Here is a 66,413-nt window from a genome sequence, read left to right as displayed (position 1 = left end):
TTTTTAAAGAATACATCATGGATAAAGAGTTTGTATCACCACAAGAAAAAGCAGAAAGAGACATTTTGAGGGTATTTTATAGTCCATCAAAGGAAAAGTTGTTCACATGTGACGTCACACATCCTTGTCGCATTGCCAAAGGGAGGATCTCCATAGCATTAGTGATTGCAATATTCAAATGCTCAAAACTTTCTCATTATTTGTTCGATTTTTCTCAAACTTTCTTTCTTCTTATTCGCTGATTTTTCTGTTTCGACACAAGCCTACTTATTCCAAAGGTTTCATTCCCCTTTAAGTTTAAATGACGTCATAAACTCATAGCGCCCTTCCTCAGAGGAAAAAAATACGCATAAATGTGGGTCATGCACGTGGTCTAGTGGTCAGAACACTGGGCTCACGATTCTAAGCTTGTGAGTTCGAATCCCCTCTCGGCCGTTGTCTCTAAAGGGCCCGGGAATAATTTCCGTAGTCTATATTAGGGTCAGATACTATGACAGATCTATTTAGACGTAAATTATTTCCTATGTAATTGGTTAGAAACTAGATTTGCCTCGATGCTACCGGGAAAGCTGCTTTGCTTTGTCGAGTTCATCCGGGAGTAAAGCCCCTTTCACAATTGGTGGTGCGACTGCTTACAACCGTTGCGATTGTGTGCAATATATAATGTGACCAAATGATCGCAAATGATTTCACCACCAATTGTGAAAGGGGCTCAACAGAAATGGAGATGTCAGAGAGGCGCCAGCTGCAGATCATGGCTTCACTCTCTAAGATGGCGGTGCGCTGATGTCAATAGAGTACCGAAGTGTGGCGTCAGATGCCATGGGGTCATGGCGGGCTGGTTCTAAACAGAGTCGCAGCTGACGATCATCTGTAGGCCCACACATTTGTATGACTTTGGCTCGTCTGGAAAATAGGTCGCAAGCGGTCAAATTTCGATAGCAGCCATTTTCTCCTATTATGAGAAACACACGTTTTCATTCGGCGGGTTCATTTTTTTGAACCAGGCCGCCATGACACCATGGCAACTGACGTCATCACTTCCGTACTCTATAGTTAAGATCTATGTTCAATGTTTTTTTTTCATTTTCTTTTCAGCGATAGCAGCTGAAGATTCCTATTCTGGTGTCTTCGAATGCTACGCGTGCTCTTCGGCGGATACGGTTGAGTGCGGCGCTGAATTTAACGGTAACGCAGAGGGCGTTTCTAAAATAGAATGCAGAGGACTTTGCTTTGTAAGTAATCTATATGCATTTTGGATTAATTTAATAATGTAACACAAGTAAGGGGGCGTAATAGGAAACAATGAATTAATGAATGCATAAGTAAATGAATTAAAATAAAACATTTAAAATTTTATACACATTTATTCATGAAACAATATTTCTTGTTTGTTATCATTGTTCTGGTCCTTGGACGTGGAAATCGTGTATTTATAAACCCTTTTTTCGAAAAAGTAGGAGTTAACCCTAATGAAGTAAATTTAATACATGTAATAGAGAAACACAAGCATGAATAGAGAGAGAGAGGGAGAAAGATAGATAATCTTAGACCAAAATGACTGGGAGACTGAGTAAATCCTTAGCGCAAATTGAAAAAGGGCCCTCAAAACGAAGCCCCTATTTAATAGGGCCTACTTATCAAATGATTTAATACTAAACGGACTTAACTATGCATCAATTATATAACTTAAAGAAAATCTTATGTCGATTTTCTTTTCCACCTCTAGAAAACAACGTACGGCTACTTGGGCGAGAGAGTTATAGACCGCGGATGTGAGCCCTCTACCGACTGCCCTTCGTCATGCTTCAATAAAGACTGTCGATCCTGTTGTCAAGATTCACTCTGTAACGAAGCCAGAATTGTGACGTCATTCCCGATTCTCACGTTCGTATTGGTCGGTTTAGCAACGCTAAAGAATATTTTGAGAGACTGATATTGGAAGAGGCGATCGGTTACGGCCTGCTTTGAACTCCCTTACACCCCAACCATTGAAATCAAGAACACGGATATTTTCAAGCGAAACGTACTTCAAATCTACAGAAAGCAAAGCAAAGACTAAAAAAGGCATCTTCTCTCCCCGCGCCCCGCGCATTCAACACCTTCGCACTTCCTGCCCGTTTGCCCCCCCCCCGGGGGGGGGGGGGTCACTTTCCACATGGACTGCTACCCGCCCGTGTCCGACAACCTCAGAAATGCACCCTAAACGGCGTAACTACATTAACTAAATTTGCAACCCTAAACGGCGTAACCCATGAGAAAAGCCACCCTAAGTGGCGTGAACAGGGAAATCCCCTGATTTTATACCCTAAGTGGCGTAAACGTAAAAATCGATTAATGTTGTGGGCGTTTGGGTAACGCGTGCTGCCTAGTATAGAGCCAGGTGTAAGAGACTATCTAGAACTGTACGGGGGTAACTCTCATCATAGGTCCATGATCTAAGTGCTGCGCTGGCCGCGCCGGCGCGTGGGAGGATTATTTTGTATCCCTTAAAATCGCCTTTCATGGTGTTTATGTCTGCTCCCGGGTCTCCTCAAATTTGCACCCCTAAATGGCGTAATTTTCATAACCAAACTAGCAACCCTAAACGGCGTGAAGAGAGAAAGAAAAGGCTACCCTTATCGGCGATTTACGAGCGAATGGTGCTGAAATGCAACCCTTTTTGCCAAAGACGTCGACGCCGCCCGAGTGCCTGAAACGGGACCCTTTTCGACGCTTTTTCTGGACGCGGGTGCGTAGCAGGCCATGTGGAGAGTCTCCCATGCACTGTAATGTGGAGCGTTGGGCATGCGCAGTACACACAACATTCCCAAAGAAGAAGAAGATAGTCTTCCCCTCTCTGGATTGGGCATGCGCACAGAGAAGATGGGACGTGAAACTTTCCCAGCGTAATTTGTATTCGGCCCTCTATTGGGGTCGTCATTTTTGAAGTCTAAGGGGGTGTTGCAAGAAAACATTTGCGAACAATCGCAAATATTCTGTTGCAATTTTACAACTGATAGATCAACATTGGTTATAGCAAATAAGATTAAATTTCTTGTTTCAAGGAGCAGATTAGCAATCAATCACTAATTTGCAATTAACTGCACGACATATGATTGCTTGAGGGACCAAAAATTTACTTGCAATTGATCGCAAGTTTCTTGCAACACCCCATAAGAGACATAATGTTGTTTGCCATAATTTTAGGTCATTAAACTGATAATTGAGATATTAAATTTATCATGGCTATAGAGTACCGAAGTGATGACGTCACAAAGCCTTTTTTTGCATTTCAGCGTTTTTTATACCATTCTTTGGTTACGCATGGTGGAAAACCCCCACTACCAAAAGTTGGTGAGAAACGGTCCATGGGGGCCTGATATATGACCTCATGAATAGGCCTACATAATTAGCCCCATTGAAGTCAAATTACCAGGCCAATATATTATTTATACATTGACTTCAATGGGGCTAATTATATATTCATGAGGTTATATCCCGTGGACCGATTCTCACCAAATTTTGGTTTTAGGGGTGTTTCATCATGCTCTACCAAAATATGGTATAAAAAGCGCTGAAATGAAAAGTGAAAATTGATGACGTCACACATCGGTACTCTATTTGCTGTATTCTTCCTAGTTGCTCTTAAAAAAGAGATTACTGTAAAAAACAGGTCCGTTTCAGAATGAAAGACTTAGACATTGGTAACTCATTTTTAGTGCACGCGGCATTTATTTTAATCAAGCTTTTCATAGAAAAAAAAACGAAATTCACAGAATGGAATCTGAAATCTTAATGAATCAATACTCCTCTTCCATAGATTATATTGAATGAGTCTTTGTAGATTGAATCAACATTTCATTATATTTAATCCTATCTGTATATTATGGTAACTTATGAAGTTTCATTGATCCATAGAGGGAATGAAACGAGTTTATATATATTTTAATCTATTGACCCATAAGTAAAATTTAACCTTTCGATCACAACACGAAGAAAAAAACGCAGAATTTGATTACCTCAAAATTTTCGGTCAAATCGGGTCACTTCGGTAATCGCTGAAGAAGGCAGCAGCCTTTAGTAGCCGAAAATGTTGAGGGTTTTTTTTCGGATTTTTCTTTGTTGTGAGCAAAAGATTAAATTTTATATATTTTCAACCAACACAGATAAACCTTCATTACCTGTTGAGCCATGTTTAGCCATAAATTTGCATGAAACTCGAAATGCACAATGATAAAAAAAAACGATGATAATTATAAATACATACACACACACACAACGATGCTTACTGTATGAACTTTATAGTACTTGCTTATCACGAAAAAAAAATGTCTATAAAGAAAACAGCTTTGCTTAAACTTAAAAAAAAAAAAAAATTTAATTAGACTGCTGTTTACGATTTTTAACACTTGTTTGTTTAAACTGTTAATCAACCACTGCAAAGCTCAATTAGCAAACAGCGTTATATGAAATCTTTAAACAGCGGTTTTTTTTACTATAATATGTTTTTATCGTTATGTATCCCAACTGCCATAAAAATTGGCCCTTTAATATGCTTAGTTGTATTCTGATTATCAACTGACGTTTCTTTCCTTGTGCAAAATTAAAGTAAGACAGTAATTTCTCGTGCAGATTCTTGGATAATATTCCCATACGTCCTCCAAATTACGCACTCACCTCCCAATTACTGCTGCAAGCTGAGAATTCGGTGCACATAATTTACCACAAGAAAATATAACCAGTCGTTTGTAAAATCGTTCGTAACTTACGAACATATTACTTTTATGAAACACCTACATGACAACCGATCAGAAGACTATGCTCTCATGCTAGCTGGTATAATAGCGCCATCTACGGAAGTTTGTAGAAGTGAGGAGAACAAATTCGATCAGAATGTGGAATAATCATTTTTCCCTTTCTTGCCAAATAATGAAATGCAAATTAGATTTGAGGTTTTAGTTTTATACTGTAAATGAATAAATTGATGAAGACATATCAACTAAGTGTTTGTTGTTGTGTAGATTTGTTGTTAGTCTGGCTTATCATAAATTATTTCAAGGTGAATAAAACCCCCGCAGCAAAATAGCTTGTGTGAAAACAATCAAAATACTAAAATAAAAGAATCAGATGAAGGAAAGTGTGATATAAATTTAAAGAAATCTATAATGACCATGCCGTTGAAATCTAGATTAGATTTGATCTTTAGAGGTTTGGAGTCTGAAGATTTGGAATCCGCTACCGAAATAAGTTTTAGGCTTCAAATCTGAATCAAAAGTTCGATACCAGCGTCATAATCCAAGCCGTTCTGGCTATTTATTCAAATTTGTATACTTCTGATTTTTTTGGAAGGGAATATAAGGCTGGTGAACAGTGCAATGAAAGTTTGACTGGATTTGTATCAGGGTAATGAAACCAATCAACTTTTCGAATGCCAAACCCATCCCAACAACATGATGAGTTAAGAGAGAACATTCAGACAGGACTAATAATTGGAATTATCATCAAAATGGTTCGTAAAGTTGGAAGTTATCTAGCTCATAAGTTTTCCTTCATTAAGAAAAATCTCAGCAGTGTGGTTTGCACAAGATTTGACCGATCTTTTTTTTACTTGTTATTTACTTGCATTCCAATCAAAAGTAAATATGACAATGGCCCTCTAAGGTTGAGTAGAAATCGATCAGGAATATGTTTGATCTAGACGCACAGTTATGGACTGAATCATTGTTGACTCTTTTCGCTTATCCGCTATTTGCATCACCTTCTTACTATGCTGTGGTATTCATATTGGGGAAAGAAATAGGTTTGGAACCAGCAAAATCGAGACTTTGAGCTGCTAATAAAAAGCATTGATCTGTGTGCATATATGATCAGTGGTAAAAAGACAAAAATGGCGGGTGAGGTAGGCCTATAACACATATCGTGCTGCACTCTGCGTTATATAGTCAAGATGGTACATCGAAGGATTCAGAACTCGGTGCTGGTATATCAAACATTGAGTTGCATTCTAAATCCTGCGGCCCAAAAAAAAGATGAATAAAAATTAATTGCAAATTTGAAATGAATATATAGAATAGATAAATGATAAAACAAATAAATTAGATATAAAATCAATCAATTAATGATTGACCACTACAGATAGAAAGAAAAATAAAAGAAAGTTGGAGAATTCTTAACCAGGCTAAAAATTCGAAACTTCATTTGATTATCATGTACTAGTAATGTTTTTTTTTCAAGAGGAGTTTTCACCATGAACCTTTTAGTTTAAATTCATTTTAAGGTTTTCCCAAGGAACGAGATCGATTTAAATCTTATTTTTGTTCTCTGTTGGCCCTAGACCGAAATCTTCAGTCTCTGTTCGTCGGTTGGTCCACTTGACTACGTCTTAAATATTTAAAATTCATCCAAACAGACGGCCGCCAGCAATACGTTGGCCCCAACAGTTTACTTATTAACCTGACCTACGATTGCAGGGCATAAACCGCACGTAGTGAAGTTCTGCTTCCAATACGAATATACAATCTTTTCAGGTTTCAAGTGTTGCCTGACCGCGGTAATGTTCAATAACCGATTTCACGAACGCATCATCTTTTGTGTGTGTGTTTGAGATTCGGCTCTCAAATAGCCATCCTTTTTTTGAGGAATTTATCGCAACAGTTTCGGATTGTTCATCAACATATGACTAAATGTGGTAAGTTTTGCATACCGTAAAATTAATTGCGATAGTTTTCTTAGTATGAAGGAAATGTGCATTATTTCTAAACAGTAACAGAAAAAAAAATCAATTCGAGATCCACATCATGTATAGATCTACTGTATATTGGAGGGAATACTGCTTACAATACGGATATATTGGCTTTTTATACTGGTGTGATGTAGGAATTTCTTTTATATAATTTATCATTATCATTTTTACACAAAGTCATGAATTTCAATAATCATATCTACATTAGGTTCCACAACAAAATTCACCCCATTTCCAAAAAAAAAAAAATTTAAACAAAGCTTCTACATACGGCATGTATAATCATATAGAAGGTATATAATTAAACTTTCATGAATGTGGAGTTATATTCATAACTACTTTGATGATATAATTTCACATGATTATTGTTAAAATTATCAGTGGTAATGTATTCTTTATTGTCATCATTACCATTATTATTACTTATCATCATTACAACTACAGTTATAATCTTAGACATCATAATCATCGTCGTAATTATCGTTATCATTATTATTATTATATATATATATATATATATATATATATATATATATATATATATATATATATATATATATGTATAATGTTTTCGAGAACTATGCTCCTTTTAGCATCTACGATTTTATTTCTACGGCAATTTCTAAACCATTTGTGATTTATATATATATATATATATATATATATATATGAAAATTTTATATAAGAAGAAGAAAAATAAGAAAGAAACAGAAGTGAGGGGGAAAATTAAAGTAAAAAAAAAATAAAATAGAAGAAAAACAAGATGAAGTAAAAGGGGAAAAGAAGTAAGAGAAATGAAAAAAAAGTGAAAGAAGGGAACAGGGAAAGAACAAGAAAAGAAAGAGAAGAAAGAAAGTATAAAAAAGATAACAAGAAGAAGAGGAATAGAAATAAAGTAACAAAATCGATCAATATTATGACTAGAAACGTAACAATAAGACAATGAGAACTGAGCGATGAGGTATAAAAAGATCACACTGGCTGGAAAATAATTCCACCATCCCCGAAAAATAACAATTTCTGAATAATAAGAAAAACTGATACCAATCATTGTTGCACTGGTCAAAGTATTTGAAAACTAATTCGTTAATTCATGTAATCTGTGCACGTTTAAGGGTGTACTTAGCGATATAGGGTGTAGAGATTTACCATGTAATAAAGGTGCAATTTGTACCTTAATGTCAAATATAATGCACCCTTAAAAGGTAAAAAGTTGCACTTTTTAGGATGTACACAAGCATTTCCTGGTGCAAATAATAATAAAACGAGAACAGTTTTTGCACCCTTTTTTCAGATAGGGTGCAAGATAACACCACAAGATTACATGGGAAAGTGAATATATATCCCTGAGGCAAGTAAGGGTAATCTAACTAGTAACAATATATAACATAACACAATATAATGTAACATTTATTTGGTATTACATAAAGAAACATACTATCGCAGTTCGTTGCATCACGTTATTGTATGGAAACCAATAAGAAACGGTGTAGAAAATAACAATAGGCCCTACAGATGCAGTTTATACACTGAATAACACATAACAGAAGAGAGCCTATAGGATATGATCACATTTCTGACACAGGTAGGAGAGTTTAAAGATGTACATATGAAATGAGTTACCAAAGTGAAAATATATTCATAATCAACTAAAGTCATTAGCAAACATAATATAACACACCATAACTATGATAACACAAAGTAACACTTAAAAACGTAACTACAGGTAAAAAGTAAAATGTTAAATTTGCTACATACGTATTGCTTATATCAAGATTTTATTTACATGTATTTCATTTTTATTATTTCATTTTTCAATTTTTTGCGTATTTATTTTCATTATAATATTGATTTTGAATATTATATAATGATCATTTTGAATATACTGAAATTTACCATTGTTATGAACGTAACTGTGTTCCTGGAAATGAAATGAAATAATTAAATAAATAGATATAAATTTCACATAGCATTGTGGAAACATACGTATGTAGCCTTACAATCCAATATGAAATTAATGGATTTTCTTTTTCATTTCATTTCTAGGAACACAATTACACTCACAACAAATGTAAATTTCAGTAAATTCAAAATGATCATCATAAAATATTCAAAATCAATATCAGAATGAGAGAAACAAATGCAAACACAAAAAAATGGAAAATGAAATAGATAAAATACATGTAAAATAAAATCTTGATGTAAGCAATAAATATGTATCAAATTCTACGTTGTACTTTTAAGGTTTTTTTTAAGTTAAGCCACGCTAGGCTACGTTACATAATATATAAGGTTGTATTACATCACATATGTAAATATTTTAAGTAATATAATTAACCTCTTTCACTTAAGAGCCAATGCTCATTATTATCATCGTCACCATCACTATAATCGACACAAACAATTCAATTTCAATTAAATTTCAATTTTAATTCAATTTATTGACCGTAAAAAAAAAGACATCAAAATATTTACAAAAATAACATGATACAAACAAACTAATACAAAATATAACAGGTTACACATGACTTAATGGTCAGGACCCCTAAGAAGCAAGGCTGCTTAATATAGCCGGGGCCCTACAAATACACAAATATCATAACGGGTAAAAAAAGGTTATAAATAAACACACACACCCACACATCATCTCACAATGCAAAAACACAGAAGATAGAATAGAATAGAAGATAAGGCGAGAAAAAAAAAGACAAATTACACTTACACATGATGACGTTACGGATTTTACTGATAACTTTGTTATTTCCCTATCCCTTGTTTGTAAGATTGTTTTAAAAATATTTTCTGCACTCTAAATGCAAAATAGCTAATCTGGTTCCACACTCCTCTCAGAGAGAGACGAGGGACCAGTCATTTAGGAGTGGGATTCAAATCGTTTGAAAGTGAATTTAAGCTCCTTCTGGAGTGAATAATGTCTGTATAATGTATTTCTTATATTTTCACTCTAAAAAGAGTTAAATCCACTCTCAAAAGATTAAACCCCTCTCCAAAAAGACTAGACCCTTGTCTCACTGTGAGAGAAGTGTGGTTAGGGACCATGGGAGCGTTTCATGAAAGGATTTTATCCGACAAGTCCTGTTTTATCCGACAATTACCATAATAATAGTACCTCTCACCCAATCAGAATCAGGGAAAGTTGTCAGATCTGACAACTTGTCGGACATAAATGTTAATGAAACGCACCCCTGATTAGTTCTTTTTTGCAGGATTTTCTGCATTTATTGGAATAATATACAAAACAAATATACAATGCGTGAGACATAATCATAATATAGCATAAAGTACATAACCAAGTGACAACCGTATATATAGTGACTGAAGAAAGACATAAATACAATATAGAAAATAAAGCTTCATAAGTAAAATGCAGAGGCAAACTATATAAGCAAATATATGCTTGAAGCATAGCAGCCAAAAAAGGGAAGGCTACATGGAAACCTAAGAAATTAATTGTGTCTGTAAGAAAAAAAAATTAATGTCGCGAATCATCAAAGAACGGGAAAAAAGTAGAAATTGAAAAATGAAGTGTGTGCTAGTGGGTGCAAGTGCAGGTGAGAGATTTATGATATTGTTTTTAGAGTGTATTACAAGGTGGTATAATATGACCTGAATGAGTTTTGTGTAAATTAATATTCTTTATTAAAGAGAAAGAGGTAAACATTCAATGATACTTAATATTTTTTATTCTAATCAAATATATTATTTTGTGTAATGTCAATCAATTACTTTAATGCAAATTGTAAAAAAATGTGACCTGGACGTTTGTGTGTGTGTGTAATTCTGTATCATATACAGTATGAATGCATCGAGTATTGAATTCGTGTGTTATTATTCGAATGGGCCTATAATGCTCGTAGATTTACTGCTCAGAATGTTATATCATGCACTCTTAAAGTAAAGGATTTAAAACAAATCCAGATCGGCTGTAAATAGTAGCCAGCCGAATACAAGGTTTAGTTTTAAACCTTGTAGATATCAATATAAATCTGAATTTTGATTTGAAAGTTAATCCTAAAGATTTACAATAAATCCAACACTCGGCTGGTCACTATCCACAGCCGATCTGGATTTATTTTAAATCCTTGATCATGTTGATTCGTAGAGTGTGGGTTGGGAATCTGGTCAGGTTGAGGATTGGAGTTTCCATTGATTCATTAATATAGGTATCTATTCGGATTTCATTTCCTATCTCATATTAATCATTGCCCGAACATACTAATTCATAAAGATATGCAATCCCAGTTTGAGTTATCTGAGGTCCATAGCGTGTATCGGAGATTGTCGCACAATGAGTCAATATGTACACAAACAGCGTCTAGCTGGTTAAATATTAACCAATTCATAAACATCTTTGGTTGGCATTTCCACTCCGTACCAGTGAATAACATGACTGGATCTGTTTCACCCCCATGTACATTGTTGTCATTCAACCAATATCTTTCTACTATTGTATCGATTTGTATACTTTATATGACAATTGCCAATTGCAAGAAAAATAATCGTCTACTTGAATTGAAAAATTGAAGAAAAAAAAGGTAGGAATTACATCTTATAATATATCAGTGACTTAATTATCGGACAATATAATGATATAATAATAATAATATAGGTATATTTACCCAGGGAAGCCACTTCAGTTCCAAAAACTGTTCTACCAGTGGGCCCTGCTATTATTACAATAGTATGAAATTACTCCTGAATATAGGCTACGCTAATAATGTGAACTATGATACGAAACTTCTGTTTGGTATCAAACGATCAATGTATATATATATGAAAACAAATAAATAGGCCTATATGAAAAAATAAAGTTAATCTCAAGTGGCAACTCTTGGGGAATCTCTTTCCATGGAGTACTGTTGATTTCAGTCGTACGAGGAAGAGCATGTTTATGATTATCTGTGCATGGGATTGCAGGGATTTAAAATAAATCCATGTGGACTGTAGTTAGGGACTAATCCATTTTTTTTTATCTCAAAGGATTCAATTTCAAATCCCTTTAGATTTGAAAATAGATTGGTAGGTTTAAAAGTAAATCCAAAATTCGATTAATGCGTAAAACAACTAATGTCCACCTGGATTTATTTTCAAATACTTGCAATATTTAGAGTAAAGTTAAACTATTCTTATTTCGGAGTAAGATTACTTTATTTGAAAATAATTTGTATATTAATTATGTTGTTTTCAATTCTATTTCAGAGCGTCATCTTATCAGAGAATATGATGAAGTATTTAATAATTGCAGCTGTGTTATGCATCACCATTGGTAATTATATCAAAATTTATTTCATTTTACATCTTGTTGCCTGGGTTAATTAAAATTTCATATAATACGAATATTTTAATCCCACATTTTCATTATTATTTGGGGGGATAAATAAAAAAAATGAATGTCAAGGCTTTGGTTTATTGTGAAATAACATGAAAAGTAACATAATTTGAATTTGTATTTTATTTCTCATTAAAAACCATTCAAAATAAAAAATATACAAATATTACAAAGTATAAAAATGGGAAATTATACAAATGACGTATCATACTTTTAAATAAATGCAAAATACGTCGTTTTATATATACATATTTGGAAAATTTGATGCCCATGGAAGCAGTATGCTTGTAGGGTTGGGTCATCCAGAAAATATGTTCCAAAGATGTTTTTTTTTATTTAATTAAAGAGTAACTGTGGCAATTTTTAGATGCATTTGTTTAAAATATCCCCACCCCACAAAAATATATATGTATGATTATTAGGGGAGGAGTCCCCACCTCCGTCTTGACTGCTTGATGCCAAGAACTGAAGAGGAATGACCAGTGAGAATTTTTCCAATGAAATAGCAATTTTAATAAATTCACAAAATAGGACTTTAGAATTAAGAAAAAACTAATTGTACCCTCACATATTTGCCAACAACTTGATGTATTTGAAACTATTCATTTGGCGCGGTTCATTGTTTTCCGTTTCCCCCTTTCTTTTAAGGTGTATCTGACGCCCTCTGGTGCTACAAGTGTTCCGGTGCAAATTGTGCAACCCCAAACACCTTGGAGGACGGTGTTTACATCACAGAATGTGACGATTACACATCTCTTTGTTTCGTAAGTATGACGTAATGACGTAAAGAGAGCAAAGAAGTTTGTATTTTCCACACTTGGCCTAGTTAGGTGTTTTAATTCCAGAATCAATTCTAACAATTGAGGAAGTATAACCTACACTCTTGGATAAAAGGGTGAAATTGAACCCTTTTGTCCCGTATTTGGAACCCAAATGTTCTTTACTTGCTAAACAACCTCAAACGGTTTTATAAATAACCTATTAAAAGTTCCAAATTGGTTGGTCATAAGACAAGTCCATCCCAGAAAATATTGATTTGAATCAAAAGAGAACAATTAAACAAGCATAAGACGTACTTCTGAAAAGGAAGATTTTGAAGTCATTAACATAAAATTAAACAATATTTTAGTTTTAACTTGCTATCTATTTCGCTTCAAATGTTTTTTTTTACAAAGGTGAATGAGGTTTATCAAGATATAAATACTGTAAAAATATATATTAACTGATTTCTTCATTTTTTCTCCCTTTTCTCCAAATTCATTTAATGTCTTCTTGCTTACTTGGATTCTTCAATTTGAAAAAATCCAAATGATCTGTCATTTGCTTTCATTTTTGCCCATTAAAATGACCTGAAATCTATTATATTATTTGAATTTTATTCTTACTAAATTTCCCCTTTTCTATATAAATGGTATTGCTTTGCATTTTATCAAGATTTCTTGGTTATTATATTTTGAAAGACATCATTCAATTCTTTCCTGTACGTGTATTTTTCATTGATTTTGTGATACTGATTTTAAAAAATAAATTATTATCATTGTTCTTTATAATCAATAACATCAATCAAGGTTTTACCGACTATTTAATAATCGTTTTCTTTTTTGTGATTGCGAAATTATATTCGGAAATAAAACATTTACTAAATGCTCTCTTATTGTGGTTCGGTCGACATTTTTGCCATGTCTCAAAACGACGACTTGTGTCCCACATTTCTTTATAATCCAACACTCCAAATCAACCCATGTTGATATATTTGTTTTAAAAACTCTTCTACTTTCCAACTCGGCCCTTGCTTGTATCGGCCCATTCGGTAACAAAACTCGGCCTGGTGCAGAAACAAGTCATGAACATTGAGGATAAAACGATAATAGCCCGTGGATGTACCAAGAGAAAGACCGAATGCCAGAATTTATGCTATGATGGAGATAATTACAGAATCTGTGAAACCTGCTGCTTTGCCAACCTTTGTAACAGTGCAAGACATTTGACCCCAAACAACGTCTTCTATATCTTTTCTCTCGCCGTGGCTTTATTCACTGTAGTCTTTGTTTTATAGAACACATACTTGCCTTTTTGTGCCTTTTCTGTTCGAATCATTCCTCTAACATTGGTTCTGATCTTTAGAACTTTATAAGTTCGTTTGAACATCTTTAGAAATATGCAAATAATAGATTGATGTAAATCATCAAAACGATAAGGTGATTGGTTAAATATAAAGATTGACAAGGGCTGTGATTGCATCATGGTTTATTGATTTTTTATTTCCTCTTTGCTTTCCCCTACTAATCCATTTACACTTATTTGAATAACATGTAATAATGCAAATCATTGTGGTGTATATTGACCCGTCTCATTCCTAAATTCCTTCTATCTATTTCTCATCTCTCTTGACACACGCATTCCATTGGCATTCTGCATGTATGTGGTTGTACTGCATTTCATAAACCCATTTTGTTTTACCCGCCCTTCCCCTCTTTGAACAACTTGATGATCCCGCTGTTGTCAACGCAACCAATTATTATCCATTCCCTCACCTTTCAACAAAAACGCTCTCTGCCACACAACTACAAACCGAATGCTCTTTCACTATCGCCACACATTCTTTCTCTATCGCTACCACCATTTTCCAATATAATGATATTTACAACATTATTAAAACGCAAAATATCGTTCTCCATCACCCCACCACCACTGATACTACCATTGCCATAACAACACAACCTTAACCACCATCACTACCACCATCACTGCCACTAATACTTTTGCCACCGTTGCACAACTTCCACCAACATCACCTAATCCGAGACCTAACCTTACATCGTTGATTCCACTACTGATAACGGCAACACCAACACCATCTTCACCACCATGCATCACTGTTACCACCACCTCATCTATGGCAACTGATCCTTTACCACCATAACTACTCTGCTAACACCACGTACTTTGTGACAACAATGCTCCCATGGCTCCTCTTCCAACTTTGCAAATCCTGCAATTTCCATCCCCTTGCACCGCCACTACTAACACCAAACTACTGTCGTTTCAACGACCATTGCCTCTAAACCACTTCCTAATCTGCCAACCAACACCGCATAATCTGCTCTTGTAACCTCCACCATGCACCACTGGTATCACACCGCTACCACCATTCCTGGCAACATACCTCATTGGAACCCGACAGAGTCAGAAGGTCAGCCACTACGGCAACGTCCACTATTCTAGAGGCTGTACCGCAAGAAAGACCGAGTGCCAACCAACATGTCACGGAGAACCGGACCATCAGCTCTGCGAATCCTGCTGCTTCGCCAACCTCTGCAATGGATCAGCTCCAGTTCGGATCAACCTCACTCTCCTTATAACAACATTCCTAATAGGGGCCTTTTTACTACGGTGTTGATAGATCGCTCTCGTTATAACAACATTCCTAAGGGGGGGGGGTCCGTTACTACGGTGTTGATACCTTGCTCTCGTTATAACGAGATTCCTGATATGAGAACTGTTAGTATGGTGTTGATACACACAATATACCACTGTTCACTTAAAAACAAGAAATTTATAATATCAGAAACCTTTGATTTGATTTGATTTATTGTTTTCTTCTGCATCCATGGAACATTCGTATAATACATTTTCCATAACATAATAAACATAATATGTTAACATTTTTGGCATGAATCATAAATAAAGTGTACTAAAAAAATAAAAATAATTCTAGACAAAAATTATTAACTACCAAATTATTATATGATATTCACAATTTGCAGGAGAAGGATTGTCATCATAAGCAGATTGACTCTAATCGGAGAATAATGAAAACATTACCAAACCGAATCATCTACTTCTGCACTCAAATTACTGATCATTATTTCAAAGCAGATTGCATATTCAGATCAGTTATAATATTTTTTTTTTACCGTGTAGAACGAATAGGCATGTACAAGTGTGAATATAATATTCATAATTTCCAGTAAGTTCTTTGGTTGATAGCACATCGCCATTAGCATTGTTTTAGATAACCTAATTTCATGAAGCATCTGTTTTAAAGGCGTCATCTATTACTTCAATCTAACAGTGTGTATGTCTGTTTTTATAATTTATTCAAGCAAAAACAAATGCAATGTGTATTAAATATGGCAAACCACCATGAGAAAATTCATGTTTAGAGTTTCTTAAAGTTTCCTTAAAGAAGAATGAAACCCTTGAAACCAGCTGAATCCATATCAAAGAGAAAAATCAAAGAAACATATTGTTGAAAGTTTGAGGAAGATTGAATGAATGATAAGAAAGTTATGAGCATTTGAATATTGAGATCACTAATGCCATGTAGATCCTCCTATTGGCAATGCGACCAAGATCTGTGATGTCACACACGTACAACTCCCTCATTACTTTAGTACTTATTTCACTTATATTCTCACTTTTATGGAGTCTATCACAAGGTGAGGTGTTCTCTTTATGAGAGGACAAGTACAGAGGTTTCACAACATTATATCATTGATGAATCGTTTGTCATTAGATTAGAATGAGCAAAAAGAGATGTTTTGGGGTATATTTTCAGTGTCCAAAAGGGGAGAGTTGTTCATCTGTTACATCATAGATCTTGGTCGCATTGCCAATGAGAGGATCTCCATAGCATTAGTGATCTCGACATTCAAATGCTCATAACTCTTCTATTGCTAGTCCTATTTAACTCAAACTTTTGTTGATCTTATTCTTAGATTTTTCTTCTTTCACAAAAGCTAACTTGTTCCAAGAGTTTCATTCTCCTTTAACAATCCTCAAAACCAATTCATGCAAAATTGTTATAAACGTGACAATTTAGTAAATGAAACTTGCTATATCGATAAATCATAAATCATTTACCATTATTTTTTAGGGTTTTTTGTTTTATTTCATTTACTTTCCTAAACTTCATCATGTTGGTAAAGGTTTACAATGCCAATTAATCATGCTGCCATAGCATTTCTTTATCATGGAATATATATATTTCGCTCACATTCTTTTTCATGGTATCATTTATGTTGACATTCCGAGAAAAATATTACATAGGGAGCATCTGTGATATATGTAAAAAAAAACAATTTTTTTTTGGTAGTCTGGTGCATGCGATGTACTTTATTTTATTAAACATTTTATAGCAATAATAGTCATGATGGTATAAGATATGAGACTTAATCATGTGACATGTTTAGCACTTTAAATCAGACGAACTGTCTATACAAATTTTCACCATATACCGAAGATAACGACTGATGCAAATTATGTGTATGCGTAATGTGCGGTATTTTTCATTCAAAGGGGTGGTATATTAGATGTCTTGTGTTTTGTGAGAAATGATAAATGAATTTGAGAAAAAATATTAATCATTACTAACAGATGAAGATAATATTACGAAAGGATGAGCCAGATTATTTCCCCATGAAAGTCCGAAATGTACTTCGACAAACATGTATATAATTAAGAATAGATGATATTACTCTGAAATTTTGCTGTACATATACATTGCTATTATTACGAATATCTCACCTAACTGAAACCCACAATTTCCTTCCCTTTTTTTCTTAGTGAACAATTAAAAAGATATTTAAAAAAATCGTATTACCAGTAATTTTATACTTTGAGTGTTGTAAAAATTGATATTCTGAGGTATTATCTACGCTTTTCTAATCAATTTCTATTGTTCTATTACTTATAGTGCAACTAAGAAAATATTACGATTATTAAGATAATGTAGTTTTCGTTACGTTAAGTTTATCGATTGTAGGTACTGCATTACTTAACACATTATTGTAGGACCATTGCGGTTCTTACAACCATGTATAAAGTGTTAATTAACTATAGATATTAAGGGAAGGTCTGTATTTCTATCATCAAATGTGTTTTTGTATTGACATGTATTAAAACCAAAGAACAAAAATGATGAATGACATTTTTGTAGGAATAAAATTTGTACATACTACAACATCTCCTACATTTCTGATTTGATTTATCGTGAAAAATTTGTTTGTCTACTGGTTTGTAAATTGGTGAAATTTTTCACGATGGTGTTCGTTTAAAATATATTTGGGGGCAAGCCGTGTGCGTGTGCCTATATTACGTGGGTGCCACGACATTTGCTCCTACGACAATTGCTCCAGGCTTAATTTTGTCTAAGATGTAGGGTTAGGATTAGGGTTACAATGCAAATTTATTGTGGAGGCTGTGAGAGTACGTGTGTGAGTCGGCGTTTGAGTGTATGTGTGGCTCAGTTTAGTTATTATTATTATTTTTTTTTAGATATAAAAGTATATTTTTCAAGATATAAAAGTAGATATAAAAGTATATTTTTTAAGGAATTTTCATTCCGTCCTTATTTGCATCAGCTTTTGGTAAATATATATGTATTTTTTTTTGCATATCCTTGTTGATATAAAATGAAGATTTGTAATTTTTTTTGTATTTATTTGGAGTTTATGTAATCCATTTGAATGAAATCCTTAATAAACACATGTTGAAAAAAAAAGTGGTGTGTGAGGGTGTGCGTGAGTATTAGAATATGATTGCGAGGGGAACTTCACTAACTGAGACGCATGAGACACAATAATGTACCACTCGTTACATCATTTTGTGCAGATAGTCTATAATTATTCTGTATGTGTTGTGACCGAGAGTGTGTGTTCCAGTGGTGGGATGTGACGATGGGTGTGGGTTGATAGGATGTTAGTGTGTTGTGGTTATATGTGGGTGTGTGTTAGGGTGTAAGGATTTTTTTTTGGTCAACTAATAATAAGGACATTATTACTTGTCACTTGTATCAGCTTGTGGAGAGGATATACAGTGTACGTGCGTCGAAGTATACGGATATTGTGTGGGTGTTTAGTGTGTAAGTGTGAGTGGGTTATAAGAAAATGGGTGGATATTTATTAGTGGGTGTCAGGTTGTAGGATGTTTTTGTGCGTGTGACTACAAAAAAAACTACAGTAGGCCATATGTCTTGTATGTGACAGTTTAATAATAATAATAATATAGGGTATTTATATTGCGCACATATCCACCTTGTTAGGTGCTCAAGGCGCTCCTATATTACCCGGCTAAGCTAGGCGTTCATAGCGCACACAGCTTTTTAAGGAATTACTTCCTACCGGTACCCATTTACCTCACCTGGGTTGAGTGCAGCACACTGTGGATCAGTTTCTTGCTGAAGGAAATTACGCCATGGCTGGGATTCGAACCCACGACCCTCTGTTTCAAAGTCCGAAGACTAATCCACTGGGCCACAACGCTCCACATTGTTTGAGCACAGCAATGATAAAAAAACAAGGGATAAAATATTTCCTACGATGAAATTAGTCGTGGGGCTTATAGCCTTTTATCCATATCACAAGGGCATGAAGGGGAAATGGAGAATGAAATGTAATTGCGAACTGTAAGGCTTTAGTATGAGTCAGTCATAATGAATGGTACAAGATCTACACGTTTTGAGGCACGCACACATTCCAATTCATTCTCTTAGTTAATGTGTAACTAGTATTTACACAATTTATGGGGACCTTAAACCCCAATCAGAATCCTAGGTGCGTTTACACGCAGCCAACAATCATCATACCGAAAGAGGCCTATCTATTTCAAATGTACAGATGAATCGGTGATCGACGTTCACCGCCATGTCTAAGGCAACAGGCGTGAACGCGCTACGTCAACGCCAAGTACACAGAAACACAAAATGGCGCCCAAATATTCGTTAATGATTAACGAGTAAGACACAGTCAAAGGGAGATAAACATTTCATTTTTTATTGTTTGTATAATGTATGATATCATCACACACCGCACATATTCGTATTAAGACATCATAATGCGATAAATTAGCATGTAGCTACGCGTCAAGATATACCGAAGATTGTCGAAAAGTACGTAGATTTGAACAGGTAAGACTGAATTCTTTTGGATATGTAGTTATTTGAAATGATTGTAATAGTCCCACTTGTCGATAAAGTGGAAAGTGAAAATGGAAAGTCGTTGATATTTCGTCGAAAGACAGCACACGCTTGCACTCTAAACAGTTTACCCAATAATGGGAACATTCATGCTTATTGGGTAAAAACATACCAAATACTTTATCAATTTTACGCAATGTTGCGTTGAAATTACCATTAAAACATGCATTTTGCCCAATATGGGAGAAAAATACCCACTCAAAAATGCAAGTAAGTACCCTATCTACCCAGTATTGGGTAAATTTTTACTCAGTGTTTTTAGAGTGTGTAACGTATCGTGTCTTTAGCTCCTTTGAGAATTTTCGTTGATGCAAAAATATGCAAATTATTCTTTAACATTAAGGCTGAGCTCGAACATAAGAAAGGCTGTAATTATAAGTTTCGCAGTATTTTGAAAGTAAAAGAAAATCCCTAAAATTGACGCATGTCTTATGGGAAATTATATACGGGAGGATTTTGGTAGGGACAATTAGGGCGTATATACACATAATCAGGCACAAACTTTGGGGGAAATCCCAGGGGGACGCGTCCCCCAACGCAAAATAGTAGGGGGACACAATATCAAATGCCCCCTACTATTTTGGTCTTTTATGATGGAAAGGAATACATCATTCAAAATCGAAATAAAACATGCATTTTGGACGAGATGACCTTACTTTTTAGCTGATTACCTTTTTTTTCCTTGTCAAATTTATTTTTGTCGAAATGACCTTACATTTGGGGTGATAAGCTTTTTTATTTAAGCTTGTCAAATTTTCCAACCCCTCGTCCCCCTACCTTTGGAGAGAGATTTGCGCCCTTGTGCACATAACATCATCCTCATCTCTGCTGTAAATTGAAAAAAGCCCACAGTGTGGAATGGAGTATATATATGTAATCATCTTTTCACAGTTGAACGGCTCAAGTGTGACACTGAATCTCGTATTCACATGGTCCACTCGGTGAAAAACAAGGGGAACACACCCATTCGAGGTGCCCGCAGAATGAAGGTGCACTCACACTGTTAAATGTTTCTTTTTGTCGTTCTTTTCATTATCTAATGCGATTTCCATACATTCCCATATTTTTTATGAATCATGATTATGATTTTTTTTTCACAATGGAAGCCGATATGCAATAATGCTTTGTTAGGTGATATATTAACTGTATAGTTAAAATAATCCACAATGTTTTGAGATAATTATATTTCATGGAGTTCACTTCACATTGTAGATAGAGATGCATGTGACGTCACAAAAATTGAATTTCAAAAATACATAACTGTTATTTTTTTATACAATTTTTACTCAAATCTACCTCATGAAGAATTCTGACAGTGCTAGAGGCAGGCATTTCACTGTCAATGTTGTAAAATTCATTCTCATCTTGCACCATAGGCAACAATTTTTTCATGAAAAGCAACCATGTTTTCCCGAAAAAGAGGGTATATCAATTAGTTCGAGGAAAACAAACCTAAATCCTAACAGTAAAAAGGGAATTTTATTTTTTTGATAGAAAGACAGGTTAAACTATTTCGTTTGATACAGTGACAAGTGTGTGTGTAATAAGTTTGTGTATATATATATATATATATATATATATATATATATATATATATATATATATATATATATATATATATACTGTATATATATAAAACACAAAAGTCTTCGACAGGTTGCTTTTGCTTCGTTTGTATCACTATCTTACATGAAAAAAAACTAATGCTTATTAATCCTTTTTTATTTTTCTAATTTTCTTCCTCTCTAGGTGGAATTGCTCCTTAATGCACGATATTACAGATATATACCAAAATGAAATATATGATACCGGCGCTCCTTATAATCGCTTTTCTTGGTAAGTTATTCTCTAAGATGATATGATAATCATAATGACATTAATAATTTGTTGTGTTTAGATGCCCGTTTACCTAAACTTTAACAAATAATTCATTAATACTTCAGAAAAATATAACTTTCGGTAATAATTATAGAACTTATATTCATGGGGAAGTATTCCTAACAAAAAGTTCATTAAAGGTTTGATAAAATTCCGTCAAAGAATATCGGAATTATGATTTTTAAAAGTTTTTACTCTTCAACATCAAAAACAAACTTCTCGTTCTTACGTCGTGCGATATGAAATTCCCCAAATGCATTCTTAAAAAATTGAAAGTGATTTTATTTCTGCTGAGCATTAATAATTAGACACAACATTTCATCACCCTTCTAGAGCAAAATTAATCATATTCATTATTTTCATAATTCTGCATCATACAAGGTATGGACAGCTGCTCGCATATGACGTCACGAATAAAAAGAAGTTTATAATTTTTGAATTGATTTTCATCACACATTCACCAACACATTTTTTTCAATATTTTCTCTATTTATACAAGAACCAACCCAATGCCATGCATAGTCAACTTTTCATTCAAGCGTATCTCTATATCGTACAATGTATGGAGCAGCTGCTTGCATATGACGTCACACATAAAACTAATCTTTACGTCACCTCCCAGGTGTCACGTCAGCCTACCACTGTTGGACATGTGACAGTGAGAACGACTACTTTGACGGAGCTACGTGCGCAGACCCCTTCTTCAAGAGTGATCAGAATCTGGGCAAACAACAATGCTCAGGAGACTGCTTCGTAAGTTGTCCAACCATTACACAACAAAACTGTAGCATTAACACGTGTCTCAGGCACTGTCGTAAGTCCTTGCGTCACGCCTATTGCTCCACCCCCCCCCCCCTCTGAACAATAGGTGTGACGCAAGGATTTACGCCAGTGGACTGAGGATACCTAGTGTTGGTTTTGAGCCAAACATGTGTAGGGGACTAGATATGGCGTATCGGCCAAAATTTATTTTTCTTGAAATTTCAAGGGAGCGAAGCTAGCGAGCACGAATTTTATGACATTTTTATTACCAAATCTAATTTGGTGATTAATATTATATTTCACCCTTCTCTCTTTCCTTTTCTTCCCAATTCCTTTTTTTTTTCTTGGACATAATTCTATCGCATAGTAGACATGGTAGAGTCACATCGTAGAGTAGAGTTCCCAGCCAATTGGGCCAATGAAATGCTTTGTAGGATCCGCCATTGCACCCCAGTTTTTGTAATGTATATGGGCGGCGAAAAGGTGTACAGGGCTGACCACTCTGATGTTGTAGTTTTTTCATCATACACAACCAAAAACGTGGTATTAATCGGTGTAGTTAGAAAAAAACCACAACATCCATATTACTCCGGTGTTATATTTACAGTGCTAGTTCAACACCCATGGGTGGTGTTGTATCTGTCTTGTTGTTAATGTAACACTCTTTGCTCTTATGTTCAACCTCTAGGATGTAATTTGAACTCCTCTTGGGACACCTGGGATCCGTTTCATAAAACTTGTTACTGTCAATAACAAATTCACAATAACAGTTAAAAGCTACTGAAATCCTTTAATCTGATTGGCTGATAGTAAATTAGCTTGAGATTGCGCATTTGTTATTATAACAAGTCTTTATGAAACGGGACCCCGGTGTCGGTTTCAACACCACAGTTTTACAGCGTAAGCAATGGAAAGGCGATTTCGGGATTTTTATTGGGAGAGGTGTGTCTGTGACTGTTAGTGAGGTACCTATGTTACTTTAATCCTGCTGGGAAAAAAAAAAACAGCGTTACACTTTGTGTCTCAAGCACTTTAACAGTGGGAATCACATGTTCACATATTTCAACATGCGAACACACTGTGAATACTCCCAATGACCTTTTGGTGTTGGTGTTAGGTCATTTCTTACACGAGTTTACCAACAGAAATAAAAGATGGTCTTGACAAGTCACTCACTAGTTGTTGAGATGTCAATAATGTGATCTGGATCAGTTTTACAAATTTAGAATAGGTTTTGGAGCTAGAGGAAGCAATCCGAATTGTGCGTCCAACACCAACACCAACGCCAACACCGGGCTTAAAATCACCCAATGTGTCCACAGTTTGGAGTTTTCTTCACACTGTGACTATGTGAGCCTTCAAACAGTGTGAATCGCATCTTCTCCTGGTACACTTTTTAAAAGGAGCTGTTCCGTGTTGGAAAAAACACAGTGTGATCACAGTGTGTTCCCATAGTTGACTATGTGAAAATATTATTCAAACTGTCCAAAACTGCTCAAATTCAACAGTGTGATGACATTTTCACACTGTGGGCATTCCGAAAGTGTGACTGTTCACAGCGTGTTCACATGGGCGATTAGGTAAATATGTGATTCACACTGTAAAAAGGATCAAATTTAACAGTGTGAATGTGATTTCGCATTTTGTTCCACACTCTGGACACACTGTGGGACACTGTGTTCTTTACAGTATGGTTAATACACTATGGCCCGTATTCTGAAGTCATGTGTAACTTAGACCATGGTCTAACTCTGTGCTAAAATTATGGGGAAGCCAAAAGTTTAAAAAATGATTCATTATGTTATATGTTTCTTATGTTTACTGTGCTCTTTTCTGATTCATCGATGATGAAGAAAATCATCTTTTTATACTTCCTAGACAATTACTAATGAATTGAGAGCCAAATGAGCTGAATATGATAACTCTACTGTTAGTGATTTATTTAACAATTGGCTATCCATACTTAAACCACAACTTTAAACCTGTGTTTAAGTTAAACCCGACTTCAGAATACGGGCCTATGTGACACTATTCTGTTACCGCAAAGGATGTTGAAAGTCTCACATGCCTAATTACAACAAGAAGGCACCACGTATTAATCCGACTCAACCTAATCCACAATCCCAACCCATTCCAAGGAAGAATTTGGACTATATCACGGTTTCAGGTGATGAATCTGATCTCGTTATTTCCTTAATGATTCGGTCAACAAACTCATTGATGGTCGGATATGAAATCTCAGAGATATTCCTGTCTACTGGAATTAAACAGTAGTCACCCTTATTAAATCCTTATTTTATATGATTTGCTGTTGTTTTTAATTGTTATATTAACACGCATGTCTACGGGGAAATAATTACAGGTGTGAAACCTATAATACATATACAGCTTTCTGAGTGTCAGTAGGAGGTGGACACAAGTGGTAAATGGTGGTGATTTTGTATCTGCTTGATAAGAAAACATGAGTGCTTGTTAGCAAGCGACCAGAGGACCGACATCTTAAGGGACCTGGTAATCAGGATTTAAATGCCTTACCAAAAGGCACTAGCGCACCAATTGGGAATCGAACCCGGGTCAGCGGAATACCAAACCCCCCGCTCTACCGACTGAGCTATCGTGCCTCCTAGATTAATATCGTTTTATTAATTGAAATTTATTTATTCATTTATTTACTTTTAACAGAAAGAGGTCTCGACCGATGCAAACGGCAATAAAAAGTATCGTAGGGGATGCGATGCCTGCACTGAAGGATGCACAACTGTAGGATCTGTAACGACCTGTCGATACTGCTGCTACGGAATGGTCTGCAATAGCGCCACCAACGTTCGTGTCAACCTGATAGCCGCTATTGTGACGTCTAGTTTGGCGACCCTCTATTACTTTTGTTAACACTGTAGATTACCGCGTGTTTATGTTCGAATGCAATAGGATACAGTCCAGTTAAAAAAAAAAAGAGTCAAGACATACACTTTACTTTTCCTCCACTTTTCACTTTGATGTTGCAGCCCTGTTAAACCGACTATAAACCATGTAAACCGAACGATATGATACTGTCTGAGATTCGTAGATTGAAAGTCACTCCCACAGTCAAGGAACAATCCAAAATTGAATCGAAAGTTGGAGAAGAGGGATGGAAGGGGCTAAACATGCCAAAGCATGAAATCACAATTCATTGGTTGTTTTCACTAGTTTATAACTGTATGTACTAAATTTACTATGCCATCTCTCTTCATATTTTCCGGGGTAATGTATATGAAGAGTTTAGTTGCAAAAGGGGTTAGGTCCACTTTGGACCATTCCGAGAAAAAACATGTTTTTTATTCTCACTTATTTCAATATTCTTATGAGAAACTAAATTGCCATGATGTACTACCCTATCATGTGAACATAAAATTGGGTATAAAAGAAAACTACCTGTCTTCATATTTTTAAAGATATTATTTTCCAAAAAAATTATGCGTGGACCTAAACTAAACTAAACTGAAATGGACCTAACCACTTTTGGAAAAAAAAATGATTTTACTTTGCCATTTTAGTTCACTTTTTAATAGGAATTTCAACTTTTTTTGGTATCATCTTATAGAGCTACTAAAAATCTATCCATTGAGACATAAAAATCAAATTTGATGAAAAATGGACCTAACCCCTTTTGCAAGTGAGCTCTTCATATATCAATATTTTTTTTGATTAAATTTCAAAATGATGTTGTTGTTATTTAATGATGTTAATTAATCATTTGAATTTTGCCTATGGCTTTATAACAGATTTTTGCATTAATTAACACTGTGTAATACAAACTGTTTACACGAAATATGAATCTTCTTTGAAGCGTCAAAACGACACCAGTTTAGTTTTAGTCTTACACCAAAATGATGATTGAACGGCAGCAGTTAAGCAAAACAAAACATTTCTAATGGCGTTACTTTGTTTTCTCTCTCCCCCTCCACCCCCCCCCTCCTCTTTCTCTCTTTCGCGCTCTTTCTCTCTCTCCATGCTCTGTAAGGTATGTACATGTAGATATGTGTTTAATAAAGTCACTTAGATAATGATAGATGACTTTAATATTTTCTTTTCTATTGATAAATAATTTATATAGAAACTATCTACGAAAAAGAAAAGATCACTCTTTTATAATTCTTTATTGTTACCTAACTACCACATTTTCATCAATATTGAGACATTTTTAAAGCAGCTGTATATTTTTGGTAATAATAAAAAATTGATAGCAACCTTAAGTGCAGAAGTATAAGCATGTTTTATATTGATCAATTAATACGTCCTATAATTTTCCTGAAATTTGAAGCTGAAATACGAGATGCATGCTAAAATATTGGGGCGAATTATATTGAAATTCCTGTTTATTATATATGAACGTTTGCTAGGTATTCTTGTTGTTGGTTACCTGACATTCGCTCCGGCGACAATTACTCCACTCTAAATTCCACACATTGAATGACCAACTTAAACACTGGGTTAAACTTTGTACCCTACCATAAACCCCACATAAAACCCCATTGCAACCCAAACCCTAACCCTACATCTCTGAGGAAATTAAGCCCGGAGCAATTGTCGCAGGAGCAAATGTCGTGTCACCCTATTGTTACCAACACTCTGCAACATACGTCCTTTTACTTGTTTTATATATTTGTAAATACCACATGACCATCGAATATAATGATTTATTATGAAATTGTAGGATTTTCATATTGAAATTTTTGTTTTTAATACTACAATGAATCAAATAGATGTTTGAAACGATATGAAAAGTATGTCGAGTGATTTTGTCAAGATCGATTAAAAAAAGCTTCCAATAAGCGGATTTTTTTTGTAATTCATGTTTTATTGATCCTTTTCATCCAATAAGCGGATGCTAATGAATCATTTTCTCCTTCTATCGCTTTCGCTCTCTCTCTCTCTCCCTTCCTACTCCACATTTCTATTTCGCTTTATCACTTCCTCACATAAATACCTATACAAAACTTCCTTCTTTTTTATTTTTCCCAAACTCCTCACTTTCTTTATCCCCTCCCTGTCTTTCGTTCTCTCCCTCTGTCTTTCAGTGTCTTTCTCATATTTATTTTTCATAATTTTTTCATTTGACTTTCTTGATAGAAAATTAATAAACGGAAATACATTTCCCCCAATAAAGGCATATACACAAACACATCACATACACCCTGAAGACTGTTTTCTCGTACACCTCACTGTATCTACCCCCCCTTTCTCTTCCCCTCTTCACCTCATTACTCCCCCCCCCCCCTCTCTCTGCCACGTACAAACACACATGTACTCCCCTACACACCCTCGTCCTCCTCTCTTCCTCCCCTCAAACGCATCCCCACAGGCACATAACCTACCTCCCCCCCCCCCCCTCTTTACCTCATTACTCCCTCCCCCCTCTCTCTCTCAGTCGCCCTCCCTGCCACGTACAAACACACATGTACACACCCTCGTCCTCCTCTCTTTCTCCCCTCAAACGGATCCCCACAGGCACATAACCTACTTACCACCCCTTCCTCTCCCCCTCTCTCTTTCTGTCACGCATACCCATATGCGCACGCACCCACACACGCAAACACCCCTATACCCTCGTTCCCTCTTCAAATTCGACTCGCTCTCTCGTCCCTTCTCTTTCTCTCTCTATGACTCTCTTTCCCCATTCGTATCTTCTTTTGCCGTTCAGTTTTCACATAGATTCCATTCTACCTTTCTCTCTAAAATCATCACCCCCCCCCCATCTCCATGCCCTGATGATAACATCTATTTCATTATCAAATTTACATTGGAATCATGACAACAGGGGATTTCGCTTTTATAATCAATCTTTATTTTGAAAACTTCTCAAATAAAAGTAATCGTTAAATCCCCCAGGACAATTATAGACAACCCCGTAGCACTTTTCTTTTCAATGGCATTGTAAATATATTTCAAGCATCCCATATTTTGGCAAACATAACCCTATTAAATTAAGAGCTTATCATTATTCTGAAGCAAGCATGCTTATCGGGATCACAGTATAGAACTTTACATCAAGAAATCTTATTTTGTCATTTCATAATCTATCATGTTAAAGTTTTTTTCATTATCAGTGTTTGTTGCTTTGGGTTTCTAATAAGGTTTTATCTCCTTTTTTTTCTGGTCCGTGATCAAATTGGTCACTTTATTCTAACAAATTGTATTTTATCGGCTAAATTATTGTTTATTGATTCCATCTGAATTCAAAGTAATTCTCTTTGATATTGTTTGTAGGTCAAATAGTCATTCTGGTCTCCGCAGTTCATCAAGCAGTCGGGTGTAGATAGCAGGGTTGAATTGGGGTGGGGTAGAAGGAGGGGTATGTATCCTCAAACTGCAAAGGGTTGACGCCCTCTACGTTCGTTGCCTCACGCTGTTCTAAGTCTATATTATTGCAGTTTCCGAGATCATAAATGATAATTTACCTCAGAGATATTCTATCCAGTTATCATCATAATAGTTTCTTCTATATTATTCGTCGCCTACATATGTTTAGTTTTTTTTTTCTGTCAATATCTGGGGAAATTCGATCCCCACCCCCTCCCCTGAGAACCAAGAAAGGTCTCCTAAATTGTTAATAGGACATACATTGAAATCAAACTATTGTTGTTACATATGCAATACTAAATGGTCCATTTATCGCTGATTTCATTTCACTATACTTTACTTCAACATAATGGCTAAGCTTTCCATTTAAGTGGTTACCGTTTTTCTTTAATCCGGTGTTTAGAATAATTCTATTGCGCTATCAACAACCTGATGATGTGTAATTAACGTCCCAATCTTAGACAGCTATAGCCACCATGGAATCCTCCCCACCCAGGCAGATGTTGGCAAAGCGACTACCATCGACCGTGATAACCTTCCCCGTGCAAACTTGTCCAGAGGTTTCACCGCTGATCAGATCACAATAGGTGCCCGGATCGAGATTTGTCAGAATCTGCCGGCATTCTTGACTTTCCCCGGTGCTCAGAGCAAAGAAGGCCGTGTTTCCACGGGAGAAAGCGATGAACGTACTTGACTCGTACGTCCAGGTTACGGGTGCAGTGCCGGCGAAGTTGCGGAAGTGAACCATGTTGCGGAACTCTGGCCATCGATGTTCGCAGACCCAGTTGCCTTTGCAGGTTAAATCCGAGTTAAACTCTGGAGACTGGGTGTCCTTGCCGCTGTTGCTTGGAGGTCCTTGATCAGTGTTATTGAACTTGTACGAGCTCATGATCCTAACTGTACCGTAGTTATTTGCGAGAGTAAATGCAACGGCCATTTTGTAAAACTTTGGCTTTTGGAATGACAGGATCTCGTTTCCTGCGCCACCATGGCCCCGCTGGTTGTCGTGGTTATCCACGAAGACGAAGGCTGACGACGATTCAAGCATTCCGCTCTCTGTCGCGTAATCCTTCAAAGATCTGAGGTCGAAGGATTCGTCAGCGATTCCCGCAATGTAGCCGCAATATTTGAATTCGGTGACATCTCCGAGATGAGTGTAGTCGGATGATTTTATCGGCTCACCGCCCCGGTCAATTACCTCTTGATACAGGTAGGGGGAACCTCCAAACGAGCAATCCTGCAAACTGAAAACAAAATTGGGAAATACTGGCTATGCACACAGTTTTTAGTGAGGAGGTAAGGTGTGCGTTGCATGATTTGATTTATTTCATGGTCAAGTCAGACACGTCAGAGCATGAACTGATTTCAATGAATAAAGAAAAGATATATAAAAAGTACCAATACTGGAACTTCCTTCATGTAGTTATTCCAATGTTTGATGTTGGTACTATTGGAGGCGGCGCTGAAGGAACAACGTGCCCCCAAATCTGAAGGGGGAGGGGAGACATGGCGAATGACACAAAGTAACTACAAACTTACTAGCGAGCGAAGCGTGCAAACAAATTGTTCGGCCATTTTGAATACCCCCTACCCCCATCCCCCCCCCCAAATAAATTTTATTATAGATTTTTACATAATGTTCGATAGATAATATCCTATGTCACCCTTTTCCTTTAATTTTCTTTCGTTTTCTAATTTTTCTTTCTTGCTTGTTAAAAATACTTTTGAGGGGGTTCCGTTGCTCTAAGCCCGCCCCCCCCCCCCCCACACACACACACGCATCGTTTGCACGCAAGTGATGAAAGTAGCGACAAAAGAGGAGTGAGAAAATTACTGTTCTTACCCACTGAGGATCTTGCTGATTTGCCCAGGGCACATGTGCTTAGCTGCGTCGAATCGGAACCCGGTCACGCCGTAGCTCAGGGCTCTGTTGAGGTACTCCTGGACCTTCGTCCTGGTGTCCAAATTGCAGTGGTCCAGATCACAAAGACCTACCAAGTTGCATTTCCGGACTTGATGAGCGTCTTGGTAACTTTCGATGTTTCCGCTCGTGGTGTTGCACTTTCCGTTCGGTACGTTGAAGTTTGGAGGGTAGTACGGTACGGCTTCAAACGTGTAACTATCATCTAATCGATCGCATAGTGGCACATGGGAGAAGTTAGGAAATAACAGTAATCATGGCAATGTGCTAGTAACACTTTAATGATTCACACCAAGAACATCAATAGAACTTCAAGCGTTGTTCGTTGTTACTGCATTAAACTTGACCAAGAAAAATGGTGTGGCTACCAGCTCGACCTAAACGCATTACCCATGTTGACAACTGCTGTTCTCAAAGTATTTTCATGTTGAGTAACAACAAATTGCTCTCACCAAGTACCTTTTGATTTTTATACATCGTTGATTTGTATAAACGTCTAATATTGATAGGGCTAAAGTAGACGAATATGAATATCAAAACAGGAGAAAAGTTCATGACAATTCTCTTATCAACTGCCATGTGGTTAATGACAGCATCAACGTAGATTCGAACCCCATTCTCGTTACATGTAGCCACCATGTCCTTAAACTCCGCTTCTGTGCCGCTACGACTCTCGAGCGTGTAGTTTACGGGCTGGTAGCGTTGCCACCACGGATAGGGAGTTGGTACGTCTCCAAACTCCCGATGTCCCATCGGAGGGGAAACCTGTACACCGGCAAAGCCATACGGTCCAAGATATCTGTCAAGAGGATGAAACAAAGGTACTGTAGATGAGATGATATCCACAGTGGAAAGGTTGGGCTTTGTGGTGTACTGGTTTTTACTCTTGTATTTCAATCCGATGATCCTAGGCTCGAGTCCCAGCCATTGCGTGCTTACCTTCAACATGCTTAACAAGAAATTTACTGCACTAAACTCAGTTGTGGGGGATTGGCACCCGACATGATTATTTCCTTGCACACACGATGCTGGAAACAACAGTTCGAGCTAAAGCTGGTGTAATAGTGCGACTCGACTTAATTTCGTTTAAGTCGTGCTAATCCACAGTCTACATGTAAATTTGCAAGACGATAAAATCAGCAATATTACTGTTTAAAAATGCAAATTTGCAAGCTTTCATTAAATTGGTTCTTTTATCATTTCGTAAAGTAGGATAATGCATAAAAAAATATTTTTTGTTGCCGATTTGAGGAGTAAAATCAGATTACGAAAGCTGCGCACTTATGTGGGATAAACCAATAACTGAACGATATTAAAGATGGAGATTACTTTTCGCATTCTCTAGCGATGTCGGTCCATTTCCATTCAAATAGATGAACTATGACCTGTCGATCGCCAACAAAGTTCGGGTCGGAGTATCCCGCGTTTGCGCAGGCCGTAGCCAAAAGTAGAACGGCGATTTGAAGCATCTTAGAAAAACCTATGTGGTATTGGTTTGATTAGATTTTGATTAACATCATTTCGCTGATCGTTGATCATTATTGTTTTTCATTATAAAGCATGAGTTATTTTTAAAGGACAAGTCCATCCCCAACAAAAAAGTTGATTTGAATGTTAAGGGAAAAATTCCAACAAGCATAACACAGCAAATTTACCCAGGGTAGCCACTTCAGTTCCGAAAACTGCTATTAATATTACCCCGGCTAAGCTAGGCTACCTATTCAGGTGCACACAGCTTTTTAGGAATTACTTCCTGCCGTACCCATTTACCTCACCTGGGGAGTGTTTGATAAAGCTGTTCGTAAAGTTACGAACGACTTTACGCACGACTGGAACATGTTCTTAGGTCATAACTCAATTACATAGGGATATCACATAGCACAAGGAAGGATCACCAGTCGTGCGTAAAGTCATTCGTATCTTACGAACAGCTTTATGAAACACCCACCAGGGTTGAGTGCAGCACACTGTGGATGAATTCCGTGCTGAAGAAAATTACGCCATGGCTGGAATTCGAACCCACGACCCTCTGTTTTAAAGTCTGGAGACTAATCCACTGGGCCACGACGCTCCACACTATCTACGTAAGACTTTAAAACAGGTTAAAAACATATCCTCTGCTCCAGTCATAAGGCGTTCCTTTGCGGGAGTCAATGATTGAAAACGAATGGTAATACTTTCACTATGAAATTATAAAAATGTGGAAGTTTCTATTCAAATGAAAATTCCGTACCACTCAGTGGTACAATTCCTGAAAAGGTTCAAGTTTACCTCCAAAATCGACAAATTCGGTAGTCTTTGCGCATTGGGACCCATGGAATCTATTATTTATCTAAAGCCAATTATTAAGCCAGTTATCCTGTATTTAGTGAATTTATGATGAAAACATGAGCATAATAGACTGTTGATATCTTAAAAATGCTTAATAAACTTTCAATTCATAAAAAAGTTGGAGTTAATAAAAAAAAGGTTTTCAGAAATTTTCGTTTAACAATAATAATAACAAATCAAATAATAATAACATTTACACTAAGCTCACACATAAAATAATGATTTCCATGTTGATGTTTTGTTATATTTTGAATACAGGAAAGAAAGTCTAAATGAAACCACGCATTTGTGTAAAGTTTTTTAATCAACTTATGTTTCACTTTGTTACTTGGTGAAAACGTACTCGCTCTGAAAAATAAAGACTCACCAGTTGAGAGATCAAGACGAGATGAGACTTCTTCCAGATAACAGTATCGTCAGGAATGAAAGCTAATCAACCACGGTAGCTCTATTAATCTATATTTGGGGACACGGGGGTGCCAAACCTATTATTCAGCTGGGAAAACTCCTAAGCTCATTCGAAGGTACGACATTGTACTTTGCTGACGTGGCATTGTTGAACGCGAACGCAGTTGGAACAGGCATGGTGGAAAATGTAAGGTGGGAAGCTGTGAAAACATCGGTAGAATAATATTGATTTATGTTTGATTTGAGATGATTGGTTGATTTCGATGACGAATGTGGTTTAAGATGTTGGTGGTTGGCCATGATCGGGGGAAGGGTGTGATGTTGAGGGCGATGGTGCCTGGTGGTAGTGATAGTGGTAGGTGGCTCTGGTTGGTAGAGAAGGTTGATGACGACGATTACTAAGGTGGTGGTGATGATGATGATGATGATGATGACGATGATGATGACGATGATGATGACGATGATGATGATGATGGTGATGGTGGTGGAGGTGATGGTGACGATGATGGTGATGATGATGAGGATGATGATGATGAAGACGTTGATGAGTGAAGTTAACTCGTCCACTCATTACATGGTCTAACTTCATTAAGTGTATTGCCATTCCGTCCATCAACAATGCGTCTCACATTAACCCTTTGGTCTAATAACCATTTGGTCCAATAATCACTTTGTATAATCACCAGTTCGTCTATGACCATTTCGTCTCATTGTCAGTTGGTCTAATACCCATTATTTTTTAATTAATTTCGCCCATTTAACACGTAATGCAATTAGACCAAATGGTATATGGATTACATGGCTATTGGACCAACTGGTTATTAGACGAAATGGTGACTGGACGAAATGACAATAATACCCTGTGGGAGACCAAATGATAGTAGACGAGTTGGTAATTGGACGAATTGGCATAAGACCAATTAAAAAATATATAGCATAGAGTAAAAAAATATATATATATTTCCTTTTCGGCTCCTCCCACCCCTTGCCTATCACAACACCCAAGGGTAGCTTCTGTTTTTCCAACACTTAATACCTTGGTCACATTTGCTCTACGGCGGCAGTACGGCGGGTCGAAAACAGCCGTTTTAACATTTGTTGTACCAGCTACATATAGGTCGTTTGAATAAAAATGAATAAAACGGCTGTTTTCGACTTGCCGTACGGCCGCCGTAGGTCATATGTGACCGAGGTATTCGTCAGTCACATTTCGCCGTACGGCGAGTAGAAAACCGCCGTTTTAACATCTTTTTGTACCATCAGCTACATATAGGTGGTTTGAATAAAATTACATAAAACGGCTGTTTCCGACTCGCCGTACGTGACTGATGTATTCTGAAGGTACGACTCTCTTGTCACGCTTTGTTAGCATGATTTACTCATGCACGGTTGGTTGTTCGCTAAGAAGGTATTTCATATTTCAATCTTACCTCTTTCAATACCAGCTTCTGTGTGAAACATTTGTATATATATCTCAGTTATTGTATGAGTATATTGAAAATCAAAATGCAGTGTGTTTGAAATAAAGAAGTGATACTCTCTAAATGAAGTGAATTTTAACTCCCTTTTTCACTTCCCGTGGGAGTGACGTCACGGATCACTCATTTTGAATTGAATTTGGTAAGAACAAAAGTAGTCTAGAGTTAAGAGCATTTGATCGTAAGGTTGTGAGTTCAAATCCCCGCTTTGCCATTGTCATCACTTTAATAAAACAAAACACCGCCAGTAAGTTATGTCGTCTATATAAGGTCAACCTCTAAGCCTGATTAACTTGGACGGCAAATTTTTCCCATGTAATTTGTTACATACCAGTTCGGCGTTATACCAGCAAAAAGCTGGCGTGCCGACTTCCTACGGTAGTTACCATAACCATGATACCACGTTACATAATCACGGATGTTCGCACAATATTCACTGTACAGTTTAAAATGGTTGAATTCACTCAACAATATTTTAAAAGCCATCTTAATGGATTGAATTTAATTTACTCCCATCGATGAGTGAATTATCAACTCCGTTTTTGTTTAGAGATTGCATTTGTTGCTTGTATGGCACCTGATCTAAACCCCCAAGCAAAATGATTAGAGGCCTAAAACTTCAACTCCACTTTCAGACACTCTTCATGTTTTAAACCTGTGTCCTCCATCTTCCACAAAAGTTTGAATGAATTTAGTAGAAAAGCATAGGTAACTTAGTAAATGCAATTTAGTTTATTATATGTTTTTAGTCAATTAGATTTATTCTGAGACGTGTCAACCCATCTGCATAACCTGTGTGGTGCTTAACACATTGTGGTCGAGGTTAATGCTCTTAAGCTTCTTTAATGTCAATTCAACATTAGAAATAAGTTGGCAAGAGAAGAGTTAAGTTTCCTTATATTGAATCATGTGGGCATGATGATGCAGTTAAGCTAATCGTTTGATAAATAATCTGACTATTCAGCAATCTTCGGGGTGCAACTCCTATTTTTTAACAGAACTAGAACTTTTACAAAGGGCACAAATAGACACGATCATGGATAATGTCTCTGGTTATTCATTTCAATTATTAGCTCAATAGACGAGGTCTTGATCTGCTCCGTCCACATTCATGTGCAGGGACCAGATACCGTAAACCACGCCCACTGAAAACCGCCTTTAATTGGTTTGAGCAAAGAGATTTATAATTGGTTTGGAGTTCATCAAGAGGCCAGGCGTTGTGGTGTGCGTTTGTAATCCAAGTTACGAATTGATGTAGAGGTTCTAGGTTCGAACCCTCTTTTTGGATGGTGACAATAAAGTTCGGTCACATATAACTGTATTTGTTTGATACACGTCTGGGTAATTCAATCACACACACACACACACACACACACACCCTCACCATTCTACACACGCACACAACGTAGGATGCAAACATACAAGAGACACCCAAACACACCTCACTATCACTTATCCCAACCCTTAACAAACAAAACGCACCGCATGACCACCTCTCTCACCCCACACGGCCACACATCACCACTACCCCTCCCACCCAACACACAAACACGTCTTACTATCACCCCTCTCACTCCACACACACAAGACACACCTCACCATCATCTCTCTCACCCTCACACACACAAACACAACTCGCTATCATCCCACCCACACGAAAACAAACCTCCCTTTCGCCCCTCTCATCCCACGCACAAAAAGCCCTCACTGTTCACCCTCCCACACCCACATGCAAACACACACCACTATCAACCCTCGCACACCCAATTCACTCCACACAAACAAAACACACCTCATCATCATCTCTCTCATCCTCACACACACAAACACAACTCGCTATCATCCCACCCACACAAAAACAAACCTCCCTTTCAATCCTCTCATCCCACACACAAACACACCTCACTACTCACCCCTCCCACACCCACATGCAAACACACCCCACTATCAACCCTCTCACATCCCATTCACTCCACACACCTCACCCTCACACACACACAAAAAAAAAATCGCTATCACCCCTCCCACACACACACTCACACACACCCTCAAACGCACGCGCGCGCACTCAAACCGTGCTTTACCATTTTCAGGAATGGTATATTATCTACAATGGACATTTAGTTAACATTTTCGGTGTTCTTTTTTATTGACACACTCATGACAAATCTGTTTAAATCTTCAAATCTATTTTCTCTCTGAATTTGCGTATTTGTAATTTTGGGGATTTTTAATAAAAGGGCAGTGCTTTGACTTGTTTTCATCAAACAGTTTCTCGATGTATTTTATTCCTAACTTTGTTTCGAAACTACATTATTTTTTTTAACGTTCCCCTTTCTCCAATAAATGAGTGAAATCTAGAACAAGGGATTTCTAATTGTGTTTATTCTATTCATTCCACCGTGAATAAATATAACACCTTTAAACCTTGAGATTCACAGTGAAACAGGGTTACTAAGTGTCAAATACATTTAATAAACATATTCAATATTCTTATCTGTTTCATGTTGGTTTTCGTGTAGAAAATGAACATATGTTTTCTAGAAGTAAACATTGTCTGGTTGTTTTCGTGTCAATGACGTTTATATTATCTCATTATCAAAACAATATGAGACAAGATAATAAGGTGTTGTGACTCAGTAAATAAGTCTCCGGACTTTAAACCACACGGTCTGGGGGGTTCGAGCCTCGCCACAACACTCACGTCATCGGCAGGCCGTTTATCTACATTTGCCACTCTCAACCCAGGTGTCATAAATTTATGTGTACCCAGGTTTTTTTTTAATCATTGAATGCCCAAGCGTCCGATCACGGTAGCCGTGCTAAAGCCGGGGTAACAGTATACAGCGCTTGTAAAAATTGTATTAAGCAATGTAAAAATGTTGCATAAGCAATGTAAAAATGTTGCATAATATTTTTTCATGTATTGTTCCGTATTGTTTTCTTTTTAATGACTTGTGAAGGTACATGCAAGAGTCGGGCGAAAGCTTAATTGCCACATGGCCTACACCCACTCCGTCCACTTGCCGTTTGATCTCGCCCCTTAGCCAAAGCCCAGTTCGTCTACAACCAGTTCGTCTAATCTTCATTAAGGCAATTTATAATTTTTTCCTGTTTACAGTAAAGCAATACTTTTCGCACATGGTCTGACAACACAGAGTCTACACTAGAAAATTTATCCTTAAAATAAAAGAAGTTCCTGCAGCAGATTCTCGAGAACACCTGTAATCTTACCAGATTGCGTAATCTTACAAGAAAATAGGTATTTGGTGTATGAAACCTTACAAATTTCCTTAAAGAAAACACCTATTTCCCCTTTTTAAGCAGACCTGTTCTGTTAAATTGCAGAAAAATTCCTGTTTTATGAATTTACAGAATGATTCTGTTATTGCTTTCTGCAACATGTTCTTTTTGTCTGTAAAATCAGTTTTTTTTTAAAGAAGTGTATACTAGATGAACTGTCAATGATTCAATCTCTACAATATGAAGGGGACTTCACCCTTATGGCAATGAAATGCAGTTTGGGGAAAACTACGAAGTAGTCATTGCAAATAGAGTCCTTAAATTAAAATATCAATCCCGTTTCTTAATACTGTCAAAATTGGAAGTTGTGTAAATTTAAATGGAAGGCGAGATACAAGACACTATTTTGACACCATCGTATTCCGGAGTGCTTGGAGTTTCCATAACTTCCCAAAACTTAAAAACTGTTTTGCTCTAATTCTTATTTTATTACTATATCATTTCTTCATTCATCTACATGTTTGTGTTGGTTAGTATTGATTAATTTTTGTCAGGTTTTATATTCTTTCAAAGCATAGGATGTGCTGTTTTTAATCAGTATCTACCAAGATCAATGGAAAAAACCGTCAAAATACAATATGAGCGGCACTACGACTTGTTTTTTTGTTTTGGGGTGGCGGATTATGTGCTGTACATATGCATTTTCTTTGGTGCGCAAGCCGGCTTTTTATCTAGTCATGTTTTCCAAGTCCCACTACATTGAATAATAAACTGTTTTTGTTTTACGTATAAGTACGTTTGTAAAAGCTCTTTATATTGGATGTAGTCGTACAATTAAATGTAAACGCTCTTCAGCTACCAAGTAAACAAACTGTCCGTTTTTTATTAATGATTGACCAGTCCACCATAGGTCAAAATGAACAAACATTTGTCAATTCGCCGTTTGTCTGGACTCTTATAATAATAATTCCTGGTAGATATCCGAACTAAGGTGTGACACTGGGTTAACTTTGAATGAAGCTGGACACCTAGGTTTCTTTATGATTAGCGAATATTATTCCTAATATTTACCAGGTAAGTGGTGACTATTATCAGATTTTGACAATTTGGCACGGCGTGAATTACATTTTAAGAAAGATGGAGATCTCTAACAGTATTTTGAAATGATGAAGTGAGATTTATTTTGTTGGTGTACCTTGATTTAAATGAATACACCAATTTCGATGCATCTTAGATGATTTACACGGTAAATATTGTATATGTTTTTTCATATAATTTGTTGAGGTGATTTATTCATTTTATATTGATTCATAAAAAAAAAATATTTGTCTCACGTATTGTGTTGAAATGTATGCACATAATCTTGTGTATCATTATGAGTGTTTATCACTGTTGATTTACATGTATAGGTCAATTTATGATGGGCATGCACATAAACGAGAGGTAGTTCTCAGAAAAATGTAGATACCGTCAATGATTTATGAAAGGGAAAATTATATTTAGCAGGACAAACTACATGATTATTTGATACTAGTAACATGCAAATATGAACGGTTGGATCCAAGGCTTGCGCAAATGGTGTTTCTTACGATACGTATGCCTTTGAATTGAGTGCAAGGAGATCGAAAAGTTGGATACGTGTAGATTGCTAATAGGCTTGAATTTCAATGATTCAGATAATGTTTTGACTCGGTTTGGGTCTTCTCCCGTTTCATAATCATATAGTTATTAGTGATGATATTAATGATCACGACGACATGATGATGATGATGATGATGATGATAATAATAATAATAATAATAATGATAACAATAATAATGATAATATTGAAATAACAACAACAATAATAATAATAATAATTATTATTATAATATGCACAATTATATAGCGCTTAATACAAATGTTTATAAGCGCTACATACTATTACCCTATTACTGATCAGACGCTCGAGCATTGAAGGAATTCCTTTCCTACTGGCTACCCATTTTTACTACACCTGGGTGGAGAGTGGCAAATGTGGATAAACGCCTTGCCAAAGGACGCGAGTGCTGCGGGGGGGGGGGGGGTTGAATCCCAGACCTTATCACGTGTAAGAAAAATGACGTTCACTTAATGTGAATACCGTAAAAGACGGTGCGAAAATCTAACTGCATAATGATCTCGCTATGAACTATCGAAGCAAATTTTTGGCACTTTGGTGCTCTACCCCAACCCTCTCTTCACTTATCAATCCAAATGTTTTTGTATTCGATCTATATTTGTGATGGAAATTAAATAGATTTCTTGAATATTGAATCTTGAAAGACCGCTGCTTATATAACAATGTTAAATGCTTAAGAATAATATCATTATTATGTTTTTTCTTTTCTTTTCTATCTTATTGTATTTCAGAAAGATGAAATATTTAATTGCAACGCTCATCCTCTTTACATTGCTCGGTAAGTTAATAACATAACATCCATAACTGTATATTATTATCCGAGGGGCCCATTTCCAGCGAGTCATTATTAATTCACAGCGGTGGCTTGGGGCATTTCAGTGATAAGTTTTCAATATTGGTTTCAAATTTAAAATAGAAAAGTTATATTGCATGTATTTTTCTTTGTTTGTTAAATATCCATGATATATGTATGGATATTTACTATCTTTGTTGGAAATTAGGGGGGGGGGAATAAAAACTGAAACTCGTCAGACGAAATATGTTTAAAAAACCGCTCCTTTGGGCCCGTCCTTAAAAAGAGTTACGATTGATCCAATCAATCTCAAATGTATGGAAATCCGTTCATACCATATTTCATTTCTACAAGAAAATTAGCTCAATCTGCTTATTAAACAAAGAGAATCACGTTGAATCTTCAAGAGATTGATGATTGTATGAACATACATCATAATTATATTGAAAATATTTTGAACAAACTTGGATTTTAGATGTCCGCCCATACACTGCAAAAACACCGGTGTTATTTCAACACCAGCCCGGAATGTATATATGACCACACCAGGTAAGTGTTAAAAAACACCAGTTTTGGTTTTCGACCAACACCAGATAGGTAATTACACAACACCAATTAGTATTTGATTCCAAACTGTTGTTGTTTCAATACTTCTCTGGTGTGGTCATAGTTGATTCCGGGCTGGTGTAACACCGGTGTTTTTGCAGTGTAGCTGTGTGTGATCGGATCATTCGCGACACTTTGTAAGACGGGGCCCTTATGTGTCATCTTTGTTTTTCCATTTCATATGAAGGTATTTCATCGGCTTACTACTGCTACGTCTGTGAAAGTGATGACTATTTCGACGGAGCAACATGCGCAGACCCATTCGCAAAGGGGGACTCTGCTTTAGCCAAGAGGCAGTGCTCTGGCGACTGTTTCGTAAGCAAAATGTTGTTTTGAATAATTGAGTATTTGAATTTACAGATATATTAGAACGACCCAAGACAATGGCAGCTCATTTCGAGTAAATTAAGACAAATAAATGAGTTTGGTCTTTCTTAAATGATGAATTATGTCGCTTTTGGGTTCATTTCGGGTCCTTAATTCCTGGTGGAATTCTGCAAGTTCTGGGATATAAAGTACACAAAGGACGGGTTCATGTAAGCGATATCATCCGATGATTAGCCTGTTTTAGCCTGGAGATGGACCCGGGTCGCTCTTTGTCCATATTCTCAGTTATTCAATTTTCAGTAAGAGTTATCTTAAATTTAAGTATGTTTGACAATATGAACACTTCCAATTGGACACCTAAAACTATCAAGCCTTTGTGCTTTGTTTTTTTTTTGTATTCTACAAACACAGAACTTTAAACAAATTAATAATATAAGAAAACTTAAACTTAATGATGAGCACCTTCAAAATCTGTTTAAGAAGCAATGAATGTTTAAGTATATGTGACGAACAATCACTTTTAAAGAGCAAAGGTGATAAATCGAATCCCTGAGGAAAGGGGCTTCCTAGCCAAGGTGCCTGAAAATATATATATATATATATAACAATTTGGATTACATTAAACAAGTTCTTACTTTGGGCAAAATCAGGCACCAGAAATCCAGTTTTTCACCAATAATAATGCATGATTGGTTATACCAAATCTCACAAAGTATTCAACTATTTTGACAACACAGAATAGACTCAAAGAAGTCTTAAAATAAAAATCCTTTTGAGAGAAAATTGTACAATATTGAAAAAGAATTGGCGCAGAAGAATATGAAAAAATAATGGATCCCATTGCTCTTGATGATGGGGAATTCAAGTTCCTCAGAAACTGTCGACGGGTTTGCCACATTGTGCCATTAGATCGTTAATAGCTGAAGACTTTCTGTTCCATCATAACACTTCGTATGAAAAGTGACCCTATTATGGAATATTAACAACAACAACAACAACATTAATAATAATAATAATGACAAATAATTTCACCTCTCTGCATTTTTTTATTTCGCCAAAACCTTGGTTTATTGAAATATATATTTATATATCATACATTAAAATATGTATTGATGTGCTATGTATTAAGACATGTAATCGTATGAATGTGTATTTTGTCTTTTTCAGAAAGAGGTTATAACTTATGAAGATGGTAGGCAAAAGTACCGAAGAGGATGCGATGCCTGTTCGGACGAATGTTCTACGGTAGGAACCACAAGAACCTGCAGATATTGTTGCTATGGGCAACTGTGTAATAGCGCCACCAGCGTCCGTTTCAACAGTGTGGTCATGTTACTGACGCCATGTTTGGCGACAATTTACTACTTCCTTTAAAATTTTAGTTATATATTTTTTTTCTCATAAATCACAACACTGTCATACGTTGTCTATTTCAAGGATTGAAACAAAATCCAGGATCCCGTAACACAAAGGTTATCGACTGTTCGTACGCTTGATCTTTCCGATCGGTTGTGCATTGTAGTCAATCTTGAAAATATGTTCTACGATAATTGCTAAGCTTTGTGTTATGTTATGTCGATTTTAATCCTAATTTATTAAATTTTAAATTTCTTAGCTTTTAATTCAAATCCATAAGGTTTAATTTCAAATCTGCAAGATTTATTCCTACACCTCATGATCAGGCTGGTCGCGATTCACAGCCGATGTCGATTTACTTTAAATCCTTGAAATTTATGTATGTTTTAATCACGTCTTAACAGTATTCTCCAGAGCATTTAAAAACGATTAAGAAATGCATAGGTAAGGTTTTGACCATGATAAGTTACTCTAAACCTCATAATTCCCTGCTCTGAGCAAACCAGCCAGTATTTTTTATTTATAACTCAGACAGATGTGCTTCAATATCATTATTAATTATGTGTGAAATGTTCACACAAATAAAACACCAACTTGATTTGGAATTTGGATTTTGAATTACAAATTCAAAATTGGAATTTGGAAGTTGGATTTTGAATTGCAAATTCAAAATTGGAATTTGGAAGTTGGATTTTGAAATAGAAATTCGAAATTGAAATCGAATTTATTATTATTACTATTTTCATTTGGATGTGGCTTTGGATTTTGATTTGAATTTGAAATTGAAATAAAATATTCATAATATGAACATTATTTTCGATCTCTTTCAGTGTAAAAATCCCTGGTCTTACATAGAATATGGACCTTTTGATTAAGTTAATGGCGACATCACCCCCGCATTTCTGCAATGGTTCGTGAATTGATGTTAATTTTCATATTCGTGACATTTGTGTTGTTTAAATATGCAATAATAAAATAGGCCTATATCATGTCTTCCTTGACTTCCTAGCTTGCACCTTATTCATTTTGCAACATTTTATAAACGAAGCTCTAAATATATATATTTATTAACGAGCATTAATTTAGCTAGACAGAAAAATAATGCATCCAAATTACATGTATATGTACCTAGATTATGGCCTTTATTGCTACTAAGAAACTTTTAATCAGTTATCCGTGATATTTTTTATGTATTTTTGAATAAATTGTGTACAAATTCTCGATCATAATGAGTGCTAATTTATGTCGCAACCGACATGTATAGAATATCATCTTTATAAATAAGTTTGAGCTAGTGTGTCTTCGTTATCCATGAAAGTCTGTCCTTTTTCCCCTTCTCCTCTTGTCTCTCTTTCTTCCTCTCTCTTTCTCTCTCTCTCTCTCTCTTCTGTCTGTCTCTCACGTAGGTCATTTTGGTTACATTTCGACACTTTTTAAACACCTACCAGAATGTTGAGGGGTGCTGCCAATTGAGAAAAAAATACACGCAGGGCCGTGTCCATTCCTGTAATCATGGTAATCGAGATCATTAAAATTCGATTAATGAGATAAAGAAATAAAATGTTACTAGTATGCGAAGAATTGCATCATATATCACTTTATTGCACAACTATATTGCTACTTCGTAGCCTTTACAAGCTGCTCTGTCAAAAACTATAATTGTCTATCAAAATGTAAAAAGTCCTCTATTATATACAATTATTACATAATATTACAACGTTACAAAATGTTGACCATTTTAAAATAATACTTTTAACGTTAGTAGAGTCTGTTTCAGGTTTTTTTTTTTTTTTTTTTGTTCAAGTAAAGAAAAAAAATTAAGCTCGGGGGGGGGAAGGAAAAAGGCGAACATGAAAAAAAAACTTTGGGGTTGGACTTGATTTAAATAATTGAGTGGAAACAAATGACGTCACCTATATCGGTCAACCCCATTCCCATCATCGCCCCGTCCAATATTGTCATGGGGGGGGGGCTACCCTGGCGACGCCCCTGGATCGTAGCCGTAGAGTTTAACCCTCACTGGCGAGTATAACGCATATTCACAAATGATAAAGTTTCACCAAGTGGTAACTGTAGTAGCCCTCAAACATGAAATTCGGTATATGACTAGTGTACTCAAAGATATTCGACATGAAAACACGCACATACGTGCCTTGTGTGCGCGGGTGTGTGTGCATGTGAGGGTGTGTGTGTGTAATGGGGTGGCAGTGGTGGTCTGGTATTACAGAGTTTTCCTTAGGCCATGGACCTAGGTCCATGCTTAGGCTTGATACCGTTACATCACGTGACAATGGTCAAGATGGCCTGAATGAAGGAGTGGGTAGATGAATTTATTTATTTATTCATTCATTTATTTATCTATTTATTTGTTTATTTATTCATTTATTCATTAATTTATTTGTTCACTTATTTATTGATCTATTTATACATTTATTTATTTAATAATTAATTAATTTATTTATTCATTTATTTATTTATGGGTATATATAAACTGGCCAGCGTCACATGCTGAAATGATCAATTTACAAAACTTCATACATTACAAAATAATAGAGCAAATGAACGAGAACGTAATAACAGTATTCTATATCAAAACTTAGGTCTACTTACAAGATATATACCGTGCCATTGCATATATTTCTAGTATTGAATACGTTGGTTAAGATGTATAAGCTCGTTGATATTGGCATAAGACCGATCGCCCCCACCCCCTTCTCTCTACACTCTCTGAGTCCACCCCTCCCTCCTTCAGTCAGTGCATCTGACTCTCTCCCCACCCCGACTCTGTATAATCCACCCCACCCCTCCAGCGCTCTTTCATTCCCTCCCTTCAATTCTTAACTCCAAACCTCGATTTATATTTAAATGAAAATGGATAGAGCAACAGCGTGCTCTTACGAAGCTACCGGAAACACTTGAAAGTACTCCAAAAGGATAAGGGTGCAGAAAGTTCCACGATTTCTTTTTTCTCGTGTGCGTCTTGTTTCTTAGATGTTGGTGTAGCCCCATATTCGATTGTGTCACGGAATGCTTTTCCTATAGCTTCACGTTTGGGTTTGGGGTAGCGTACAATGAGAACTATTGATTCTTAATTATGGCTGAAAATATTTTTTCAATGTTCATATTAAGCCCAGAAAGGGTCCACGACAAGTTCCTGATCGTCGGCAGAGGGCGGTTTATCGAATATCCGTTTGTTTCGTGTGTTTGTCTCCATGGGCCCATCCTTGTGTTCTTTGCGTCGTAATTTCCTGCAGAAAACAGAGAGAGAGAGAGAGAGAGAGAGGGGGGGGGGCGGGAAGGGGATATAGAAGGAGAAGAGGAGAATAAACATAAATGTGGAGGTGAAGATTAATTCGATTTAATATATACAATATATAGTGAGTTAATGCAATAGAGTAAAAAAAAAAAAACAATGACATGCAGTTGTACAATTTAGACAAAAAATAACGATAAAAAACAAAGTAATGAATGGGATGTGAGGGAGAAACTAAAAGCCATTGGCCTATCTAGGCTACTCCCTTTTTACATTAATTACTTATAATAAAACAAAACAATATCTTCAATCAACTTTGAGATTGAAAACAAAGATCTCAAAATCAAACCAAATCAGCAGACTGGTTGAACAAAACAATAACAATTAAAAGCACCGGCCAAACCGACTCCAGACCGACAAAGTCTTTGTCATGATTACCTTAATGTTTTTGCTTATATTGCGCTTAACATTTATAGGAAGGTTTTAAGAACTTTACAGGAATGCTGCAAAATTACTTGGTGTTCGGATTTCAGTTGCGCGCACCGCGTTTCAAGGAATAAATGTCTGCTAATTCATACTCCCACCTCGATGGAGTGCAGTACAATATGGATAAAACAAAATCTTTCTGATGGAAAAGAAGTAACTTACTTTGGTAAACAAGAGCAGAAGCAGATGCCGTCCATCAAGAGATTGTAATATTTCCTGCAGGTTCTTTTGAGTTTCTTGAGGCAGGGGAAAGTGTCTTCTTCGCAGTATGTACACATAAACACCGCAGCCATGCAGCACCCGGTCACAGCCCCGATGATGATACAGATGTTATAGAACTCTTGCATTCTGTTCAAATAATAATTGATGCAATTTTATGATATGTAACTTCTGAAGGTTTCAATGGCGAAGAAAAATAGTGTAGTAGGTTCCATGGTTCACCATGTATCTTTCTTGGGCAAATGTTTGTCTTGAAAAGGACCACCCAAACTCGACGCTTCGACAAGTGTGTTCTTGTCGTCTTCAGGAGAATTTTATGATAACTGATGCAATTTTATCTTTAAAACCTATAATTATAAAAAATAATTGCATTGTGAATAATATTTATATTCTATTTTTTAATAATAATTGATAATGTTGTTAAAAAATTATATTGATGCAATTCTATCAAAACCTACAGTTATATACACTTTACTTTTATGTATGTAATTTTACTTTGTGATGACATTGTAAGTTGGCCCTTTTAGCTCTGCTGTTAGCTAGAATTTACCAATAAATGAGCAATTAAATAAAGGGAAGGTAAATGATTACTACCATTATACCATATTCAAATTAATTATATTACGTGGTTCAGAATGGAATACCAGAAATATTCCACGATTTAGGGAATATTGCACTCGTAGTGGACGAGTTCAATATATTGGCCCTACTGAATGGAATATTTTGGTGCCCCATGAGAAATGTTATCCAATGAAATAAGCACTATTGTCTCTAACGACCAATTCTCATTCCAGTAAAGCATGTAGCGCAATCAAAAATTATCGTAGGTGCTAATTTTCATTTATTTTTTACTAATTCTCTTTTTCCTTCTTCTTCTCCCCTTCCTCCTCCTTCCTTTTTTTTTTCTTCTTCTTCTACTACTACTCCTCCTCCTCCTCCTCATAATATACTACTATAACTACTGCTTATGAATATGAATGCTGATGATGGTAGATCCTAATAATAAATATGACACAAAAAGTGACAAGAATTAGAATGAAAATATCAATGATAATATTAATACTAATAGTGATAATAATAATAATAATAATGAAAATAAATAATAATAAAAATAAATAATATAATAATAACAATAACAAATATATAATAATAATATTGATAATAATAATAATAATACTAATAATACTACTAATACTACTAATAATAATAACAATAATAATATTAATATTGATAATAATAATAACAATAATAATAATAATAATTATTGGCACAACATCGACTGACACTACCCTACGGTGAAAAAGAGAAGGCAAGACTTAAATGCTCCTTTCACAAGAAACTTCAAGAGCAACTTAAATCCAAGAGACTTCATGGCCACCATGAAAAACAGACGCATCGGGAGTTTGTAGACCAGAAAGACACACATCAATGGCTTAAGTCGGCGGGACTAAGAGGTGAAACTGAAGGGTTCGTCTATGCTATTCAGGACCAGGTGGTGAGGACCCGTGCCTACGAAAAATCTATCCTCAGAACAGACACAGACGACACTTGCAGGATGTGTGGAAAAGAGACCGAAACAATCATGCATTTGGTATCAGCATGTTCGACTCTTGCTGGAACTGAGTACATCACAAGACATGACAATATTGCCAAACTTATCCATTGGCAACTACTGAAGGATCGCGGTAAAATGACTTGTGATCACGCTTGGGAACATCAGCCACAAACGATCACCACGATCAATAACAGCACCATATATTGGAACTGTGGCATACTAACGGATAGAACCATCAACTGCAACAAGCCGGACATCATCGTCAGAGACAACAACGTAGTAAATATCATTGAGGTCTCTGTTCCCCATGATATCAACATTGCTGTAAAGGAAAGAGACAAACGGCTCAAGTATCAAGACCTAATGATTTAGATCGAGAGGATGTGGAACGTGAAAGCAGAGGTCACACCAGTCATCATTGGTCACTCAGGAATGGTGAAGAAGGGAATGGAAGCCTGCATAACCAAGATCTCTCCTCACCTTCGGATGTACGACATTCAGAAGGCAGCTATCTTGGGTACAACCAGATTGATAAGAAAGACTCTCGGACATTAGTAGTGTAAAGTTCCTAGTTGCACTTGAAATTACTTGGTGCTTTTTGTTAGAGCAAAGTTATTCAAGAAAAAAATACGGACTTGATCCTGTTTAGAGGAATAATAATAATAATAATAAAAACAATAATAATAATAGTGATAACAACAATACCACAAGTACAAATAATGATGATCAGCATCATAACAAAAAGAGATAGCCTAATCATTTCTAATTTAATTTTGTAAACTCATTCATTTCAAGAGGATGATATGTGCACTTACTTTTGTGCAGATTTCTCGTCCGCATCTTGACAACAGGAATGGAAGTTTCCCGACTCATCGGGCCTATCGTTGTAACAGCACTGATTGAAATCGTTCTCTGTGCCGTCGTCCAATGTATCCGGACACTCGTAGCTGTTGCCCGCCGCAGTCTCCGGGAGCGTGGTGTCGATGGCACATGTTGTCGACGACACTGACGAAATAAAAAAAAAAGTAAAAATAAAATTTCAGGATAGAACAAGCATTTCCTGTTCGCTACTGGATAGAACACAGTGTCGCACAGTACGTGTTACAGTGTGTTTACTGTGTGTTCAGTGTGTTTACAGTGTGTTTACTGTGTGTTCAGTGTGTTTACAGCGTGCTCAGAGTGTGTTTACAGTGTGTTCACAGTGTATTTACAGTGTGCTGAAAGTGTGTTCATAGTGTACTTACAGTGTGTTAACTGTGTGTTCAGTGCGTTCAGGGTCTGTTCACAGTGTGTTTACTGTGTGTTCAGTGTGTTTACAGTGTGTTTACTGTGTGTTCAGTGTGTTTACAGCGTACGTGCTCAGAGTGTGTTTACAGTGTGTTCACAGTGTATTTACAGTGTGCTGAAAGTGTGTTCATAGTGTACTTACAGTGTGTTAACTGTGTGTTCAGTGCGTTCAGGGTCTGTTCACAGTGTGTTTACAGTGTGTTCACAGTTTGTTTACGGTGTGTTCACAGTGTGTTTACGGTGTGTTTACAGTGTATTCACAGCACGCCGTTCACAATGTATTCAAAATGTGTTCATAGTGTGTTCAGAAAGTAGACTGTGGGAAATACGTGAATAACACTCAAAATGCTGAGTGTGAAGACATCCACTTTTGTCATCATTCAACATGATTCGTGAATCGCAAGAAGCTAGAAACAATTTTGAAGGGAACACAACAAGTCATGTCGGCAAGATTTCTATAAAAAAAGAGATAAAACGCGAGAGGGCGAAAACTGTTGCCTTTTAAAAAATAAAAGTCAAATATTGTGATTGATTGTGACATAATATTCATAATATTTCACCTCGTTTCCGCCCCCGTGTTCCTTTCTTTGAGGGGTTCGGGGGCTAAAGTGGTCCCAAGTGCAAGTGCACCCCCCCCTCTATTTACGCCAGTAAACAGGTTTAGAGATAGCAATGGAAAAAAGGGACTTACCGTGGATTATTTTAACAGCCAGAACGAGACACCATCCAAATAAAATCTCCTTTCGAATTCTTGCCATTTTGAAGCAATAATTATGTTTCCTTTAATCTAGAACAGTTTTCTCATCTGAATAGTCCTCTTTTTGTCTCCACCTTTCTCTAGGTAATCTTATTCAATCCTCCGTTTTCGATTACTCAGGCCCTAGCACACTCTACACTAACCATAAGAGCTTGTTATAGATATAACAAAATGGCGACTGGGTGTTCTTATTTAGCGAGATTATATTGAAAAGGGTGGAAACAAATACAAAAGAAAGATGTAGCTTTAATCGATAATCTATTCCTTCACTTTAAGAAAGGCACAAGAAAATCGATAAAGTTTATTGGAGACTTTACGCTTGTCGAAACAAATTGTAATGGCTGTAAACGTAGATGGCGGTAGTTAAATGCATGGTTGTAATCGTGATGAGGTTGAAATCCGAATTCGGTTTTAGTGTCATTGCTCTTCTATTATCATTATTATAATTACTATTGCTATTTTCTTATTTTGGGGAGGTACTATGAAACATTTTTTTTTCTTTTCGTCGAAGAAGAAGAATAATTAGGAGGAGGAGAAGAAGAAGAAGAAGGAGAAGAAGATTAACGGAGGATAAAAACGGAGATGAACAAAAAGAATAAAACAAGAATAGAAAAAAATAAAATGCATCGAAAAAGATGATTGAGAGAGAAAAGGAGTAACAATACCAAATAGAGAACTCAAATGATAAAAGTAAGTAGGGCAAAGACAGTGATAAACAACGTTGTCTTTCTTTCGCCTTTCACAGGAACGAGTTAACAGGTTAGGGAGGGTTCACGATCCCGATTTTCTCTTATTTGATTTTTCTTCTATCAAAATGTTTGTCTACCTAAATAAGTCTTCCGGATTTAAAGGGGAATCCAACCCAAATAAAAACTTGTTTTTATAAGGAAAAGAAAAATCAGACAAGTTGATAGGTGAAAGTTTGAACAATATTGGACAAACAACAAGAAAGTTATTAATTTTTAAAAGTTGTAAATATTGGTAATCACTATATCCATGGAGACTTCAAATTGGCCGCATATGGGATGTCATAGTGATGTAAGGCAAGGACTACTCTTCCATGTACTCCAATACATATTATGGCTAAAATGTCATTTTTCCCAAAAGTTTTATTTCAAATTGTATTTTTCTTTCATGAGGACATAAAACAATATACTACCTGGGCTATATTTAGATTACTGCCCCAGGGGAATGGGTATACTTAGGAGAAAACCACAAATCCCTGATAATAAAGTACATGGCCTTTGGGAAAGTTGTCCTTGCCCCTTGTCATAATTTACTTATTCAGTTGCCAATTTGAAATCTACATAGTATTAGAAATCTCAATTTTATAGCAGCTATAACTTTTTTATTGCTTGTCCGATTTCTTTCAAACTTTCACCATTCTGTTTAATTTATTTTTCTCCTTCCCAACACAACATTTTATGGCCAAGGCTGGATTCCCCTTTAAATCATATTGTCCATTGTAAATTGAATAATATTTTTATACCCTTTCCATTCGTCCAAGTAAAATTTACTAAGGGGAAACTCTCAACAACGCATCGATTCCTTCGGATGGAGCGTTGTGGCCGAATGGATTACTCTCCTGACTCTGGCGTAATTTCCTTCAGCAAGAAATTTATCCACATTGTGTCGCACTCAACCCAGGTGAGGTGAATGGGTACCCGGTATATAGGAAAAAATTCCTTGAATGCTTGAGCGCCTAGGCACCCCAGCTAAAGCCGGGGTAATATAGCAGCTATAGGGCCCGCTGGGAGCTTCCCTGGGTAAATATACCTATATTAGTATTATTATTATCATCATTATTATTATTATTATCACTATTATTATTATTATCATTATAAAATGCAATTACAGTCATAATGGAGAGCTAAAAGGCTTTTATCGAAAGTTGGTGGACTGGGACAGCAGATCATCCGTAAATTTGCACCGGACGAACAATATTGCATATATGTCAAGAGTCAAGAGATTCCGATTCTGCTGCTGTCACGGTCCACCAACTTTCGACAAAAACCTCTTTTTGATTTGACTTGCATTTTCAAAGGAATTGTTGCGTTGTAGAGAGTTTCCCCGTATATAGTAAATGCGAAAAGTCCGGAATAATAATTCGGACAGGAAAAAAAAAACACGAGAAAAATTGCCTTTACTGCCCCTCGGCCTCGTGAGTAGGCCCTAACAGATTGCTATTATACAGATGAAACTCGAGCAATATGATTATCGATTTGAAATTGAATTTGAATTTGAGAGTGCAACCATGCGAATTGTGAATCAATATTACAATGGTTATACCTTAACTCCCAAAAGTCATTACACGTGCAGGTAAACTGACCAAGTATACTGTCAGATAAAGCTCACAGGCGTACTATGCGATATTGAGAATAATATTCGCACTCCAAAAACATCATAACAGGAATAACGTTCTATCTTCAGTCATTTTCAAATAAACTGAAATCCTTTATTTCTAGATATCGTGTAATTTCCTTTTCACTATTCTGCGTCAGGCTTAAAGAATGAATTAGTGTATTAAATTCACGATTTACCCTGAACAGGACATTTTGTGTTTCCATGGTAACAAAATAGCAATTGCCAATTAGTAAGTTCGGAATACGTTGGACTTTCCCATGTGAATACAGATACTGGATAAACACCGTCTTATCGTTACCTCATTGGAGGATTTTTTTTTCAACTTCGGAGAAGAATCATCGGAGAATGTAAACAAACATATTTATGTTTCCAGCGTTTAGATCTGAACATTGAAGGACCATAGCTACAATAAGGATTTTCCTTCTGTTGATTTGCAGTTTCATCTTGGCATTACCCTTCGTGGTGATTTTGGTAAGTGAGTCTGATGTACTTTGTAAATCGTAATTTATTATCCTGGGAACAACGAAAAATATTTATTTATTTTCGATATATTTAGTGCAGATTTATTTATAATGGGGAGGGGGTTATGATGGATCCACACTCTACAATAATTTGCATTTGAGTGGATCCTCCATTTCCTCTAATTTCATTATGTTTATGATAATTTGCTTCTAATTTTGTTTTACTTATGGAAAAAGTATGCATTGTACCTACCTCAATTTATATTGTTTGTTTAAGTTTCATTTGCAATTTTCATTTTAATTATATACGTCGATCATCCACTTTACTTTGTTCCGTTGAATATGAAATAAAACAAATTGAATTGAATTGATGATTGCATGTATGAAAGTAACGAAATATGATGTGTATAACATGATGCTTAAGATGAATTATAACCAGTGGCGTACCTAGGATTTTCCACAGGGGGGGCAAAATCGGCCGCCAAAAAATTTGACAAGCAAAAAAAAAAAAAAAAAGGTCTTCAAGCTCGTCGGGGGGGGGGGGGCAATAAAGGTCTTCAAGCTCGTCAGGGGGGCAAAAAAGGTCTTTCAAGGTCGTCAGGGGGGCAGAGATATGTTTTTGTATGGGTTTTGGCTCGTCAGGGGGGGGGGGCAGACTGCCCCCCTGCCCCCCCCCCCCCCCCCCCGTAGGTACGCTAGTGATTATAACAAAACATTAATGGCATTGATTGTGTTATAAGAATACTGTATAACTTTATTTATAACCACAGATATCCAGATGAAATATGTATAATGTCATTGCAATTATTAGTATTTCATTTTGTTATGCTGGAAATGACAACAAACGAATGTGAAAATTTTGAAATAATTAATTGCCCACCCAGGAAAAAGAAATGCAAATTTTTTTATATATCAATTTTGTCTTACTATCGAATAAAATTGTATGTAACGATTTGTATTTTACTATTTTAATGTTGAAAATTGACATTTGAATTGGAATCGGATTCTAAATTCAAACTTGAATTTGAATGTGAAATTCGATCCTAAATTTGAATTTGAATCTCAATTTGACTTTGAATTCGAATGTGCAATTCAACTGAGAATTAGAATTAGAATTAGAATCTGAGTCTGAATTTAAACTTGGAAATGAATTTTAATCTAAACATGAATGTATATTTGAGTTTGAATTAGAATTTAAATAAACTCTAAAAACAGGGGTAAAAATTTACCCAATATTGGGTCGAAAGGGAACATGCATATTTGCTGAGTAATTTTTTCTCTTATGGGGAAAATGCATGTTTGAAGAGTAAATTTCAATGCAACATTGCGTAAAATTTACAAAATATTTGGTGTATTTTTACCCAACAAACATGCATGTTCCCATTTTACCCAATATTGGGTAAACCGTGCTTTAAGTGTATGAATTTATATGATTTTGGAGATGAAGCTGAATTTGAATTTGAATTTTGAATTTGTATCTGAATTTGGACCCTTAAACATTCCTTATATTTTCTTCCTTGACATCTAAAGTAGATATCAAGCTGTTGCCATGGTAACACCGTGTCCGATCAACCCCGAGAAGCCCGCATCGTTTCCGGGGAATAGTTACTATTGCCCCGCCACGAACGAGGACGGCTCGCCGAACACGTTCACGGAGTGTTGCCAGAACGACCGGGCGGACGACGATGGGAACCTCCACAGCTGCTGCTTGCCAGCCGAGGAACAGAACGCAGAGATGTAAGGCCTGGGTAATTGGAGAGGGAGAGAGGGAAAGGGAGGAAGAGAGAGGGAGAGGGAGAAGGAGGGAGAGAGAGAAAGAGGGGGGGGGGGTGGGTTAGAGGGGAGCAACGACTCGCTTATATTGTTTGATGTTCAACATAATTAATAGTTAAAGAAATAGTTTTTAAAAAAGGAGATGGGACAAGCCCATCCCCTTCCTGGATTGTCGCCGAAAATTGAGAGACACGGACTTAAACAAAAACCCATTTTAATATCGTTATCACTGATATTAAGCCAAAAGTTTATTATGTGGAAATACCTGCAGCTTTTATCAGCGCTACTGTAAAATCTATTATATATATATATATATATGCTGTTGTACATGTATAATGTTACACATATTATATATATATATATATTATTGCTTTTTTTTTACTTTAAATAAAGTTATATCAATCCTTACAAAACATTTTCAAATAGGAAATATATGCAAATTCACTCGCTCCAAGCTGGATAAATTATATTGGCATACAACTTGTTGATTTCTTTATTTATACCCTTGTGTTTATATACTAGTGCCTTGATCTTCCTGTTATTTATATCAATAGGCTTGGGATGATGGAACAAGTAGGCCTTTACCTCGGCGTAGCAACGGCAGTATTGATCGTATTGGTATTTCTCTATACGTATTGCCGAGATGACACGTTCTCTTGTCTTAAACGCTTGAGGGCGCGCATCTACAAGTTTTGGGATGGCTGCATGGACGGTCTTTGTAACTGTCGCTGTGTTGGAAGGTAAGACTGTGTATTATTTTCTTCTTTCTCCCCCCCCCCCCCCCCCCCCCAGAGGCGTAATGAGCCAAAAATTTCTACATTTTTATTACAAGAATCAAATTTTGTGATAGATTCCGACATAATATTCAGAAAATGATATTATATTTTCCCCTTCTCTCTTTCCTTTTCTCTTTTTTTTCTTGGATGCTAAACCCTTTTTTTTTGGGGGGGGGGGGGTGGGGTGGGTGGGAAAGTGCCCCCAAGTCATCCCCCCATCTGTACGCAACATTGCCCCTTTGCGCCCCATCCCCCCTTCTTTTTCAAAGTGGTCTTCGTTTTTTTATCTTATGAGCCATAAAAATTTATCCAACTTCTGCCGCTGGATTGGATGTCAAATAATGTAATTTAGCTTGATGGGGATAAGCGCGTGATGCAGGCCGTTTTTTTTTCTTGCTAACATTAATAGGTTCTATAAAAGATTACAGATTCGAAATCTTTGACTTAAGCACTTTATTATTTCCATCTTTCTTCCTTATAAAAGTATAAATAAAATCTAAGACACTTGTGTACAAATGGAGGGTGGGGGGGGGACTTGGAGGGCTCCCCCCGGGTTCCCCCCCCCCCCCAAAAAAAAAAAAAAAAAAAAAAAAAAAAAAAAATCACGACCGGATAAGGGATAAGGGTGAAATATGATATTGTTTTGTAAATATTATGTCAAAATCTATCACAAATTTGGATTTTTGTAATTAAAATGTCAAAACTTTTACTCGCTCGCTCGGAACTTTTTATTGACTTTACACGATTCCCCTTATCGACCCCCTCAAAATGTTTGGCTCATTATATTACGTCACCTATCTACGATACATCTATGACGAAGTTGTGCGAAAGTGTCAATGCTGATTACTGACGTATACAGATGGGGGTAGGGGTGGCGCATTGACCCTAAAACATTTCCACAACGAAGAAAAGGGGAGAAACAAACAAAAAGAATAAGAAGAAGAAGAAGAAAGAGGACATTGAAAAAGAGAAAAAATACATTATTTTCAGATGTAAACAAAAATTCTGCCGCAAACTAAACATTTGTATTAAAGATTTCTAAAATTTTGCTCTCACGCACCTTTTAACAATCTTTGCCCCATAAACAATTGTCTGCCCCCTCCTTTCGGGGCTCAATACAGTGATGATAATTAAAAATCAGGGGCCGCGGAAATGGGAGGGGGGGGGCAGGGTCGGCTTTTGCTCCCTAACTTTTTTCCAAAACAGTGTACAAAAACTAAAAACTACCATCTGATTGTGATATTTTGCATGGTCAGCCCCCCCCCCAACTTCCAAATTCGTTCCGCGGGCCCTGAAGATAATGGAAGTAATTATATCCCGATCAGAACTGAGTTGTCGACGACTACCCCAACCATTAGTAACAAACGAAATCGAATGGAACTTAAAATATCAATATTCGTTTACAATTGTATTTTTTCCACAAATTAATTTTTTTGACAGACGGATTCGTCGGAAATTGAAGAAGAAATCCCAGCCGGAGACTCCGTACGTTAAGGAATCTAATCACGAACATGACGGACCAGCAGCAGAACACGTCGGCGTTCAGGAGAATTTCTTCTGGTAGCTCAAGATCACTGGCTCACAGATGAGGGGGGGGGGCCTTGGGGCCCTTTGCCCCCCCTCCAAAAAAAAATATGTTCACGACCAAGAAAAAACAAGATAAAGAAAAAAAAGGAAAGAGAGATATTAAAATATGCTAGTTTTCTGAATATTGTTGACACTTTTTGCTCGCTCGCTCGCTCGCACCTTATTTATTTATTTATTTCACCTGATACGTCACATTTGGCCCCCTCAATTTTTTTTAGCTCGTTACGCCACTATTGAAGATGACGCGCTTGTAATATACAGGCCATATTCAGAGAACACTTCAAAGTTGATGAGATGGGAGGGGGCTGGGGCCCATAGTACATTTCATGACTAAGAAACTTAAAAAAAAAGGGGAGAAAAAAGTGAAGGGGGAAACTTTGAAATATTATATTATATCAAGTGAATAATAATAATTTATGTCAAACTTTAATTATCACAAAATTATTTTAGTGTATTATTTTTAAAAAGTCAACAGTTTTGCTAGCTCACTTCGCTCACTCAGAGATTTTGTCAGTAATGCTACCACATACACCAAAGCTTGGCCCCGCCCCAAATTTTTTGTTCCCCCTTTACGGCTTTGGCGGTAGGGATGGTGGGGGGGGGGGGGGGGTCAGCGCACTTGTGATATCAGAAAGAAAATTAGTTTCCAATAAGTGAAATATTAGTACTAAAAGGCACATTTAACACACTAATTTTAAAGTAGGGGGGGGGGGGCTGAGCATGCATACATAACATAATAATTTGATGATCATTTTCACATTTCCGTGATAAAAAAGTGTGTGTGGGGGAGGGGGGCGAATGGACAAACATACTGCAAAACACCGATATAAATATAACATTTAACCCGGTATCTGAATCGAAAAAAACCAGGGGAAGTGTTGAAACAACACAAGTTAAGAATGCATATATCTTGTGGTGCTGTTTCAACACCTCTCTGATGTTTTGCGATATACCGATTGAGCTGGTGTTAAATCAACACCGGTATATTTGCAGTGTACGCCACTGGGTATTAGATTGATGTCTGCATTTTGATATTAAGTCAATGAATATGAATAAAATGTTCATTGTGATAAAAAGTAAATACATGCATGGTCAGAACATAATAAGCATCATGATGAACCGGCAATTTTCTCTTGTCTCTTTTTTCTTCAGTTTAATTGTCTGAAATAATGAGCAGTGTATTATTAAAGGAGGTGGCCCTACAATTAGAGAGAGGAAGAGAGAGAGAGGGAGAGAGAGAGAGGGAGAGGGGGGAGGGGGAGAGGGGGGGGGGGAGGACTTAAAAAAAAGATGAGAGTCCATGGTAAATGCCTATTGGTCTACTTAATTGATAAAGGGTGACTGCAATATATGCGGCAAGTTTTATTTTACATCCACTTCTCCTCCCCTGTCTCTTTTGCAATTTCCATACCCAACGAAATGCCAGTCACAATGTCCCCGTTATTGAGAAGTTTCGGAACTATAGGTGCCGCCACTTTTCGAAGCACTTAAATAGTGCAAAGTTTTACCCCAAAATGCCCCCTCTTGAACGTATTTTTGTGCCTTTCACCTGAGAAGGACCAGATTTATGAGAGAGCATGGTGCCCCCTTGCCTTCTTGTAAGTGCCCTATTCAGTGCCCCATTTTACCCCAGAAAGGTGCTCTTCACTAACATGTTCTGTGCCCCTTTCACCTGAGAAGGACCCATTTTGATGTGTTAACGAGTGCCCCTTTGAAACAACAAAGCAATATTCTAATTTTTATATGATACTACTTATGAATGAAAAAAAAATTGTAAGAATAATCCTACGTGCCCTACGTTTCATTATTAATGTGATTGGGGGTGCTCTTGCCCCCCCCCCAAAAAAAAACTCACCACCAAGAAAAAAATGAGAGAAAAGGAAAGAGAGAAGGGTAAAATATGATATTATTTTCTGAAATTATGTCAAAATTTATCACAAAATTGGATTTTCGTCATATAAAAATGTCAAAATTTTTGCTCGCTCGCTTTGCTCGCTCCCAGCTTCTTATAAACTTTACATGATACTACATATCTAGCCCCCCTCATCTTTTCTTTATTTTAAGACAGTGCCCATTTTTCCCAGTAAGAGACAAAGGTGAAATATGATATTATTTTCGGAAATTATGTCAAAATTTATCACGCAATTTGGATTTTCGTCCTCTATATGTCAAAACTTTTGCTCGCTCGTTTTGCTCACTCGCAGCTTCTTATAAACTTTACTTGATACGACATATCTAGCCCCCTCAAAATGCTTTGCTCATTACACCACTGTACTAGATGTGGTGTAAATTAATATTTTGCCCACTTTCCCCTGTCCCCCCCCCCCACTTTCAACTTCGCTCCGCCGCCCTAGTACATTACCATTTAAACCATTTAAATAACGACCGAGTCCCCTCCCGCCCCCAAGGAAAAAAAAATCAACATAATATATATTTCTGGATACGCCGCCCCATAGTTATAAAAGTTTGTGAGTCATGTTCATGGTTCCGCTTCATAGACGTTCAAATTATCTAGTCTATAATCTTGACCTTAGCCACAAGCTTTGCAACTACCTACAATTAAAATGAAATTTATCACCATTGGTATAAAATCGAATAAAGATTAGGCTGTTAGAAGATTCTTAGAATAAATACATGAAATTATATCACAGCATATAGTTTAGATTTATTCATTTTTTTAGTTAATGAACTCGGAAGGTCTAACACAATCTTGTCTAGAAATTGAGAATAGTTTTATCAGATGGCATGTTATTGTCACGTGACTAGTCGAGGGAGTGACTAAAATACAAGATGGCGAAACAGGTGAGTCACATATAATATCCGAATATTTTAGAAAATGGTTAATATTTTTATTTTAGGATCATTTATTTGAGATTTCATTGGATGGATCAGAAAGATGAGATGTGAAGTAATGTGTGATAGTACTCAAAAGTGACTGTTGATGGTATGTTGACGTGTAGTCGTGATGTTTTTGGTGCGATGTCGTGTCATATTTCGACGCGCGACTCCGGGAAGTGCATCCGGAGTAGAATGTACAGTCTAGCCTTAGCAGCTGCAAACTGCAGCAGCCAGAGCTCGCTGTGCAGCGCAGTGTCGCGTCAGATTTTTACCGGGCCGGTGCCGGTCGGGCAAGCTGTGGGCTGCGGCCCATCTGTCGCAACTGCCTGCCGACACCCTGACCAGGCCCTTTTTGGGGGGTAAAATAATAACATTCACTAACGTATAACACAAGTCAAACTCAAGGGTTATCTTTGTAACTAACACTAACAGTAACATCTGTGAAGTTTGTTCCAATTCATCTGTTATTATTGTCTATATTGAGTCATATGGCAGATAATTTATTTCAGCGATGATCATGATGCCTGATGGATCAATATCTTATCACCATGAATTGATCACATCCAGGTTTTTTTAGCCTTTTTAGAAATAAATTAGTTAGGGCCACCTTTTCTTTGCTCTGAAAGATGGTACGGCCACTGGCACTGTAACTTACACACCAGCAGACTATACCTGCCAAATTATATTGTACAATATTATATACAGCTATACAGCTCACCGTTATCATAACCTTGTTCATTGAATGAGTGCAATACACCAGTCGGTGGACTGTACTTTATCAAAAGAAGATGAATGAAAGGTCAGATTATACTTACAGATAACTGTCTTCAGACCTAACAGAAAAACAAGGAAGAAATGTGGCCATGTGTCTCATATTGATCATGATGTCGCCCACCAAAATGGGTATTACTGTTAATTTTTTCAATATTTTGATGAATTTGTAGGAGAGATAGGGTCTAGGCCTATTCCTAAATATTTTCAAAAAAAATTGGGATTTTTGGTATTCAAAATCTGAATTCCAATTAGCTAATATTAGTCCAGAAAGTTTCAATACTCAAGGATAGAGTCTAAATAGAAGTCATGTTACCATGGTTACACGTCTTCAAAGACGGATCACCAGGGATGGTGCCCGAAGCGGTGCCGCTTCTACGGGGGTCTCAATATATTGTGCTATTTTGGGGAAAACAATATTTTTGTGAAAACTCGACTTCCCAACATTTACATAAAAAATTAATACATTGAATAAGAAAGTGAATATTTATTACAATTTTTCATTTTTCTCAAAAATCCTTTTAGGGCGAAACATGTTTTCTTCAGTTATTCTTAATTTCATTTAATTTTTTTTGTACGGTAAAGAAAAAAAAACCACCCGGAAAATGTGATTTCTAATATTCTGTAAGATTAAAGTGATACTTTGGTTTGTTACTTGCACTCAGCATAGCATGTTTGACTGTACATATATACAAAATTGCTATGTCTATCCATCACCATTTCTGCACTTCATGACACTCCTTCCAGTGGCTCACTTTATTCATCATCCCAGTATAGCTTCTGTATGAGCTGCCAAAGGGATTACTACATCCAGTATCAAGTTACAGATGTGAAATGAAAATGGTCAGAGACATACATGTGTAATTTACCAAACATGTGAAGGATGCTATCATAATTTCTTACAATGGTCAAGTCCACCCCATACAAATTTTGATTTGAATCAAAAGAGATTTATCAGACAAGTATAAATGCTGTAAATTTCTTCAAAGTCAGATGTAAACTAAGAAGGTTTTGACATTTTAAAGTTACGCTTGATTTTTTTCCCAAACAGTTATGCAACTCAGTGACATGCAAATGAAAGAGTTGATGATCTCCCTCACTACATGTATTCCTTCTTTTTATTGTTTGAATTATATAGCATTTAATAATAATAATAGGCATTTATATAGCGCCATCTATCTAGAAATATTCTATTCTGAGGTGCGTTATTATTATTATTATTACCCCGGCTTTAGCTCGAGCTGCCCTTCAGCACTCATGCATTCAAGGAATTAATCCTGCCGGGTACCCATTCACCTCACCTGGGTTGAGTGCAGCACAATGTGGATAATTTCTTGCTGAAGGAAATAACGCCATGGCTGGGATTCGAACCCACGACCCTCTGTTTCAAAGTCAGAAGACTTATCCACTGGGCCACAACGCTCCACATTTTAATTAATTTGACATTTGATAAGAACCATCTCGACTGAACCATGTCATGTTATTAAACAATTTATGATAATTCCACATGTTCAAGGAGGAATTTGTTTCTCTGGACAATAAGGAGAAAATTGGAATATTTAATGTAATAAAATACAATACATTGCGTACAGACCAGGATGTGCATGTAAAACTGTACGCAAACTTAAGCAGAACTTCAAAATGCCATAACTTTTATATCCAACGTTTGTTAGTAGGGTGGAATTGTCCTTTAAATTTTGCATATTATGTACACTATATGTAGTGAAGGCAGTTTCTCCCCCCCACAAAAAAAGATTTGATTTTGGAGTTATTAACCCAATAAATAAAAATGCAAGCAAACCGCAAAATGGAATATTAAAAACAACAGTATAACAAAAAAAAACCTCAGGCAGTTCAAATATAATGATTATCTTTTTTTTTTTAATTAATAACTGACAATATGGCATCCTACATGTATATTAATGCAATCTGTCATTCATTAATTGCCTGTTGACCTTTGAACTCCTCCTTATGACCAATGTTCAATCTTTAGTGCGTGCCATTGTGGTTTGATGACAATCTGTTCCTGCACCATCTCAATTATGATCTTCAGTTATTCTTGTTAATCATTAATGCCGGAAAGGAGTGCTCCATCACACATTGTTTCTCTATGAACATTATTTAGGAATGTAGAGAATATCTCCTGAGGATGACAAGAACACACTTGTTGAAACATCGATATTAGGTGGTCCTTTTCAGGACCAACATCTGCCCAAGAAAGATACATGGTGTACCTTGAAACATACTACACTGTAGAGAATATCCTTACAAATGGTAACATGTTTGCCCTTTATGTACTGTAACTAGACCAATAATTGCCCTTTGCAAAACTCCATGCATTATTCACTGACTAGAATATGCAAAATTTGTTAATTAATTAATGCCGGAAGGGACTGCTCCATCACACATTTTTTTCTCTACATTCCTAAAGAATGTCCTTACAAATGGTAACAGGTTTGCCCTTTAAATGTACTATAACTAGACCAATAATTGCCCTTTCAGAACTCCATGCATTATTCACTGACAATAATATGCAAAGCTTGTTTCTTACAGGCAAAAACATAATTTTCCAGGACTATTTTGAACATATTAGGACACAATATCCCAGAAGCTCTGTCTAATTCCCCCCCCATAACTTAATTACATCTTCAAACTCTTGAAAAGAATTTGAATTATTTGAAGAGGGTCATACAATTTAATCAGAAATATTAATTATTATTGTATTATTATTATTATTGTTATTATTATTACTAGAAATATTATTACTACACACTGCAGTGTTCAAAGTATTGAAGGGGAAGTTCTCCCTGAAGAAAAGTTTGTTGTTAAAATAGCAGAAAAAAATATAGGGAAAGGTTTGAGGAAAATCCATTAAATATAAAGAAAGCTATTAGCATGTTAATTTCTGCATTTTTGACGTCATAAAAGAGCAGCTGCCCCAGGATATGTTGATGCATAAATTTCAATTTTCTTATTGTTTGTGATGACTTGTTTTGCTTTTTGGGAATGGGTGTAAAATGATTTGTAATATTGATATACTACAGTAAAAACCATTTTCGATTTTCTGAGAAAAGGACATTTCATTGATTTTTTTACGACACGATATGTAAGAAAGCTGTTAGCATATGACGTCACAAATCAAATGATTATTAAAAAATTCTAATAACTTTTTTATTCCTAGATGAATTTTTGTCAAACCTTTGGCAATAATTTCTCTTATTTTTCTGCTATTTTTTCAATAAACATTTTTTCAGGGTGAGCTTCCCCTTTAATGCAGGTCCTATCAGGTTTGGAACAGAATCTTGTTATCTTTGCCTTGCCTTCCCCTCCTAAATGAGTCAATATTTTCCTCCTTGTATTTCTTCTTTTTAATTGACCATGGCTTGACAATGACCATTAATAGTCTGCAGACACAGACCCTGATTGAAACTATGAGGCCGTTCTCATTACACTTTCTAAAACTAGATAACTAGTGGAAAGCGATTCAGGAAACCAGTTTGGAAGATTGTTTTGCTAGCGTTCTCACTTGATCACATGAAAGTTGTTTTCAAAATCACTTCACATAAAGGGATCTTGTTGCTAAGGAAACGCTCTCAGTGGGGTGATATGTTTCGTGCGAAATTCAAAACCGCAGCGTAGGCATTCTACTCGTGTCATGTGGAGTACCGCGCTCAAAATGTGCGAAGATCGCTTCCTGAAGAACGGTTGTGTCCTCACTAGCGCTAAAACCAGTTTACCCGGGCGAAGCGATCTTAAAAACTACATCGCGAGGTGGTTTTCTGAACTGGTTTGGAAGATCCCTTCCAAGACCGATTCGACCGTTCTCACTACACGTTAAAGTAGTTTCCAGTAAACTAGTTATAGGAAGATAGTGAGAACAGTGTTTTTGATCAACAAGTGGGTCTTCAAACCAGACTAGCACTTACATGTATATAAAACTTGCTGTTTCTATTTCAGTGTACATTAGGTTGCATATAGTATAACTGATCTTGAGTGAGCACAGCAGACCAATGGTCATTTCTGTTGAACAGACAATCTTGTCTGTATTGTAGTTAATGTTCATATGGACTAGTCTGACAGCTCAGACCCTTATTAGCTCTCAAATCTGCACTTTTTGGGCCTCTGTTCATGGTAGTAGCCTGCACATGTACTTCTTGCTCATGAGACTTCACTTGGTGCAAATTATGTGAATAATAATATACCACATGGCGAATTATTGAAATGCATATTTTTTTTTTGTTATTTTGTATTAAGAAATGAATTCAGTTTCTTTAAAACCCTTTTGGATTCAGAAATGAAATTTGAGTTACAAGCGTATTTAATACTTTCAGATATAAATTACAACAACAATAAGAAATTGTATTGTACATGTAGGTCTCCACTACCATGTGAGTAAAAAAAAAAAAATTGACACCTCACAAATCCCCAATTTAAGGAAAAATATGTCATAAGCACATATGGCCTGAAAGAGTATGTTCTTCCACATAATTTGATACCATATTTATGTGGTACACATGTATGTGTTAACGCTTGGATAATAAGTAGGTACATGTATTCCTTGCGTGTAAAGTTTGATTTGCGCCAAAGTAAGGCATGGCTGCAATGAATGAATCCAGTCAATAATGTCATAATCCTATACAAGGGTTGCATTTCAATCCATTTCAAAACAACTTTTCTGTAATTTTCAATTACATCTTAATTGTTTAATAATAACTTTTTAGTATCAATTCTCAAGTTGATTTCGTTGAAAAGGGATAATTTTTCAAATATAACAAATGTAGGATTATGACATCATTGGCATCTGGGGTTCATTCATTGTAATCATGCAAAGTGCAAAGAATACCTACTGGAGTAACTGTACTAATTATCCAAGCGTGAAGAGATACCACATGGTAATTGGTATCAAATTATTTAGGAGAAGATACTCTTTCCAGCCATATGTAAAGATTATGGCCCGTATTCTGAAGTCAGGTTTAACTTAAACCCGGGTTTAAAGTTGTGGTTTAAGTATGGATAGCCAATTGTTACATAGATCACTGACGGTAGATATATCATTTTTCGGCTCATTCGGCTCTCTAATCATTCATAATTGTCTAGGAAATATAAATAGATGATTGTCTTCACCATCGATG

The 66,413-nt window shown here is 36.3% G+C and overlaps 6 protein-coding genes across 9 annotated transcripts in view; 4 read left to right on the top strand and 2 right to left on the bottom strand.

Moving 5' to 3' along the window:
- LOC129262965 (uncharacterized) overlaps positions 1-4,981 on the top strand; it is a 14,775-nt gene extending 9,794 nt beyond the window's left edge. The window contains exons 3-4 of the mRNA XM_054900925.2: positions 1,099-1,235; positions 1,730-4,981. Coding sequence (XP_054756900.2) covers positions 1,099-1,235; positions 1,730-1,936 — 344 coding nt within the window. The 3' untranslated portion in view covers positions 1,937-4,981. The remainder of the gene's footprint in view (positions 1-1,098; positions 1,236-1,729) is intronic.
- A 14,790-nt stretch (positions 4,982-19,771) lies between these two features.
- LOC129262967 (uncharacterized) lies at positions 19,772-27,518 on the top strand. Of its 3 annotated transcripts, XR_010293871.1 has the most exons (5): positions 19,882-19,980; positions 21,799-21,885; positions 22,550-22,680; positions 25,372-25,687; positions 26,346-27,507. XR_010293871.1 is itself a non-coding variant. In XM_054900927.2 (4 exons), the coding sequence occupies exons 2-4, from the start codon at positions 21,843-21,845 to the stop codon at positions 25,576-25,578; spliced, it is 381 nt and encodes a 126-aa protein (XP_054756902.1). In that variant the 5' UTR covers positions 19,772-19,980; positions 21,799-21,842; the 3' UTR covers positions 25,579-27,518. The 3 variants fall into 3 exon arrangements, 2 of the variants coding, with proteins under 2 accessions (XP_054756902.1, XP_063956938.1); XM_054900927.2 differs by having other exon boundaries at positions 19,772-19,980; positions 25,372-27,518; XM_064100868.1 differs by having other exon boundaries at positions 19,859-19,962; positions 25,372-27,511.
- A 1,970-nt stretch (positions 27,519-29,488) lies between these two features.
- On the bottom strand, positions 29,489-32,421 carry LOC129262968 (alpha-amylase 2-like). The gene is made up of 4 exons (XM_064100728.1): positions 32,282-32,421; positions 31,525-31,751; positions 30,875-31,160; positions 29,489-30,275 (listed from the first exon to the last, which is right to left on the bottom strand). Exons 1-4 carry the CDS (start codon positions 32,419-32,421, stop codon positions 29,489-29,491), a joined length of 1,440 nt encoding a protein of 479 aa, XP_063956798.1.
- Positions 32,422-39,310: 6,889 nt separating this feature from the next.
- Positions 39,311-44,383, top strand: LOC129262969 (uncharacterized). The gene is made up of 4 exons (XM_054900929.2): positions 39,311-39,486; positions 40,804-40,850; positions 41,659-41,786; positions 42,966-44,383. The coding sequence occupies exons 2-4, from the start codon at positions 40,808-40,810 to the stop codon at positions 43,170-43,172; spliced, it is 378 nt and encodes a 125-aa protein (XP_054756904.2). The 5' UTR covers positions 39,311-39,486; positions 40,804-40,807; the 3' UTR covers positions 43,173-44,383.
- Positions 44,384-45,947: 1,564 nt separating this feature from the next.
- LOC129263831 (uncharacterized) lies at positions 45,948-50,914 on the bottom strand. The gene is made up of 4 exons (XM_054901744.2): positions 50,646-50,914; positions 49,483-49,672; positions 47,056-47,241; positions 45,948-46,402 (listed from the first exon to the last, which is right to left on the bottom strand). Exons 1-4 carry the CDS (start codon positions 50,710-50,712, stop codon positions 46,279-46,281), a joined length of 567 nt encoding a protein of 188 aa, XP_054757719.2. The 5' UTR covers positions 50,713-50,914; the 3' UTR covers positions 45,948-46,278.
- A 2,103-nt stretch (positions 50,915-53,017) lies between these two features.
- On the top strand, positions 53,018-58,796 carry LOC129262970 (uncharacterized). Of its 2 annotated transcripts, none has more exons than XM_064100548.1 (4): positions 53,018-53,546; positions 55,070-55,273; positions 55,864-56,049; positions 57,526-58,796. In XM_064100548.1, exons 2-4 carry the CDS (start codon positions 55,086-55,088, stop codon positions 57,647-57,649), a joined length of 498 nt encoding a protein of 165 aa, XP_063956618.1. In that variant the 5' UTR covers positions 53,018-53,546; positions 55,070-55,085; the 3' UTR covers positions 57,650-58,796. The 2 variants fall into 2 exon arrangements, with proteins under 2 accessions (XP_063956618.1, XP_063956616.1); XM_064100546.1 differs by having other exon boundaries at positions 53,021-53,546; positions 55,067-55,273.
- Positions 58,797-66,413: the final 7,617 nt, after the last annotated feature.

The sequence above is a fragment of the Lytechinus pictus genome, chromosome 6 (genome assembly GCF_037042905.1).
Source record: "Lytechinus pictus isolate F3 Inbred chromosome 6, Lp3.0, whole genome shotgun sequence".
NCBI classification, from domain to species: domain Eukaryota; kingdom Metazoa; phylum Echinodermata; class Echinoidea; order Temnopleuroida; family Toxopneustidae; genus Lytechinus; species Lytechinus pictus.
The sequence above is the reverse complement of the archived record's forward strand: the minus strand, read 5'-3'. Positions and strand labels throughout refer to the sequence as shown.

Excerpts from the sequence above, each read along its gene's own strand:
- LOC129262968 (XM_064100728.1), bottom strand. The coding sequence starts at position 32,421 with ATGCTTCAAATCGCCGTTCTACTTTTGGCTACGGCCTGCGCAAACGCG. Across the intron at positions 31,752-32,281 it reads ATCGCTAGAGAATGCGAAAA|ATATCTTGGACCGTATGGCT; the intron begins GTAATCTCCATC and ends TCCTCTTGACAG. Across the intron at positions 30,276-30,874 it reads ATCAGCAAGATCCTCAGTGG|TTTGCAGGATTGCTCGTTTG; the intron begins GTAAGAACAGTA and ends TTTTGTTTTCAG.
- LOC129262970 (XM_064100548.1), top strand. The coding sequence starts at position 55,086 with ATGGTAACACCGTGTCCGATCAACCCCGAGAAGCCCGCATCGTTTCCG. Across the intron at positions 55,274-55,863 it reads GAGGAACAGAACGCAGAGAT|GCTTGGGATGATGGAACAAG; the intron begins GTAAGGCCTGGG and ends TTATATCAATAG. Across the intron at positions 56,050-57,525 it reads AACTGTCGCTGTGTTGGAAG|ACGGATTCGTCGGAAATTGA; the intron begins GTAAGACTGTGT and ends TTTTTTTGACAG.
- LOC129263831 (XM_054901744.2), bottom strand. The coding sequence starts at position 50,712 with ATGGCAAGAATTCGAAAGGAGATTTTATTTGGATGGTGTCTCGTTCTG. Across the intron at positions 47,242-49,482 it reads GACGAGAAATCTGCACAAAA|AATGCAAGAGTTCTATAACA; the intron begins GTAAGTGCACAT and ends TTATTTGAACAG. Across the intron at positions 46,403-47,055 it reads TTCTGCTCTTGTTTACCAAA|GAAATTACGACGCAAAGAAC; the intron begins GTAAGTTACTTC and ends TGTTTTCTGCAG.
- LOC129262969 (XM_054900929.2), top strand. The coding sequence starts at position 40,808 with ATGAAATATTTAATTGCAACGCTCATCCTCTTTACATTGCTCG. Across the intron at positions 40,851-41,658 it reads CATCCTCTTTACATTGCTCG|GTATTTCATCGGCTTACTAC; the intron begins GTAAGTTAATAA and ends TTTCATATGAAG. Across the intron at positions 41,787-42,965 it reads AGTGCTCTGGCGACTGTTTC|AAAGAGGTTATAACTTATGA; the intron begins GTAAGCAAAATG and ends TGTCTTTTTCAG.
- LOC129262967 (XM_054900927.2), top strand. The coding sequence starts at position 21,843 with ATGAAATATATGATACCGGCGCTCCTTATAATCGCTTTTCTTG. Across the intron at positions 21,886-22,549 it reads CCTTATAATCGCTTTTCTTG|GTGTCACGTCAGCCTACCAC; the intron begins GTAAGTTATTCT and ends GTCACCTCCCAG. Across the intron at positions 22,681-25,371 it reads AATGCTCAGGAGACTGCTTC|AAAGAGGTCTCGACCGATGC; the intron begins GTAAGTTGTCCA and ends TACTTTTAACAG.